At 42.6% G+C, this 70,965-nt stretch overlaps 3 protein-coding genes and 1 non-coding gene across 7 annotated transcripts; 1 reads left to right on the top strand and 3 right to left on the bottom strand.

Moving 5' to 3' along the window:
• Nucleotides 1-1,053: 1,053 nt before the first annotated feature.
• trnal-aag (transfer RNA leucine (anticodon AAG)) lies at nt 1,054-1,135 on the top strand. The gene has a single exon. It is a non-coding gene; the product is annotated as a tRNA-Leu (tRNA).
• Nucleotides 1,136-15,996: 14,861 nt separating this feature from the next.
• Nucleotides 15,997-28,865, bottom strand: LOC115120383 (mucin-2-like). 3 transcript variants are annotated; one of them, XR_010465261.1, is made up of 11 exons: nt 25,136-28,865; nt 24,837-24,952; nt 24,679-24,740; nt 24,401-24,531; nt 23,038-23,109; nt 22,433-22,598; nt 21,310-21,465; nt 19,751-19,869; nt 19,216-19,333; nt 18,809-18,994; nt 17,951-18,659 (listed from the first exon to the last, which is right to left on the bottom strand). XR_010465261.1 is itself a non-coding variant. In XM_029649309.2 (11 exons), the coding sequence occupies exons 1-10, from the start codon at nt 28,683-28,685 to the stop codon at nt 18,880-18,882; spliced, it is 4,605 nt and encodes a 1,534-aa protein (XP_029505169.2). In that variant the 5' UTR covers nt 28,686-28,864; the 3' UTR covers nt 17,951-18,659; nt 18,857-18,879. The 3 variants fall into 3 exon arrangements, 2 of the variants coding, with proteins under 2 accessions (XP_064881367.1, XP_029505169.2); XM_029649309.2 differs by having other exon boundaries at nt 18,857-18,994; nt 25,136-28,864; XM_065025295.1 differs by lacking the exons at nt 19,216-19,333; nt 19,751-19,869; nt 21,310-21,465; ... (4 more) ...; nt 24,837-24,952; nt 25,136-28,865 and having other exon boundaries at nt 15,997-18,659; nt 18,809-18,890.
• A 1,139-nt stretch (nt 28,866-30,004) lies between these two features.
• LOC135574423 (mucin-2-like) lies at nt 30,005-32,914 on the bottom strand. Its single transcript, XM_065026024.1, has one exon. The coding sequence runs from the start codon at nt 32,693-32,695 to the stop codon at nt 30,005-30,007; it is 2,691 nt and encodes an 896-aa protein (XP_064882096.1). The 5' UTR covers nt 32,696-32,914.
• Nucleotides 32,915-61,105: 28,191 nt separating this feature from the next.
• LOC115126868 (mucin-17-like) lies at nt 61,106-68,452 on the bottom strand. 2 transcript variants are annotated; one of them, XM_065025305.1, is made up of 12 exons: nt 67,832-68,452; nt 67,418-67,771; nt 67,119-67,234; nt 66,961-67,022; nt 66,683-66,813; nt 65,337-65,408; nt 64,728-64,893; nt 63,655-63,810; nt 62,506-62,624; nt 61,970-62,088; nt 61,611-61,748; nt 61,106-61,413 (listed from the first exon to the last, which is right to left on the bottom strand). In XM_065025305.1, the coding sequence occupies exons 1-12, from the start codon at nt 68,265-68,267 to the stop codon at nt 61,369-61,371; spliced, it is 1,914 nt and encodes a 637-aa protein (XP_064881377.1). In that variant the 5' UTR covers nt 68,268-68,452; the 3' UTR covers nt 61,106-61,368. The 2 variants fall into 2 exon arrangements, with proteins under 2 accessions (XP_064881377.1, XP_064881376.1); XM_065025304.1 differs by having other exon boundaries at nt 67,418-68,452.
• Nucleotides 68,453-70,965: the final 2,513 nt, after the last annotated feature.

Here is a 70,965-nt window from a genome sequence, read left to right as displayed (position 1 = left end):
TATAGATCGGCATGGTAAAGGTTCTGTCGAGGGGCTAGATGTTCTTTACCATTCTGGCCATCAGATTTGCCACCAATGCTCCTTGTAGGACACATCACTGCACTCTATACTCCTCTGTAAACTGGTCATCTCTGTAAACCCGCCACAAGACCACTGGTTGATGCTTATTTATAAAACCCTCTTAGGCCTCACTGCCCCCTATCTGAGATACCTACTGCAGCCCTCATCCTCCACATACAACACCCATTCTGCCAGTCACATTCTGTTAAAGGTCCCCAAAGCACACACATCCCTGGGTTGCTCCTCTTTTCAGTTCTCTGGAGCTAGTGACTGGAACGAGCTGCAACAAACACTCAAACTGGACAATTTTATCTCAATCTCATCATTCAAAGACTCAATCATGGACACTCTTATTGACAGTTGTGGCTGCTTTGTGTGATTTATTGTTGTCTCTACCTTCTTGCCCTTGGTGCTGTTGTCTGTGCCCAATAATGTTTGTACCATGTTTTGATCTGCTACAATGTTGTGTTGCTACCATGTTGTTGTAATACTGTGTTGCTACCATCCTGTGTTTTCATGTGTTGCTGCCATGCTATGTTGTTGTCTTAGGTCTCTCTTTTAGTGTTGTGGAGTCTCTCTTTTCATGATGTGGCTTTGTTTCTTATTTTATTTTTGATCCCAGCCCCCGTCCCAGAAGGAGGCCTTTTGATAGGCCGTCATTGTAAATAATGAGTTGTACTTAACTGACTAGCCTTGTTAAATAAAGGTTAAATAAAAATAAATACAAGATAAAAAGTTGACCTTGCCCGATTGGTGCGTGATAGTTATTACACTGCCTCTTCAACCAGTAGATGGCGGTAGTGTACAAGGTTGGTGTTGGTGAATAAACACACGTTTTCAGTACCATTGGGAGAAAAGTAGTGGGATAGGTCTACTGATTTTGAAGTGATAGTCAGACGAAGTAAAACTTTCCCATCAAATAAACTATTGAGGAGAAATATATACCCTACTTTTGCTGAGTTAAATACCCAAACCCAACAGACATATTTCATCGGTAGCGTGGCCGAGCGGTCTAAGGCGCTGGATTAAGGCTCCAGTCTCTTCGGAGGCGCGGGTTCGAATCCCGCCGCTGCCAGTTGTTTTTTGTTTGACATTTTGAAAGAATATTTTTATAGTTACTACTGCAATCAATTATATTTCATGTGCATACGTCACGCACTTCAATACAAAATGTAGAACTTGTTTCTCCAGTGGTGCATTGTCCAGACTTTTTAAACCTTCCGTACTCCGTGGTGTATTGATTCTTGAGCAGTACATTTAAATGTGTTGTCAACGCTAGGCACAGAAACATAATTCACTTCTGCCCAGAGAAAGTGCAACATTTAAACATTTAAAGATATCTACGAACCATATTAGCTAGCTATAGCTATGTGAGACACGTTATTTGTACGTTGGCACGTAGATAACTAGCTATAAAGGGAGGGACAAATAGTTTCAAAGCTAGTGACGTTTACTAGCTCTGGTCTTTCGTGCTACAGACAACGAGTTGCCTCTGCACTCTATCGTTATTCCATTTATCATTTCATAGAGGATATACTTTAGTAGCTAACTCTCCGATGTAGCGCTCCGCTATAGGTTAGACAAAATATATTAAGAACTAACCCAAGATAGTTCATCTGTGTTGTATACAGTAGGAGAACATGAAGCATACTGGGCAGAACCAGGAAGCAGGTGGGCAAAGCCAAGCAAGAGATAGCGCGATACTATTGGCGCGTTGTACCATGTATTTGCATATTTATATTAGGGAACGCCCCTGGTGAAGTACGCTTCTGCACAAACTCCATTCGCCCTTGCACTCCTCCTAGTGAGGAAACTTTCTGAACTGGCGTGTATAGCCTTCTGTCTATGGTTAGACGGATTTGATTGAGCTGTGTTTCTTACCACGCAGCTACAACTACCGTACATTATACTGCGAGTTTGCACTTGTGTTTTGAAGCCAGAGAATGAGTCGTATTTCATAAATAATTTGACATTTTCACTTATGAAAAATATGATAAAAAAATAAATAAAAGCACTGATGGGTGTACTATTTCTTCATGCGTTGTATGAGTGTGCTTACTGTGACCCTGATACTAGGTACTTTAGCTACTTTCCTAACCGTTGCAGGTGTTGTGCCGAAAAGCTCCCGCTGCCAGAATTCTCCCCCACCCCCGACTTGCAGGTACTCAATTATTAATTGTTGCGACTTGCAACCTTTCATTAGATTTTTTTTTATGTCGGTTTGATATCGGGGGAGGCACTAGTAATGTCTGTAGTTTTCGGTTTGGCTATTTGTTTCAAGTGTTTTTGTCTATAAATACACCTCTGACAAAATTGGTCATCTCTCCCATGTCTTATTCAACTAGTAGTTGTTCTGAAATGTTTATTGCTTGCCTACATTTTACTCCCGGCTCAATGTTTAATATCCTGACTTGAAGTTTGTTCAATAGAAAGTACTTGACTCTGATGTCTGCCTATCAGGACTAGGTTAGGCTTGAGTTCCATGCGATATCACCTGGAAAACTTTGCAGCTATCCAATATTTGTTTGTTATTTATTGTCTTTTTATATTTGATTTATTGCCATTTTACATCTTATTATGCAAAGATCGAAATTTATATTTCTTATTTAATGTTTGTTAACAAACGTAACTTTCTGTTTTTGTGTTACTGTGTGATAATATTTGTCTATTATCATTATTTTTCTTAAACATTACAAAATGTTTCTAAAATAAATGTTTATGTTTCTTTATACTTTAATTTTGCTTTCTGTGGCACACACTACTGGTCAACATGAGCTACCAAAATGATTATGAAGTGTGCCAGGCCTTGCAGTCCCAAGATAGAATTGGGGCGAGGGGGGGATTTCGGCAAGAAAATAGCCTTTGCAAACTCCCAATCACGGCCAGTTGTGATACAGCCTGGAATCGAACCAGAGTATGTAGTGACGCCTTTCGCTCTGAGATGCAGTGCCTTAGACCGGTGCAACACTCGGGAGCTCCTGGTGTTGTTGCCGTTCATTCCCTCCCCATTGAGCAATCAATATGTGTTGTTTCTTATGTAGGCTGCTGTCTTACTTGATATACAATAAAGGGAGGGAAAGAAAAGGCAGTCGGAAGCTTAATTATCGCGGTCAGATCTCAGGTTGGAAGGCATGTCCATACAACATCAGTGCACTGGTCGCCGGTTTATTGAATCGTCGTGCAAACCAATGTATGTAGTTCTGTCCTTGAGCTGTTCTTGTCTAATGATGTTCTGTATTATGTCATTCTGTATTATGTTTCATGTTTTGTGTTGAACCCCAGGAGGAGTAGCTGCTGCTTTTGCAACAGCTAATGGGGACTCTAAAATAAAATACCAAATAGGCCACACAAAACAGTCTTGAGTGGTAACAAATCTGACAAACCAGCTGACTCGTTTTCCTTTCAACACACCCAATCGCCCATACTCCGGTTGCCATCTCGATTTGGATCAATGGAAAAAAGATAGAACTACAGTGCACCCTCACGAAAAGTGCAAAACCATGGATAAAACAACCACTCAGCTGGAGGAGACAATCTCCAATGCTGAACGGTCCAATATAAGATGTTGCCTGTACGAACAGACTGAATACAACGTTGTGGTCGTAAAACAAAAAGTAAGTGACATTTGTCAGAAGCTAGCGCCCGGTCGGCGACATCGCACTCAGGCTGGGCAGGCGAGACAACAACAATTCAGTTAAGTAGTTAATGACTTCTGTTGTTGTTACTTTTTATATCCTTTAACACAATGGGTTTATAGGATATTGTAAAAAGAAAAGCATTTTTTCCTATTTTGTAAAGAGGCAAAGGAAGATTTAATTGTCTTTAAAAAAAAATGCCATTCATACTCAGAGGATGTGCAATTTTGGAAAAACCAGTGGGGACTATCAATGAGCTGTGGTTATCACATGGTATAAATGATTCTGCAGAGGTCACTATTCTCAAAGAGAAGTATTAACAACTAAGACTTATACAAACTTCACAGCAAATGGCAATTATCTTATTTAACACTGGACATTATCCATTGATGATGATGAGAAATAGTGTGAATTAATCATGTTTAAGATTAGAAGATTGGCAATGAGGCATGGCAGGGAACATGCATCAAAAAAAAGAGATTAAGGATTAAAAGCATTGTCAGTGAAATTACTTCCCCATCTGAAAGTCAAAACGAAGGTACAGGGTTGAATGATATTCAGTTACATAAACTGCTCAATGAATGAGATTACATTTACAAAGAGAAGGCTAGAGGGGCTTTTGTTACATCAAGAAGATAATGTATGGAGGAAGGCGAAAATAATTCAGAAATTAATGTTAAGGAAATTACCAATTGATGGAGCTTTGTGAAGATAGTAAAATTTCTAAATTTTGTGGCTAGTTTTTACAGTAATCTTTACAAACTGACTCTTCACCAAGGAAGTTCAGAAATATACTGAACAAAAATATAAATGCAACAATTTCAACGATTTTTACTGAGTTACAGTTCATATAAGGAAATCAGTCTATTGAAATAAATTCATTAGGCCCTAATCTATGGTTTTCACATGATTGGAAATACAGATATGCATCTGTTGGTCGCAGATACCTTTAAAAAAAGATAGGGGCGTCCATCAGAAAACCAGTCAGTATCTGGTGTGACCACCATTTGCCTCATGCAGAGCGACACATCTCCTTCACATACTATAGAGTTGATCAGGCTGTTGATTGTGGCCTGTGGAATGTTGTCCCACTTACTCTTCAATCGCTGTGCAGTTGCTGGATATTGGCAGGAACTGGAACACGCCGTCCTACAAGTCGCTCCAAAGCATCCCAAACATGCTCAATGGTTTACATATCTGGTGAGTATGCAGGCCATGGAAGAACCAGGGCATTTTCAGCTTCCAGGCATTGTGTACAGATCCTTGCGACATGGGTGGCAGCAGATGAATGGCACGACAAAGGGCCTCAGGATCTCATTACGGTATCTCTGTGCATTCAAATTGCCATCGATAAAATGCAATTGTGTTTGTTGTCTGTAGCTTATGGTTGGACGTACTGCCAAATTTTCCAAAATTATGTTGGAGGCAGTTTATGTGTAACGGCATTCCTCCTCTTCTGAGGAGGAGAAGGATCGGAGGACCAATGTGCAGCGTGGTAAGTGTCCATAACATTTATTTTAGGATTTAAACTGAACACTATGAAAATACAAAACAATAAACGTGAACATGAGGAAACAGTACCATGTGGCAACAAACACACACACGGAAAACAAACACCCACCACTCAAAAGTGAAACCCAGGCTACCTAAGTATGATTCTCAATCAGAGACAACTAACAACACCTGCCTCTGATTGAGAACCATACTAGGATGAACTCAAAACCCAAAACATAGAAAAACACACATAGACTGCTGATAGAGGAATTTTAGATTACCTCTATGCTTTAATTGCCAAAACCAATTTCACACTCGTTTCTATTCATTAATGAGGTGTAAGTTCATTAATTATGCATGAAGTAGATCGAGACCAGTCTTAAAAGCCAGGTAAAGAGCGTTTAATTCCAGAGAGTACTAAATGCTTACACACATTACCACAGGTTATAAACTGAAAATGACGTCAGCGTTTTCCAAACGTTCCGTTTCACAAACAGAGGGCCCCTCTAATTCTCAAGCCTCCGCGTTATCAGCACGAAGTCAAGGCCAGTCAGCATAAATCAACATTCCCGACCATTTTGGAGATGGTCCGTTCCCACCACCTGGAGATTTGTACAACTGAATGAACTTAAAGAACAGACCTTCATTGTTACTAAACTTCCTGACTACATTATATACAATTGTGAAAGGGAGCAAGAGGGACAGTACATTATAGCATTTGGACTAGTCAGTTTCTGATTGGAATGTATACATAATTAGTCATTTCAAACATATTTTCCTCTATCAACTGCCCACCCCAACTTATGCCCTGACGATACTAAATAAAGACAAAACAAAGGAAATAAAGGTCAGAACGTGACATTATGGTAGAGAAATTAACATGAAAGTATTTGGCAACAGCAAGTCAGGTTAGGACATCTACTTTGTGCATGACACAAGTAATTTGTCCAACAATTTCTTATTTCACTTATAATTCACTGTATCACAATTCCAGTGGGTCAGAAGTTTACATACACTAAGTTGATGTGCCTTTAAACAGCTTGGAAAATTCCAGAAAATGATGTCATGGCTTTAGAAGCTTCTGATAGGCTAATTGACATAATTTGAGTCAATTGGAGGTGTACCTGTGGATGTATTTAAAGGCCTACCTTCAAACTCAGTGCCTCTTTGCTTGATATCATGGGGAAATCAAAACAAATCAGCCAAGACCTCAGAAAACAATTGAAGACCTTGACAAGTCTGGTTCATCATTGGGAGCAATTTCCAAACGCCTGAAGGTACCACTTTCATCTGTACAAACAATAGTACGCAAGTATAAACACCATGGGACCATGCAGCCGTCATACCACTCAGGAAGGAGACGCGTTCTGTCTCCTAGAGATGAACGTACTTTGGTGGGAAAAGTGCAAATCAATCCCAGATCAACAGCAAAGGACCTTGTGAAGATGCTGGAGGAAACGGGTACAAAAGTATCTATATCCACAGTAAAACGAGTCCTATATCGACATAACCTGAAAGGCCACTCAGCAAGGAAGAAGCCACTGTTCCAAAACCGCCATAAAAAAGCCAGGCTATGGTTTGCAACTGCACATGGGGACAAAGATCGTACTTTTTGGAGAAATGTCCTCTGGTCTGATGAAACAGAAATAGAACTGTTTGGCCATAATGACCATCGTTATGTTTGGAGGAAAAAGAGGGAGGCTTGCAAGCCGAAGAACACCATCCCAACCATGAAGCACGGGGGTGGCAGCATCATGTTGTGGGGTGCTTTGCTGCAGGAGGGACTGGTGCACTTCACAAAATAGATGGCTAGATGGCTAAATGGCTTAAGGACAACACATTCACGGTATTGGAGTGGACATCACAAAGCCCTGACCTCAATATTATAGAATTGTTTTGGGCAGAACTGAAAAAGCCTGTGCGAGCAAGGAGGCCTACAACCTGACTCAGTTACATCAGCTGTGTCAGGAGGAATGGGCAAAAATTCACCCAACTTATTGTGGGAAGCTTGTGGAAGGCAACCCAAAACATTTGACCCAAGTTAAACAATTTAAAGGCAATGCTACCCAATACTAATTGAGTGTATTTAAACTTCTGGCCCACAGGGAATGTGATGAAAGAAATACAGTACAAGCTGAAATAAACCATTCTCTCTACTATTATTCTGGCATTTCACATTCCTAAAATAAAGTGGTGATCCTAACTGACCTAAGACATGGAATTTTTTACTAGGATTGAATGTCAGGAATTGTGAAAAACTGAGTTTAAATGAATTTGGCTAAGGTGTATGTAAACTTCCGACTTCAACTGCATTGTTGGTTAAGGGCATGTGACAAATAACATTTGACGTGATCATATAATTACATACATTTTCCATCTCAGATAATGTCAAAAGATTCATGAACACTGAGCAGTTAGCTGAACTCATTTGATATTTTTCCATTGGTTCATTTTATTGCAGGTTCAAAGTATGGTGCAACATACAAGGTTATATGGCTATGAAAGCTGCTGAAACTAAACTCTAGAAGTAAAGAGTTCCCTATAAATGCCACTCCCTTCCTCTTACTAGCGAAATCCTACCGAATTACTTTTGGCGTCATTTCAAAAATGACTTATTAACAGTAATTGAAAGTAATTCGGTAGACTTCCTCTGATAGGATTGAATTACTTTTAACATCATTTAAAAAATGACTTAAAATTTGCTCATAGCATTGGATTACTAGTAGCACAACTGTCATAAGATTTTCTACATGTCCACTGTCCTACTACAGAGAGGTTCTTGCCCTATGGGTTGTTCTGACGTGGACAAGAATTACTTTAAGTTCAAAACGTTTTGTTTTGAGCATCATTGCAGTGTTGCAATATGTTGTAACTTATATTTTACCTTACAAATGCACTTAAAATGCACGTATTTACACATCTTGTAGTGTCCATGAGTTACATTAAATAAAATACTGTATTAGTACTGTATTATTATTATTTCAATGTAAAAACATTCTGAAAACTAAATGCCATGTAAAACACACTCCAGGGCCTGTATTCACAGAGTGTTTCAGAGTACGGGTGCTGATTTAGGATCAGGTCCCCCATGTCTTGTTCATTATGATCTGAAAGGCACCTGATCCTAGATCAGCACTAAACCAAACCTAAATTCCAGGTGAGATATTTCAAAGATTATTCAAGATTTTCTTTTCAGTTTTAAGAGTCAAATGTGCTATCCATACCAGCAAATTAGCTTTTATATGTTCATATCATTCATCTATTATCATTACATAAAATGTATAATAACAATTATTCTAAACAATACCCTACTCATTTAACAGCTTTAATATTTCTCAAATTATCACCAAGTTTAAATGTTAAACAGAGTGGTTGCTCCTTAGCAATCATGGGTTTCCTGGGTGACCATGCTATGGATATACTACAGAGTTTTCTAATATTGATGGCTCTTATAGGTAAGACCCCATTCAAATGTTTAGTATTATATTTTTTCAATGGCAGATGTGATTTTAAACTGCAGTTAACAGTTGGTAAATTAAGTTAGTATTAGTAATCAGCAATGCACACGCAATGGATATACAACTAAGTTCTCTCTTATGGATTGCTGTCAGACCCCGTACTTAACGGATAGGCTAATTGAGTTACATGGAATATTTTGTTATCATAGGTGTGGTTATGAAATGCATTTTACTGCAGGAGAAGTTATAGTCAGCAATATATATATATATATATACACTGTGTAATATATGTATACTCTATAAAATACACTGTATAATATATATACTGTACTTCTGATTATTGTAATAGGTATTTATGATAATAAAAAATTTATGTCTTTGTAATTGATGCATTTATGTATTGTAATGTATTTATCAGTTGATGTTTGTAATCAATATCTTGTGTAAACATGTTTTAAATGTTTTCCAACTTTGTGCATTTAGGCATATGGTCGGCAGGGAGTATAGGGAATGGTAAGGGGTTAAATGATGTTCAACAAGAGCTGAGAAACAGATGATACTTTAAATTCAATGATAAAGGGACTACAGGGAGGTTATCCGGGTCAAACAATGTTCAGCCACTTAACTATCAGCTCTCTATGAGCACTAGAATATTTATTATAGCCGTTGTGTAAGTTCACGAGGGCACTGGAATGTAGGCAAAGGCATCAAAGTCAGAGATAAGAGATCTGTAGCTGTGATGGAGCTCCCACTATAAAAAGATGACAGGATTACAGGTAACACCAATCAGGCCCACAAGGACTGGAGTTGCTCAGGCCTAGTCTAGAATGTCAAGGTATGCTGCAGCTTTAAGATTTCCCTTCACTGGAACTGAGGGACCTAGGCCGAACCATGAAAAACAACCCCAAACCATTATTCCTCCTCCACCAAACTTTACAGTTGACACTATGCACGTAGAGTTCTCCTGGCATCTGCCAAACCCAGATTCATCCATCGGACTGCCAGATGGTGAAGCGTGATTTATAACTCCAGAGAACGCGTTTCCACTGATCCAGAGTCCAATGGTGGCGAACTTAACACCACTCCAGCCGACGCTTGGCATTGTGCATGGTGATCATAGGCTTGTGTGCGGCTGCTCGGCAATGGAAAACCATTTCATGAAGCTCTCAACTAACAGTTCTTGTGCTGACCTTGCTTCCAGAGGCAGTTTGGAACTCAATAGTGAGTGTTGCAACAAAGGACAGACCATTTTTACACGCTTCACTTAGTGGTCCCGTTCTGTGACGTTGGGCTAACTACCACTTCGCGGCTGAGCCATTGTTGCTCCTAGACGTTTCAGTTGACCGGGGCAGCTCTAGCAGGGCAGAAATTTGTCAAACTGACTTGTTGGGAAGGTGGCATCCTATGACAGTGCCACATTTAAAGTCCCTAAACTCTTCAGTAAGGCCATTCTACTGCCAATGTTTGTCTATGGAGATTGCATGGCTGTGTGCTTGATTTTATACACCCGTAAGAAACGGGTGTGGCTGAAATAGCCGAATCCACTAATTTGAAGGGGTTCCAACATTCTTTTGTAAATATAGTGTATGTGACATCAACAGAGAGGTATATTTTCTGGGTGATCTAAATATTGACTGGTATTCATCAAGCTCAAGAAAAAGCTACAAACTGTAACCAGTGCCTCAAACCTGGTTCAGGATATCCGTCAAACTACCAGGGTATTAACAAACAGCACAAGAATGAAATCATCCACATGTATTGATCACATCTATACTATTGCTGTAGACATCTGCTCTTTTATTTTTTATTTTTTAATTTCACCTTTATTTAAATAGGCCATAGTGGCGAAGTAATTACAATATACCAATTAAGCACTGGAGTGATAGATGTGCAGGAGATGAATGTGCAAGTAGACATACTGGGGTGCAAATGAGCAAGATAAATAAATAAATACAGTATGGGGATGAGGTAGTTGGATGGGCTATTTACAGATGGGCTATGTACAGGGGCAGTGATCTGTGAGCTGCTCTGACAGCCGGTGCTTAAAGCTAGTGAGGAAAATAGCTCCAGCTTCAGTGATTTTTGCAGTTCATTCCAGTCATTGGCAGCAGAGAACTGGAAGGAAAGGCGGCCAAAGGAGGAATTGGATTTGGCGGTGACCAGTGAGATATACCTGCTGGAGCGCGTGCTACGGGTGGGTGCTGCTATGGTAACCATTGAGCTGAGATAAGGCAGGGTTTTACCTAGCAAAGACTTGTAGATGACCTGGAGCCAGTGGGATTGGCGATGAGTATGAAGCGAGGGCCAGCCAACAAGACTGTACAGGTCGCAGTGGTGGGTAGTATATGGGGCTTTGGTGACAAAACGGATGGCACTGTGATAGACTGCATCCAATTTGTTGAGTAGAGTGTTGGGGGCTATTTTGTAGATGACATCGCCGAAGTCGAGGATTGGTAGGATGGTCAGTTTTACGAGGGTATGTTTGGCAGCATGAGTGAAGGATGCTTTGTTGCGAAATAGGAAGCCGATTCAAGATTTAATTTTGGATTGGAGATGCTTAATGTGAGTCTGGAAGGAGAGTTTATAGTCTAACCAGACACCTAGGTATTTGTAGTTGTCCATATATTCGAAGTTTAAACCGTCCAGAGTTGTAATGCTGGACGGGCGGGCAGGTGCGGGCAGCGATCGGTTGAAGAACATTCATTTAGTTTTACTTGCATTTAAGAGCAGTTGGAGGCCATGGAAGGAGAGTTGTATGGCATTGAAGCTCTTCTGGAGGTTAGTTAACACAGTGTCCAAAGAGGGCCAGAATCAAATCAAAGTTTATTTGTCACGTGCGCCGAATACAACAGGTGAAATACAGTGAAGTGCTTACTTACTTGCTCTAACCAATAGTGAAAAAAAGGTATTATTTGAACAATAGCTAGGTAAAGAAATAATACAACAGTAAAAAGACAGCCTATATACAGTAGCGAGGCTATAAAAGTTGCAAGGCTAGACACTGGTTAGTCCGGCTGATTGAGGTAGTATGTACATGTAGATATGGTTAAAGTGACTATGCATATATGATGAACAGAGAGTAGCAGTAGCGTAAAAGAGGGGTTAGAGGGTGGTGGGCGGGACACAATGCAGATAGCCCGGTTAGCCAATGTGCGGAAGCACTGGTTGGTCTGCCCAATTGAAGTAGTATGTACATGAATGTATAGTTAAAGTGACTGTGCATATATGATAAACAGAGTAGCAGCAGCGTAAAAAGAGGGGTGGGGGGTGGCCATTTGGTTACCTGTTCAGGAGTCTTATGGCTTGGGGGTAAAAACTGTTGAGAAGCCTTGGGTAGGGTAGAGGTCCTGGATGGCAGGCAGCTTAGCCCCAGTGATGTACTGGGCCGTACGCACTACCCTCTGCAGTGCCTTGCGGTCAGAGGCCGAGCAATTGCCATACCAGGCAGTGATGCAACCAGTCAGGATGCTCTCGATGTTGCAGCTGTAGAACCTTTTGAGGATCTCAGGACCCATGCCAAACCTTTTTAGTGTCCTGAGGGGGAATAGGCTTTGTCGTGCCCTCTTCACAACTATATTGGTGTGTTTGGATCATTCAAGGAACTTGAAGCTCTCAACCTGCTCCACTACAGCCCCAACGATGAGAATGGGGGCGTGCTCGGTCCTCCTTTTCCTGTAGTCCACAGTCATCTCCTTAGTGTTGGTTACGTTGAGGGATATGTTGTTATTCTGGCACCACCTGGCCAGGTCTCTGACCTCCTCCCTATAGGCTGTCTCGTCATTGACTGTGATCAGGCCTACCACTGTTGTGTCGTCTGCAAACTTAATGATGGTGCTGGAGTCGTGCGTGGCCATGCAGTCGTGGGGGAACAGGGAGTACAGGAGGGGACTGAGCACACACCCCTGGGGAGCTCCTGTGTTGAGGATAAGCGTGGCAGATTTGTTGCTACCTACCCTCACCACCTGGGGGCAGCCCGTCAGGAAGTCCAAGATCCATTTGCAGAAGGAGGTGTTTAGTCGCAGGATCCTTAGCTTAGTGATGGCCTTTGAGGGTACTATGGTGTTGAACGCTGGGCTGTAGTCAATGAATAGCATTCTCACATAAGTGTTCCTTTTGTCCAGGTGGGAAGGGCAGTGTGGAGTGCAATAGAGATGGCATCATCTTTGGATCTGTTTGGGCAGTATGCAAATTGGAGTGGGTCTAGGGTTTCTGGGATAATCGTGTTGATCTATACAGAATGGTGTCGTCTGTGTAGAGGTGGATCAGAGAATGATCAGCAGCAAGAGCAACATCATTGATATATAGAGAGAAAAGAGTCAGCCCTTCTATTGAACCCTGTAGAAACTGCCAGAGGTCCGGACAACAGGCCCTCCGATTTGACACACTGAACTCTGTCAGAGAAGTAGTTGGTGAACCAGGCGAGGCAGTCATTTGATAAACCAAGGCTGTCGAGTCTGCCGATAAGAATGTGGTGATTGACAAAGTCGAAAGCCTTGACCAGGTCGATGAATACAGCTGCACAATATTGTCTCTTATCGATGGTGGTTATGATGTCGCTTAGAACCTTGAGCGTGGCTGAGGTGCACCCATGACCAGCTCAGAAACCAGATTGCATAGCGGAGAAGGTACGGTGGGATTCAAAATGGTCGGTGATCTATTTGTTAACTTGACTTTTGAAGACTTTAGAAAGGCAGGGTAGGCTAGATATAGGTCTGTAGCAGCTTGGGTCTAGAGTGTCTCCCCCTTTGAAGAGGGGGATGATGGCAGCAGCTTTCCAATCTTTGGGATCTCAGACGATACGAAAGAGAGGTTGAACAAGCTAGTAATAGGGGTTGCAACAATTTCGGCGGATAATTTTAGGGTCCAGATTGTCTAGCCCTGCTTATTTGTAGGGTGCAGATTTTGCAGCTCTCTCAGAACATCAGCTATCTGGATTTGAGTGAAGGAGAAATGGGGGAGGCTTGGGCAAGTTGCAGTGAGGGCTGCAGGGCTGTTGACCAGGGTAGGGGTAGACAGGTGGAAAGAATGGCCAGCCGTAGAAAAATGCTTATTGAAATGATCAATTATCGCGGATTTATCGGTGGTGACAGTGTTTCGTAACCTCAGTGCAATGGGCAGCTGGGAGGATGTGCTCTCATTCTACATTTACTTTACAGTGTCCCAGAACTTTTTGGAGTTAGTGCTACAGGATGCACATTTCTGATTGAAAAATCTAGTCTTTGCTTTCCTAACTGCCTAACTTTCCTTTCCTAACTCCTAACTTTCCTGAAAAGTTGCATATCGTGGGGGCTATTCGATGCTAATGCAGTACGCCACAGGATGTTTTTGTGCTGGTCAAGGGCAGTTAGGTCTGGAGTGAACCAAGGGCTATATCTGTTCCTGTTTTTGTTTTTTAATGAATGGGCCATGCTTATTTAAGATGGTGAGGAAAGCACTTTTAAAGAATAACCAGGCATCCTCTACTGATGGAATGAGGTCAATATCATTCCAGGATACCCGGGCCAGGTCGTTTAGACAGGCCTGCTAGCTGAAGTGTTTTAGGGAGCGTTTAACAGTGATGAGGGGTGGTCGTTTGACCGCAGACCCATTACGGATGCAGGCAACGAGGCAGTGGTCACTGAGATCTTGGTTGAAAACAGCAGCAGTGTATTTGGAGGGCAAGTTGGTTAGGTTGATATCTATGAGGGTGCCTGTGTTTACGGATTCGGGGTTGTACCTGGTAGGTTCATTGATCATTTGTGTGAGATTGAGGGCATCAAACTTAGATTATAGGATGACTGGGTTGTTAGCAGCATGAGCTCTGAAGATAGATGGGGGGCAATCAATTCACATATGGTGTCCAGCACACAGCTGGAGGCAGATGGTGGTCTATAGCAAGCAGCAACGGTGAGAGACTTGTTTCTGGAAAGGTGGATTTTTAAAAGTAGAAGCTCGAATTGTTTGGGTACAGACCTGGATAGTAAGACAGAACTCTGCAGACTATCTCTGCAGTAGATTGCAACTCCGCACACTTCGGCAATTCTATCTTGTACGGAAAATGTTATAGTTAGGGATGGAAATTTCAGAGATTTTGGTGGGCTTCCTAAGCCAGGATTCAGACACGGCTAGGACATCCGGGTTGGCAGAGTATGCTAGGGCAGTGAATAAAACAAACTTAGGGAGAAGGCTTCTAATGTTAACATGACAGCACCTGGGGAACAGGAGTGGAACTAGGCACTGCAGGGCCTGGATTAACCTCTACATCACCCGAGGTGTAGGATAAGGGTACGGCTGAAGGCTATAAGAACTGGTCGTCTAGTACGTTCGGGAACAGAGAGTAAAAGGAGCAGGTTTCTGGGCGCGATAGAATAGATAAGGCATAATGTACAGACAAAGGTATGGTAGGATGTGGACACAGTGGAGGTAAACCTAGGCATTGTGTGATGATGACAGATATATTGTCTCTAGAAACATTTAAACCAGCTGATGTCACTGCATGTATGGGAGGTGGAACTAAAGGGTTGGCTAAGGCATATTGAGCAGGGCTAGAGGCGCTACACTGAAATAAGACAATAATCACTAACCAGAAAAGCAATGGACAGCTAGCAGGCCGGGGCTAGCAAGCTAGCAAGCTAGCAGAAGGGCCTTAGAGGGACGTCGCGACAGAGGAAGTCTGTTATAGCCTCCTCGTGCGGTTACATCGAATAGACCAGTCGTGATGGAGTAGTAGGGTTCCGTGTAGCAAAGTGGTTCAGTCCAATTGGCAAAATAGGTATAGTGGCCCAAGAAATTGGCTGATGGATCTCTTCGGCAAACAGTCCAATATGCTCTAGACAGCTAGCGGGCTGCGGCTAGCAGGCTAGCAGATGGGCATTCTAATGCAGTGTCCAAATTCATCCGATGTAGTCATCATAATATAGTAGCCATATCTGGGAAAAGCAACGTTCCAAAGGCTAGGCCTAGTAAAGTGTATAAGAGGTCATATAATACGTTTTGTAGTTATTCCTATGTTAAAGATGTAAAGAATATTTGCTGGTCTGGGGTGTGTAATGAGGAGCAACCAGATGCTGCACTTGACACATTTATGAAATTGCTTATTCCAGTTACTTATAAGCATGCACCCAACAAGAAAATGACTGTAAAAAATGGTATGGTTGAGAGCGATTTAGCAAAAAGAATGGCAGATCAGTCTGGCTGCACTGCTGATTGGCAAACTTACTGCAAATTGAGAAATTCATCTGACTAAACTGAATAAAAATAACAATAAACTATACTATGAAACAAACATGAATTATATAAAGAATGATAGTCAAAAGCTTTGGAGCACCTTAAATGACATTTTTTTTCCAAAAAGGCAAACTTGCCTCCATCATTCATTGAATCAGATGGCTCATTTATGACAAAACCAACTGAAATTGCCAAATAATTTAATTATTTTTTTATTGACATGATTAGTGACCTTAGTCATGACATGCCAACAACAAATTCTGAACCTACACATCCATCCATAACTGACCTGTTTACAGGCTTTGGTTTTTCAATTTATATTTAGAGGTTGGACGTTAACGGGTCAGCACGTGAGGCACACCGATTGGTGTCTCATCGTTAGTCAATATGTTTCACCTGTGCTGGCTTGTCCATCTCTTTAGTCAGTATGTGTTTCACCTGGGCTGGCTTGTCCATCTCTTTAGTCAGTATGTGTTTCACCTGTGCTGGCTTGTCCATCTCTTTAGTCAGTATGTGTTTCACCTGTGCTGGCTTGTCCATCTCTTTAGTCAGTATGTGTTTCACCTGTGCTGACTTGTCCATCTCTTTAGTCAGTATGTGTTTCACCTGTGCTGACTTGTCCATCTCTTTAGTCGGAAGGTGTATCACCTGTGCTGGCTTGTCCATCTCTTTAGTCGGAAGGTGTTTCACCTGTGCTGGCTTGTCCATCTCTTTAGTCAGTATGTGTTTCACCTGTGCTGGCTTGTCCATCTCTTTAGTCAGTATGTGTTTCATCTGTGCTGACTTGTCCATCTCTTTAGTCGGAAGGTGTTTCACCTGTGCTGACTTGTCCATCTCTTTAGTCGGAAGGTGTTTCACCTGTGCTGACTTGTCCATCTCTTTAGTCGGAAGGTGTTTCACCTGTGCTGACTTGTCCATCTCTTTAGTCGGAAGGTGTATCACCTGTGCTGGCTTGTCCATCTCTTTAGTCGGAAGGTGTTTCACCTGTGCTTGCTTGTCCATCTCTTTAGTCGGAAGGTGTATCACCTGTGCTGGCTTGTCCATCTCTTTAGTCAGTATGTGTTTCACCTGTGCTGGCTTGTCCATCTCTTTAGTCAGAAGGTGTTTCACCTGTGCTGGCTTGTCCATCTCTTTAGTCAGAAGGTGTTTCACCTGTGCTGGCTTGTCCATCTCTTTAGTCGGAAGGTGTTTCACCTGTGCTGGCTTGTCCATCTCTTTAGTCAGTATGTGTTTCACCTGTGCTGGCTTGTCCATCTCTTTAGTCGGAAGGTGTTTCACCTGTGCTGGCTTGTCCATCTCTTTAGTCAGTATGTGTTTCACCTGTGCTGGCTTGTCCATCTCTTTAGTCAGTATGTGTTTCACCTGTGCTGGCTTGTCCATCTCTTTAGTCAGAAGGTGTTTCACCTGTGCTGGCCCAGTGCTCCAGTTGTCTTGAGAGATGTGAAGGATTAACACCGTCAGTTGGCGCTCACTATTAGATATTCCTAAAAACAATCTTTTAGATTATCTCCCCGCTTCCCTTTTGTTTTGGTTGTTAGTGACTCTTTTTTAGTTCCTCCTTCTGTTTGAGTGAAATGTTTTGGTTTCTTGCTGGGGAACGTAACAGAAAGGGGACTCGTCCGGGATTTTGTTTCCTGTGATAGTTGCTTTAATCTCAGACTGTGAGGCTATGCTGTGCTCAGATATTTGAGTGTTCAAAATACACTTTTGTGGTAGAGTTGCTGTCACTGACATCCACCCTAATGGGTTATAAGACTCGTGGAATCATTTTATAAGTTGCAAAATCACACAGGCTCGTTGGAAGCATTTGTGGAAAACCCTACATGGGAGATAGATACATGTACGAAGGTGAATCTGCTCATCATCGCTAAGAATTATGACATCAAAGTGGCATCAGGCAATCCAAAAGCAGTAGTCAAAGCGCTGATTGGTGGAGGACTGATGATAAGGGTGCTACGGGTAGTGGGGTGAGTCCCCTAGATGTTCAACCGAGGGAGTTAGAACTAAAGGCAAAGTAGGAGTAACATAAATTAGAGCTTGAGCACAGGAGATGAGCGCACAGCCAAAGAACGTTGAACATGCAGCCAAACAACAAGATCAAGAGAATGCGGCACTGATTAGAAATGGCTCACTTTGGCCTTCATTCATTGTTCATTTGACTGCCAATTTCATCAGATGCGTTTATTGTTCTATTTATGTGTGATACAATATTGTATTATTGGTTTGACATTATGCAGTTTACAAAAGTCGGGAAATAACTTAGTTTTTGATACACATTTGAAATATGTTTTGATTTTATAACAACTACCACAGTGCAATGTCTGTTCTATATAAAGACAGATTGTTATATACATGTGATATTACAACATTATTTACATTAATTTGTTGTGGTATTAAAGTGCAAAAGAAGCCATGCTAATTGGTAAACTGGTACAAGCAACATATATCATTGTGCAGATTTATTGTAAACTTGCGTCACTGAAGTACAGCACATAAAACATGTTGTTTCCTTAGATATCCTGATAGGTTGATTGATTTGAGAGCAGATTATTCCATTAATGAAGCTGAGGTTGGGTTTCACATCCTCCTGTATCAGTGACTCCATACTTCGTTGGACAATCCTGTGCAGTGTTAATAAAGCATTGTCCCACAACCGTTATTCAGGCTTCGCTCCCAAAGAGGAGACTGTCCGTTAAGAGATCCTTTTTCTTTCTTTCCTGTTCTTTGTCCAGTTCTGTTTTTAAGAGTTGAGGATGTCCCACTAGATCTCAGAGTAAGTCCGTATCCCCGGCATGCTGATCCTAAGCTGTCAGGGAATATTAAAAACAGGTATTTGAGTATGGAATAGGTTTCTAAAGTGATCACTAGCTCCTCTGTGTGTCCTCAATCATGTAGTAATTTACTTGGAAAGAGCACACCCAGAAGGCTGAAACAGTTCACGAGGGCCATCCATACCTATTACATACATATTTGACAGCATTATGATGAACATTCCGTTCCCACCTCTGATTGGCTGCCAGGGTCACTCAATGTAAAATGCTGCCCTGACGAGGTGGCGGTAGTCTGTATGACTTGAATGGCGTCCCTATCAGCACCCCAGGAACTGTAGTCATGGCAGATGATCTCAGGCCTCCTGGACACCTTTTGAAGAAGAAAGAGAAGACTTGATTGTCCATTGTCATTTTCAGAACATGATTTTTTTTTTTTTAAATGTTGCCTTTAAACCCTTTAAGTAACATGCACTCTTCCCTTCACACACGGAGGGGTCAGAAACAAGGGTGAGCCATGGGTTAAGTCAAGTGCCTTGCTCAAAGGCACCACAGCAGGAGATGGCATCTAGGATACCTAAAATAGATCCCCACCTGTGCCTGTGTTCCATGGTAGGGAGACGGCAGCCTTGTACTGGAGGATGACAGGGAATCTCCTCTGCGTCGTACTGCAAGCCCACTCGGCCCCCATAAGGTGGGTTAGGCTCATTCTCTGTATAAAAGGGGACAAAAATGATATTTACAAACGGTCACTGAAGATACTCATGTTTTAAAACTCTACAGATAAGAATATTTTAAACTACATTTTCTGGAAGGGGGCAGCATTAAGCCACACCTTTTAAAGTAAAATGACATGAAAGTTTACGTGTTACGTCCACAGGAAACAGCAGGTGGAAACAATACAGAGAAATGCTCACTGACAAGTTCTTCTTCAGCAATACAGTGTTCAATTTCAAACAGTAAGAAATAGAACATCCAGAATAGGATCATAAAAGAGCACAGAATCAAAACTAGGTCAGATAAAAGTAAAAGAATGTATAAGAATGGCATATTATAAATGCACCCTTTAAAACACATTTCCAGCAATAAACTATGACAGGTGAGGCAGAATAGGCTTTAGACAGTGTACCTGTTAGGACTGTGGTACTACTTGAACCAACCAAGTGGCCACCTATATTTGGCCTGTTGGGCCATTCAAAGTCTTCCTCCAGCCACTGGTTAACTTGTCCAGTATGGATATCTTTCACCCTGAAGGAAAGGGGGAGAGAAGAAACTCACTTTATGAGCTTACATTACTGATCATCATAGTATGATCATTGTTTTGAGAAGAATTATTGGTTGGTGTCATTGATTGTTAAAAAAAAATTTACATCCTCAACCAGGTTTCAAAGTTCCAACCTCTTACAGTTATATATAAATATATATATATATGTGTGTGTCACGGCATTCAAGAGAAGAAGGTGAGGACCAAGGTGCAGCGTGTTCATAATACATTTTTAGCAACTGAACACTAAATACAAAAATGACAAAAAAGAATAACCGAAACAGTTCTGTCTCGTACAGATACTAAACAGAAAACAACTACCCACAAAACCCATGTGGGCAAGAGCTACCTATGTATGGTTCTCAATCGGAGACAACGACAGACAGCTGTCCCTGATTGAGAACAATACCCGGGCCAAAAACAAAGACATTTACATTTTACATTTAAGTCATTTAGCAGACGCTCTTATCCAGAGCGACTTACAAAGAAATACAAAAACATTAAAAAAAGAACATAGAATGCCCACCCTAGTCACACCCTGGCCTAACCAAAATAGAGAATAAAAGGCCTCTCTATGGCCAGGGCGTGACAATATGTGGTGGAGGTCAGAGTTCATCATATCCAAATTCTAAACAAATGCATAGCTTTGTAATACATATTTTGTGTTTCACCTACAGGCTTGTTGTCTGTGCCAACATCTTACTCCTGTTGTTTTAGCTTTACAAATCTACACATTAGCTTCTCTCGTGACTAGATGGTGAAGGCTTCTCTCATGACTAGATGGTGAAGGGTTCTCTCATGACTAGATGGTGAAGGCATGTTTCGTGACTAGATGTTGAAGGTTTCTCTCATGACTAGATGGTGAAGGGTTCTCTCGTGAATAGATGTTGAAGGTTTCTCTCGTGACTAGATGGTGAAGGGTTCTCTCGTGACTAGATGGTGAAGGCTTCTCTCGTGACTAGGTGGTGAAGGTTTCTCTCATGACTAGATGGTGAAGGCTTCTCTCGTGACGAGATGGTGAAGGCTTGTCTCGTGACTAGATGGTGAAGGCTTGTCTTGTGACTAGATGGTGAAGGCTTGTCTCGTGACTAGATGGTGAAGGCTTGTCTCGTGACTAGATGGTGAAGGCATGTCTCGTGACTAGATGGTGAAGGCTTGTCTCGTGACTAGATGGTGAAGGCTTGTCTCGTGACTAGATGGTGAAGGCTTGTCTCGTGACTAGATGGTGAAGGCATGTCTCGTGACTAGATGGTGAAGGCTTCTCTCGTGACTAGGTGGTGAAGGCTTGTCTCGTGACTAGATGGTGAAGGCTTGTCTCGTGACTAGATGGTGAAGGCTTCACTTACTGCACGTAAACATTTATGTCACTCTTTGTGTTGTTCCTGATATTTTTAGCTGCTGTGTTGATGTGTAGTCAGTCTCACCTATGTAATTGTCGTCTATGCCAGGGCACATAGACCACCATGACCCCCACGGCTGCTATCGCCAGTCCTGCCAGGGTCAGTAGCGCGGCAAAGAGGTCCCTCTTCAGGATATGACCGAAGCAATCGGAGTCTAGGTACCAGTAGTCCTGGTTACATCTGTGTGGATGGTGGATGGGACACAGAAGGATGGAGGGTTAAGTGGAGTCATTGTGCTGGTTTTATGTCAGCTATATGTTGGCTATATGTTGTATGTGTTGTATGTTGGCTATATGTTGTATGTTGGCTATATGTTGTATGTGTTGTATGTTGGCTATATGTTGTATGTTGGCTATATGTTGTATGTGTTGTATGTTGGCTATATGTTGTATGTGTTGTATGTTGGCTATATGTTGTTTGTGTTGTATGTTGGCTATATGTTGTATGTGTTGTATGTTGGCTATATGTTGTATGTGTTGTATGTTGGCTATATGTTGTTTGTGTTGTATGTTGGCTATATGTTGTATGTGTTGTATGTTGGCTATATGTTGTATGTTGGCTATATGTTGTATGTGTTGTATGTTGGCTATATGTTGTATGTGTTGTATGTTGGCTATATGTTGTTTGTGTTGTATGTTGGCTATATGTTGTATGTGTTGTATGTTGGCTATATGTTGTTTGTGTTGTATGTTGGCTATATGTTGTTTGTGTTGTATGTTGGCTATATGTTGTATGTGTTGTATGTTGGCTATATGTGGTTTGTGTTGTATGTTGGCTATATGTTGTATATGTAGTATGTTGGCTATATGTTGTATGTTGGCTATATGTTGTATGTTGGCTATATGTTGTATGTTGTATGTTGTCTGTATGTTGTATGTTGTCTATATGTTGTATGTTGTCTATATGTTGCATGTTGTCTATATGTTATATGTTGTATGTTGTCTATATGTTGTATGTTGTCTATATGTTGTATGTTGTATGTTGTCTATATGTTGTATGTTGTATGTTGTCTATATGTTGTATGTTGTCTATATGTTGTATGTTGTCTATATGTTGTATGTTGTCTATATGTTGTATGTTGTCTATATGTTGTATGTTATACTATATGTTGTATGTTATAAGAAGTCATAAGAGGTAATACTCTTACCTGCAGACCGGACCGTCCCTTGACATACTACAGGTGCCGGTGTTGCAGTTCTTTTCCCTGTTGTGTCCGGGGGCACAGGGAGAGACACAGACCAGTCGCCCATCTATTTGTGCTGCATGGTAGTATATCCTCAAGTCCTTATCTAGTTTGGCCGTGTCGCATACCGCTACACAAAGACGATGGTAAGTTAAAAATAATATTAAGTTCAAAGTCCAAAAGTATGTTATGTTAAAAGTCAATGCAGGAGATGAATTGGAATTTTTTGGACAAACCTACTCATTCAAGGGTCTTTCTTTATTTGTATTATTTTCTACATTGTTAAATAATAGTGACGACATCAAAACTATGAAATAACACATATGGAATAATTTAGTAACCAAAAAGTGTTAAACAATTCAAAATATGTTATATTTTAAATTCTTGAAAGTAGCCACCTTTTGCCTTGGTGACAGTTTTGCACACTCTTGGTGTTCTGAATTACAGTAACTGACCCCAACCCTGGTAGGAACAGCTTTACAGTATAACCTCATTCACTAAAATGTGTTGAAAGGATATCCATATATACCCTGGTGTGGACTCACAAATATAGGCTTTAGTGTACTTACATTCCTTATCAAATGTGGAATTTTTTACAATGACATCTCCAATTATGTCCACCCCAATACAGCCTACTTGGCCTGTGAATGCAACAGAAAGGTTTGTTATACAAAACAAATGATTTGACACGTGATTTGTCAATAATACCATCTTTTAATAACGCAGTATAATTTTTTTGTCAATGTAAAGTTTACGAGTTGTAATTTTCCTTACTTTTCTTTAATTTCATACACATTGGTCAGCTAACCCAGGTCTAATATGTGATTTTAACAACGTTGTGTGTGATCGTTAAATCAAATCTGGAGTGTCAGAGTGCGCTCTCGGGGTGTTCGGAAATTCAGAACATTGACAGATTGTCCATTCATAAATTCAGAGTGTTTCGCTATGGCCTACTTAACCGGTTTCTAATATCGTAATTGTCTGTAGTCTGACTAGCTATACTCGGCCTTGTCTCAGGATGGTAAGTTGGTGGTTGAAGATATCCCTCTAGTGGTGTGGGGGCTGTGCTTTGGCAAAGTGGGTGGGGTTATATCCTGCCTGTTTGGCCCTGTCCGGGGGTATCATAGGATGGGGCCACAATGTCTCCTGACCCCTCCTGTCTCAGCCTCCAGTGTTTATGCTGCAGTAGTTTATGTGTCGGGGGGCTGGGGTCAGTCTGTTATATCTGGAGTACTTCTCCTGTCTTATCCGGTGTCCTGTGTGAATTTAAGTATGCTCTCTCAAATGTTTTCTTTCTTTCTTTCTTTCTTTCTTTCTCTCTCGGCGGAGGAGGACCTGAGCCCTCGGACCATGCCTCAGGACTACCTGGCATGATGACTCCTTCCTGTCCCCAGTCCACCCGGCCCTGCTGCTGCTCCAGTTTCAACTGTTCTACCTGCGGCTATGGAACCCTGACCTGTTCACCGGACATGCTACCTGTCCCAGACCTGCTGTTTTCAACTCTCTAGAGACAGCAGGAATGGTAGAGATACTCTCAATGATCGGCTACGAAAAGCCAGCTGACACTTACTCCTGAGATACTGACTTGTTGCACCCTCAACAACTACTGTGATTATTATTATTTGACCATGCTGGTCATTTATGAACATTTGAACATTTTGGCCATGTTCTGTTATAATCTCCACCCGGCACAGCCAGAAGAGGACTGGCCACCCCTCATAGGCTGGTTCCTCTCTAGGTTTCTTCCTAGGTTTTGGCCTTTCTAGGGTGGCTTTTTCCAAGCCACCCTGCTTCTACACCTGCATGCTTGCTATTTTGAGTTTTAGGCTGGGTTTCTGAACAGCACTTTGAGATATCAGCTGATGTAAAAAGGGCTATATAAATACATTTGATTGGATTTTGATTTGATTTGATTTGAAGTCAGTTACTGACCTGTGGTGCAGTTTTTGGCCGCATTGAGACTGTCCTTGATTTGTTTTTCTGACTCAGCAATCTCATTACTTAGGTTCTTCCCATTCTCTATGCGCAGTAGAACCACGTGGTCCACCACGACACTGCCATTCCTGATAGAGAGCGAAGAGATTCCAAAAAAAGGTTCCACATTTTAAATAGACGTTCTAAAAAGAGGTTCAACTAACCTTTTAAAGTAAGTGTTTAATGTACATGCATACTGCCTCTTTGTTGCGACGTTTCCTCAAATGTTCACATACCTGAGTCCTATTATTACTATGCCGATAAAATTGTTAATAGTGCGGTTGTACAGTAAGGTCATCTGGAAAACATGTTATAGCTCAGTTAGTTACTATTAATGAGCTCATTAAGATTATGCATGTATCATTAAAAAAGAGTATGTAAATTAGGCACTTACATCGTTGGTGAAATTTTTTGTGAAATCTTGGTATTCCTGTGTTGACGGGTGACTGTATTCTTCTTTAAATGTTTTGTTGAGTCTAACAGTGACATCTGTTGATACTTCAATAGTGTCTGTAGTTCATTGACATGAATAGGATGATAAGGAACAACAATTAGACCATTTATGGACCCGTAGTAGTTAGATAAACCAGGACAGTATATTCCATAGGACTGGCAGTTTTTTACTGACAAAAAAACCTCCAAGCCCTAGTAGTATCACAGAGTATTTCCTGGTCAGGTCATGTGATCACTCACCCACAGTCACAATTATCGGAGGTCCAGTTGTTGAGAGTGAAGTTGACGTCAATGAAGCAGATGCAGTTGTAGAAGTTGGACTGGATGCAGTAGAAGGGTTAGTTGGGGTAGTTGAAGTAGGTGTAGTAGAAGGGGTAGGTGTATTAGAAGGGGTAGTTGGGATAGGTGTAGTATAAGGGATAGTTGGGGTAGGTGTAGTAGAATGGGTAGGTGTATTAGAAGGGGTAGTTGGGATAGGTGTAGTATAAGGGGTAGTTGGGGTAGGTGTTGTAGTTAGGTTAGGTGTAGTAGAAGGGTTAGTTGGGGTAGTTGGGGTAGGTGTTGTAGTTAGGTTAGGTGTAGTAGAAGGGTTAGTAGAAGGGGTAGTTGGGATAGGTGTAGTAGAAGGGGCAGGTGGGATAGGTGTAGTAGAATGTGTAGTTGATGTAGTTAATGTAGTTGGAGGTGTGGTAGGTGCGGTAGTTGATGTAATTAGGGTGGTTGTAGAAGGTGTGGTAGTTGGGGAAGTTGATGTAGTTGATGGTGTGTTGGGTGTGGTTGTGAAAGGTAATGTAGTTTGAGTAGTTAGAAAGGGTGTGGTAGATGTGGGAGTTGGAGACTGTGTTGTGGTCATTGCTTCTATTGTTGGGCTAGTTGATGGTCCTTGTGTAATAATGGTCATTGTTTCAGCTGGAATTGTTGACATTTCTAACGTTGTTGTGTGATCTTCAAGGGTCGTTCCCGCTGCAGTTGTGGAGTCAGTTGGCTCTGCAGTTGTACTTTCAGTTCCCTGGGTAGATGAGACTCCAACGGTAGTGGAAGATATTTGCCCGTCCGTGACTGCTGAAGTTAGTTCATTTGTAGTGGAAGGCTCACTGGTTATCGTAGAAGGTTGTGAGGGACTTGTTTCCGGGGAGGTACTGGTTGAAGTTTCTGTTACACTTGAGGACATAGCTGTAGTTGTTTCCATTGTGTCTTTGGTTGATTCTGGTGTCATGGGCACTCCCGATGTTGAAAACGTAGCTTCCACAGATGCACTTGTTAAACCAGCTGAGGTCGCTGTCGATTCTTCAGCAGATGTGTTTGCTTCAGAAGTTGTTGTTGATGCCTCACTTGATGTTGAGGTTCCAGCAGTGCTAGTTAGAGACTCACTTGTAACGTCAGAGGGCGCTGATGTGTGACCAGAAGTGATTGTGGGAGATGGGCTTGTCACAGTCTCTGGGCTAGCTGATGGTTCTTGTGTAACAATGGTCGTTGTTTCACCTGGACTTGTTGTTATTTCTAAAGTTGTTGTGTGATCTTCAAGGGTCGTTCCTGCTGTAGTTGTGGAGTCAGTTGGCTCTGCAGTTGTACTTTCAGATCCCTGGGAAGATGAGAGTCCAATTGTAGTGGAAGATATTTGCCCGTCCGTGACTGCTGAAGTTAGTTCATTTGTAGTGGAAGGCTCACTGGTTATCGTAGAAGGTTGTGAGGGACTTGTTTCCGGGGAGGTACTGGTTGAAGTTTCTGTTACACTTGAGGACATAGCTGTAGTTGTTTCCATTGTGTCTTTGGTTGATTCTGGTGTCATGGTCACTCCCGATGTTGAAAACGTAGCTTCCACAGATGCACTTGTTAAACCAGCTGAGGTCGCTGTCGATTCTTCAGCAGATGTGTTTGCTTCAGAAGTTGTTGTTGATGCCTCACTTGATGTTGAGGTTCCAGCAGTGCTAGTTAGAGACTCACTTGTAACGTCAGAGGGCGCTGATGTGTGACCAGAAGTGATTGTGGGAGATGGGCTTGTCACAGTCTCTGGGCTAGCTGATGGTTCCTGTGTAACAATGGTAGTTGTTTCAGCTGGAATTGTTGACATTTCTAACGTTGTTGTGTGATCTTCAAGGGTCGTTCCCGCTGCAGTTGTGGAGTCAGTTGGCTCTGCAGTGGTACTTTCAGTTCCCTGGGTAGATGAGACTCCAACGGTAGTGGAAGATATTTGCCCATCCGTGACTGCTGAAGTTAGTTCATTTGTAGTGGAAGGCTCACTGGTTATCGTAGAAGGTTGTGAGGGACTTGTTTCCGGGGAGGTACTGGTTGAAGTTTCTGTTACACTTGAGGATATAGCTGTAGTTGTTTCCATTGTGTCTTTGGTTGATTCTGGTGTCATGGTCACTCCCGATGTTGAAAACGTAGCTTCCACAGATGCACTTGTTAAACCAGCTGAGGTCGCTGTCGATTCTTCAGCAGATGTGTTTGCTTCAGAAGTTGTTGTTGATGCCTCACTTGATGTTGAGGTTCCAGCAGTGCTAGTTAGAGACTCACTTGTAACGTCAGAGGGCGCTGATGTGTGACCAGAAGTGATTGTGGGAGATGGGCTTGTCACAGTCTCTGGGCTAGCTGATGGTTCCTGTGTAACAATGGTAGTTGTTTCAGCTGGAATTGTTGACATTTCTAACGTTGTTGTGTGATCTTCAAGGGTCGTTCCCGCTGCAGTTGTGGAGTCAGTTGGCTCTGCAGTTGTACTTTCAGATCCTTGGGTAGATGAGAGTCCAATAGTAGTGGAAGATATTTGCACGTCCGTGACTGCTGAAGTTAGTTCATTTGTAGTGGAAGGCTCAATGGTAATCGTAGAAGGTTGTGAGGGCCTTGTTTCTGTCGAGGTACTGGTTGAAGTTTCTGTTACACTTGAGGACATAGCTGTAGTTGTTTCCATTGTGTCTCCGGTTGATTCTGGTGTCATGGTCACTCCCAATGTTGAAAACGTAGCTTCCACAGTTGCACTTGTTAAACCAGCTGAGGTCGCTGTCGATTCTTCAGCAGATGTGTTTGCTTCAGATGTTGTTGTTGATGCCTCACTTGATGTTGAGGTTCCAGCAGTGCTAGTTAGAGACTCACTTGTAACGTCAGAGGGCGCTGATGTGTGACCAGAAGTGATTGTGGGAGATGGGCTTGTCACAGTCTCTGGGCTAGCTGATGGTTCCTGTGTAACAATGGTAGTTGTTTCAGCTGGAATTGTTGACATTTCTAACGTTGTTGTGTGATCTTCAAGGGTCGTTCCCGCTGCAGTTGTGGAGTCAGTTGGCTCTGCAGTGGTACTTTCAGTTCCCTGGGTAGATGAGACTCCAACGGTAGTGGAAGATATTTGCCCATCCGTGACTGCTGAAGTTAGTTCATTTGTAGTGGAAGGCTCACTGGTTATCGTAGAAGGTTGTGAGGGACTTGTTTCCGGGGAGGTACTGGTTGAAGTTTCTGTTACACTTGAGGACATAGCTGTAGTTGTTTCCATTGTGTCTCCGGTTGATTCTGGTGTCATGGTCACTCCCAATGTTGAAAACGTAGCTTCCACAGTTGCACTTGTTAAACCAGCTGAGGTCGCTGTCGATTCTTCAGCAGATGTGTTTGCTTCAGAAGTTGTTGTTGATGCCTCACTTGATGTTGAGGTTCCAGCAGTGCTAGTTAGAGACTCACTTGTAACGTCAGAGGGCGCTGATGTGTGACCAGAAGTGATTGTGGGAGATGGGCTTGTCACAGTCTCTGGGCTAGCTGATGGTTCCTGTGTAACAATGGTAGTTGTTTCAGCTGGAATTGTTGACATTTCTAACGTTGTTGTGTGATCTTCAAGGGTCGTTCCCGCTGCAGTTGTGGAGTCAGTTGGCTCTGCAGTTGTACTTTCAGATCCCTGGGTAGATGAGAGTCCAATAGTAGTGGAAGATATTTGCCCGTCCGTGACTGCTGAAGTTAGTTCATTTGTAGTGGAAGGCTCAATGGTAATCGTAGAAGGTTGTGAGGGCCTTGTTTCTGGGAGGTACTGGTTGAAGTTTCTGTTACACTTGAGGACATAGCTGTAGTTGTTTCCATTGTGTCTCCTGTTGATTCTGGTGTCATGGTCACTCCCAATGTTGAAAACGTAGCTTCCACAGATGCACTTGTTAAACCAGCTGAGGTCGCTGTCGATTCTTCAGCAGATGTGTTTGCTTCAGAAGTTGTTGTTGATGCCTCACTTGATGTTGAGGTTCCAGCAGTGCTAGTTAGAGACTCACTTGTAACGTCAGAGGGCGCTGATGTGTGACCAGAAGTGATTGTGGGAGATGGGCTTGTCACAGTCTCTGGGCTAGCTGATGGTTCCTGTGTAACAATGGTAGTTGTTTCAGCTGGAATTGTTGACATTTCTAACGTTGTTGTGTGATCTTCAAGGGTCGTTCCCGCTGCAGTTGTGGAGTCAGTTGGCTCTGCAGTGGTACTTTCAGTTCCCTGGGTAGATGAGACTCCAACGGTAGTGGAAGATATTTGCCCATCCGTGACTGCTGAAGTTAGTTCATTTGTAGTGGAAGGCTCACTGGTTATCGTAGAAGGTTGTGAGGGACTTGTTTCCGGGGAGGTACTGGTTGAAGTTTCTGTTACACTTGAGGATATAGCTGTAGTTGTTTCCATTGTGTCTTTGGTTGATTCTGGTGTCATGGTCACTCCCGATGTTGAAAACGTAGCTTCCACAGATGCACTTGTTAAACCAGCTGAGGTCGCTGTCGATTCTTCAGCAGATGTGTTTGCTTCAGAAGTTGTTGTTGATGCCTCACTTGATGTTGAGGTTCCAGCAGTGCTAGTTAGAGACTCACTTGTAACGTCAGAGGGCGCTGATGTGTGACCAGAAGTGATTGTGGGAGATGGGCTTGTCACAGTCTCTGGGCTAGCTGATGGTTCCTGTGTAACAATGGTAGTTGTTTCAGCTGGAATTGTTGACATTTCTAACGTTGTTGTGTGATCTTCAAGGGTCGTTCCCGCTGCAGTTGTGGAGTCAGTTGGCTCTGCAGTTGTACTTTCAGTTCCCTGGGTAGATGAGACTCCAATAGGTAGTGGAAGATATTTGCCCATCCGTGACTGCTGAAGTTAGTTCATTTGTAGTGGAAGGCTCACTGGTTATCGTAGAAGGTTGTGAGGGACTTGTTTCTGGGAGGTACTGGTTGAAGTTTCTGTTACACTTGAGGACATAGCTGTAGTTGTTTCCATTGTGTCTCCGGTTGATTCTGGTGTCATGGTCACTCCCAATGTTGAAAACGTAGCTTCCACAGTTGCACTTGTTAAACCAGCTGAGGTCGCTGTCGATTCTTCAGCAGATGTGTTTGCTTCAGAAGTTGTTGTTGATGCCTCACTTGATGTTGAGGTTCCAGCAGTGCTAGTTAGAGACTCACTTGTAACGTCAGAGGGCGCTGATGTGTGACCAGAAGTGATTGTGGGAGATGGGCTTGTCACAGTCTCTGGGCTAGCTGATGGTTCCTGTGTAACAATGGTAGTTGTTTCAGCTGGAATTGTTGACATTTCTAACGTTGTTGTGTGATCTTCAAGGGTCGTTCCCGCTGCAGTTGTGGAGTCAGTTGGCTCTGCAGTTGTACTTTCAGATCCTTGGGTAGATGAGAGTCCAATAGTAGTGGAAGATATTTGCACGTCCGTGACTGCTGAAGTTAGTTCATTTGTAGTGGAAGGCTCAATGGTAATCGTAGAAGGTTGTGAGGGCCTTGTTTCTGTCGAGGTACTGGTTGAAGTTTCTGTTACACTTGAGGACATAGCTGTAGTTGTTTCCATTGTGTCTCCGGTTGATTCTGGTGTCATGGTCACTCCCAATGTTGAAAACGTAGCTTCCACAGTTGCACTTGTTAAACCAGCTGAGGTCGCTGTCGATTCTTCAGCAGATGTGTTTGCTTCAGAAGTTGTTGTTGATGCCTCACTTGATGTTGAGGTTCCAGCAGTGCTAGTTAGAGACTCACTTGTAACGTCAGAGGGCGCTGATGTGTGACCAGAAGTGATTGTGGGAGATGAGCTTGTCACAGTCTCTGGGCTAGCTGATGGTTCCTGTGTAACAATGGTAGTTGTTTCAGCTGGAATTGTTGACATTTCTAACGTTGTTGTGTGATCTTCAAGGGTCGTTCCCGCTGCAGTTGTGGAGTCAGTTGGCTCTGCAGTTGTACTTTCAGTTCCCTGGGTAGATGAGACTCCAACGGTAGTGGATGATATTTGCCCGTCCGTGACTGCTGAAGTTAGTTCATTTGTAGTGGAAGGCTCACTGGTTATCGTAGAAGGTTGTGAGGGACTTGTTTCCGGAGAGGTACTGGTTGAAGTTTCTGTTACACTTGAGGACATAGCTGTAGTTGTTTCCATTGTGTCTTTGGTTGATTCTGGTGTCATGGTCACTCCCGATGTTGAAAACGTAGCTTCCACAGATGCACTTGTTAAACCAGCTGAGGTCGCTGTCGATTCTTCAGCAGATGTGTTTTCTTCAGAAGTTGTTGTTGATGCCTCACTTGATGTTGAGGTTCCAGCAGTGCTAGTTAGAGACTCACTTGTAACGTCAGAGGGCGCTGATGTGTGACCAGAAGTGATTGTGGGAGATGGGCTTGTCACAGTCTCTGGGCTAGCTGATGGTTCCTGTGTAACAATGGTAGTTGTTTCAGCTGGAATTGTTGACATTTCTAACGTTGTTGTGTGATCTTCAAGGGTCGTTCCCGCTGCAGTTGTGGAGTCAGTTGGCTCTGCAGTTGTACTTTCAGATCCCTGGGTAGATGAGAGTCCAATAGTAGTGGAAGATATTTGCCCGTCCGTGACTGCTGAAGTTAGTTCATTTGTAGTGGAAGGCTCAATGGTAATCGTAGAAGGTTGTGAGGGCCTTGTTTCTGTCGAGGTACTGGTTGAAGTTTCTGTTACACTTGAGGACATAGCTGTAGTTGTTTCCATTGTGTCTCCGGTTGATTCTGGTGTCATGGTCACTCCCAATGTTGAAAACGTAGCTTCCACAGTTGCACTTGTTAAACCAGCTGAGGTCGCTGTCGATTCTTCAGCAGATGTGTTTGCTTCAGAAGTTGTTGTTGATGCCTCACTTGATGTTGAGGTTCCAGCAGTGCTAGTTAGAGACTCACTTGTAACGTCAGAGGGCGCTGATGTGTGACCAGAAGTGATTGTGGGAGATGGGCTTGTCACAGTCTCTGGGCTAGCTGATGGTTCCTGTGTAACAATGGTAGTTGTTTCAGCTGGAATTGTTGACATTTCTAACGTTGTTGTGTGATCTTCAAGGGTCGTTCCCGCTGCAGTTGTGGAGTCAGTTGGCTCTGCAGTTGTACTTTCAGTTCCCTGGGTAGATGAGACTCCAACGGTAGTGGAAGATATTTGCCCGTCCGTGACTGCTGAAGTTAGTTCATTTGTAGTGGAAGGCTCACTGGTTATCGTAGAAGGTTGTGAGGGACTTGTTTCCGGGGAGGTACTGGTTGAAGTTTCTGTTACACTTGAGGACATAGCTGTAGTTGTTTCCATTGTGTCTTTGGTTGATTCTGGTGTCATGGTCACTCCCGATGTTGAAAACGTAGCTTCCACAGATGCACTTGTTAAACCAGCTGAGGTCGCTGTCGATTCTTCAGCAGATGTGTTTGCTTCAGAAGTTGTTGTTGATGCCTCACTTGATGTTGAGGTTCCAGCAGTGCTAGTTAGAGACTCACTTGTAACGTCAGAGGGCGCTGATGTGTGACCAGAAGTGATTGTGGGAGATGGGCTTGTCACAGTCTCTGGGCTAGCTGATGGTTCCTGTGTAACAATGGTAGTTGTTTCAGCTGGAATTGTTGACATTTCTAACGTTGTTGTGTGATCTTCAAGGGTCGTTCCCGCTGCAGTTGTGGAGTCAGTTGGCTCTGCAGTTGTACTTTCAGTTCCCTGGGTAGATGAGACTCCAACGGTAGTGGAAGATATTTGCCCGTCCGTGACTGCTGAAGTTAGTTCATTTGTAGTGGAAGGCTCACTGGTTATCGTAGAAGGTTGTGAGGGACTTGTTTCTGTCGAGGTACTGGTTGAAGTTTCTGTTACACTTGAGGACATAGCTGTAGTTGTTTCCATTGTGTCTTTGGTTGATTCTGGTGTCATGGTCACTCCCATGTTGAAAACGTAGCTTCCACAGATGCACTTGTTAAACCAGCTGAGGTCGCTGTCGATTCTTCAGCAGATGTGTTTGCTTCAGAAGTTGTTGTTGATGCCTCACTTGATGTTGAGGTTCCAGCAGTGCTAGTTAGAGACTCACTTGTAACGTCAGAGGGCGCTGATGTGTGACCAGAAGTGATTGTGGGAGATGGGCTTGTCACAGTCTCTGGGCTAGCTGATGGTTCCTGTGTAACAATGGTAGTTGTTTCAGCTGGAATTGTTGACATTTCTAACGTTGTTGTGTGATCTTCAAGGGTCGTTCCCGCTGCAGTTGTGGAGTCAGTTGGCTCTGCAGTTGTACTTTCAGATCCTTGGGTAGATGAGAGTCCAATAGTAGTGGAAGATATTTGCACGTCCGTGACTGCTGAAGTTAGTTCATTTGTAGTGGAAGGCTCAATGGTAATCGTAGAAGGTTGTGAGGGACTTGTTTCCGGCGAGGTACTGGTTGAAGTTTCTGTTACACTTGAGGACATAGCTGTAGTTGTTTCCATTGTGTCTCCGGTTGATTCTGGTGTCATGGTCACTCCCAATGTTGAAAACGTAGCTTCCACAGTTGCACTTGTTAAACCAGCTGAGGTCGCTGTCGATTCTTCAGCAGATGTGTTTGCTTCAGAAGTTGTTGTTGATGCCTCACTTGATGTTGAGGTACCAGCAGTGCTAGTTAGAGACTCACCTGTAACGTCAGAGGGCACTGTTGTGTGACCAGAAGTGATTGTGGGAGATGGGCTTGTCACAGTCTCTGGGCTAGCTGATGGTTCTTGTGTAACAATGGTCGTTGTTTCACCTGGACTTGTTGTTATTTCTAAAGTTGTTGTGTGATCTTCAAGGGTCGTTCCTGCTGTAGTTGTGGAGTCAGTTGGCTCTGCAGTTGTACTTTCAGATCCCTGGGAAGATGAGAGTCCAATTGTAGTGGAAGATATTTGCCCGTCCGTGACTGCTGAAGTTAGTTCATTTGTAGTGGAAGGCTCACTGGTTATCGTAGAAGGTTGTGAGGGACTTGTTTCCGGGGAGGTACTGGTTGAAGTTTCTGTTACACTTGAGGACATAGCTGTAGTTGTTTCCATTGTGTCTTTGGTTGATTCTGGTGTCATGGTCACTCCCGATGTTGAAAACGTAGCTTCCACAGATGCACTTGTTAAACCAGCTGAGGTCGCTGTCGATTCTTCAGCAGATGTGTTTGCTTCAGAAGTTGTTGTTGATGCCTCACTTGATGTTGAGGTACCAGCAGTGCTAGTTAGAGACTCACTTGTAACGTCAGAGGGCGCTGATGTGTGACCAGAAGTGATTGTGGGAGATGGGCTTGTCACTGTCTCTGGGCTAGCTGATGGTTCCTGTGTAACAATGGTAGTTGTTTCAGCTGGAATTGTTGACATTTCTAACGTTGTTGTGTGATCTTCAAGGGTCGTTCCCGCTGCAGTTGTGGAGTCAGTTGGCTCTGCAGTTGTACTTTCAGATCCCTGGGTAGATGAGAGTCCAATAGTAGTGGAAGATATTTGCCCGTCCGTGACTGCTGAAGTTAGTTCATTTGTAGTGGAAGGCTCAATGGTAATCGTAGAAGGTTGTGAGGGCCTTGTTTCTGTCGAGGTACTGGTTGAAGTTTCTGTTACACTTGAGGACATAGCTGTAGTTGTTTCCATTGTGTCTCCGGTTGATTCTGGTGTCATGGTCACTCCCAATGTTGAAAACGTAGCTTCCACAGTTGCACTTGTTAAACCAGCTGAGGTCGCTGTCGATTCTTCAGCAGATGTGTTTGCTTCAGAAGTTGTTGTTGATGCCTCACTTGATGTTGAGGTACCAGCAGTGCTAGTTAGAGACTCACTTGTAACGTCAGAGGGCACTGTTGTGTGACCAGAAGTGATTGTGGGAGATGGGCTTGTCACAGTCTCTGGGCTAGCTGATGGTTCCTGTGTAACAATGGTAGTTGTTTCAGCTGGAATTGTTGACATTTCTAACGTTGTTGCGTGATCTTCAAGGGTCGTTCCCGCTGCAGTTGTGGAGTCAGTTGGCTCTGCAGTTGTACTTTCAGATCCCTGGGTAGATGAGAGTCCAATAGTAGTGGAAGATATTTGCCCGTCCGTGACTGCTGAAGTTAGTTCATTTGTAGTGGAAGGCTCAATGGTAATCGTAGAAGGTTGTGAGGGACTTGTTTCTGTCGAGGTACTGGTTGAAGTTTCTGTTACACTTGAGGACATAGCTGTAGTTGTTTCCATTGTGTCTTTGGTTGATTCGGGTGTCATGGTCACTCCCAATGTTGAAAACGTAGCTTCCACAGATGCACTTGTTAAACCAGCTGAGGTCGCTGTCGATTCTTCAGCAGATGTGTTTGCTTCAGAAGTTGTTGTTGATGCCTCACTTGATGTTGAGGTACCAGCAGTGCTAGTTAGAGACTCACTTGTAACGTCAGAGGGCACTGTTGTGTGACCAGAAGTGATTGTGGGAGATGGGCTTGTCACAGTCTCTGGGCTAGCTGATGGTTCCTGTGTAACAATGGTAGTTGTTTCAGCTGGAATTGTTGACATTTCTAACGTTGTTGTGTGATCTTCAAGGGTCGTTCCCGCTGCAGTTGTGGAGTCAGTTGGCTCTGCAGTTGTACTTTCAGATCCCTGGGTAGATGAGAGTCCAATAGTAGTGGAAGATATTTGCCCGTCCGTGACTGCTGAAGTTAGTTCATTTGTAGTGGAAGGCTCAATGGTAATCGTAGAAGGTTGTGAGGGACTTGTTTCTGTCGAGGTACTGGTTGAAGTTTCTGTTACACTTGAGGACATAGCTGTAGTTGTTTCCATTGTGTCTTTGGTTGATTCTGGTGTCATGGTCTCTCCCAATGTTGAAAACGTAGCTTCCACAGCTGCACTTGTTAAACCAGCTGAGGTCGCTGTCGATTCTTCAGCAGATGTGTTTTCTTCAGAAGTTGTTGTTGATTCCTCACTTGATGTTGAGGTACCAGCAGTGCTAGTTAGAGACTCACTTGTAACGTCAGAGGGCACTGTTGTGTGACCAGAAGTGATTGTGGGAGATGGGCTTGTCACAGTCTCTGGGCTAGCTGATGGTTCTTGTGTAACAATGGTAGTTGTTTCAGCTGGAATTGTTGACATTTCTAACGTTGTTGTGTGATCTTCAAGGGTCGTTCCCGCTGCAGTTGTGGAGTCAGTTGGCTCTGCAGTTGTACTTTCAGTTCCCTGGGTAGATGAGAGTCCAACGGTAGTGGAAGATATTTGCCCGTCCGTGACTGCTGAAGTTAGTTCATTTGTAGTGGAAGGCTCACTGGTAATCGTAGAAGGTTGTGAGGGACTTGTTTCCAGCGAGGTACTGGTTGAAGTTTCTGTTACACTTGAGGACATAGCTGTAGTTGTTTCCATTGTGTCTTTGGTTGATTCTGGTGTCATGGTCACTCCCGATGTTGAAAACGTAGCTTCCACAGATGGACTTGTTAAACCAGCTGAGATCGCTGTCGATTCTTCAGCAGATGTGTTTGCTTCAGAAGTTGTTGTTGATGCCTCACTTGATGTTGAGGTACCAGCAGTGCTAGTTAGAGACTCACTTGTAACGTCAGAGGGCACTGTTGTGTGACCAGAAGTTATTGTGGGAGATGGGCTTGTCACAGTCTCTGGGCTAGCTGATGGTTCTTGTGTAACAATGGTAGTTGTTTCAGCTGGAATTGTTGACATTTCTAACGTTGTTGTGTGATCTTCAAGGGTCGTTCCCGCTGCAGTTGTGGAGTCAGTTGGCTCTGCAGTTGTACTTTCAGTTCCCTGGGTAGATGAGAGTCCAACGGTAGTGGAAGATATTTGCCCGTCCGTGACTGCTGAAGTTAGTTCATTTGTAGTGGAAGGCTCAATGGTAATCGTAGAAGGTTGTGAGGGCCTTGTTTCTGTCGAGGTACTGGTTGAAGTTTCTGTTACACTTGAGGACATAGCTGTAGTTGTTTCCATTGTGTCTCCGGTTGATTCTGGTGTCATGGTCACTCCCAATGTTGAAAACGTAGCTTCCACAGTTGCACTTGTTAAACCAGCTGAGGTCGCTGTCGATTCTTCAGCAGATGTGTTTGCTTCAGAAGTTGTTGTTGATGCCTCACTTGATGTTGAGGTACCAGCAGTGCTAGTTAGAGACTCACTTGTAACGTCAGAGGGCACTGTTGTGTGACCAGAAGTGATTGTGGGAGATGGGCTTGTCACAGTCTCTGGGCTAGCTGATGGTTCCTGTGTAACAATGGTAGTTGTTTCAGCTGGAATTGTTGACATTTCTAACGTTGTTGCGTGATCTTCAAGGGTCGTTCCCGCTGCAGTTGTGGAGTCAGTTGGCTCTGCAGTTGTACTTTCAGTTCCCTGGGTAGATGAGAGTCCAACGGTAGTGGAAGATATTTGCCCGTCCGTGACTGCTGAAGTTAGTTCATTTGTAGTGGAAGGCTCACTGGTAATCGTAGAAGGTTGTGAGGGACTTGTTTCCAGTGAGGTACTGGTTGAAGTTTCTGTTACACTTGAGGACATAGCTGTAGTTGTTTCCATTGTGTCTTTGGTTGATTCTGGTGTCATGGTCACTCCCGATGTTGAAAACGTAGCTTCCACAGCTGCACTTGTTAAACCAGCTGAAGTCGCTGTCGATTCTTCAGCAGATGTGTTTGCTTCAGAAGTTGTTGTTGATGCCTCACTTGATGTTGAGGTACCAGCAGTGCTAGTTAGAGACTCACTTGTAACGTCAGAGGGCACTGATGTGTCACCAGAAGTGATTGTGGGAGATGGGCTTGTCACAGTCTCTGGGCTAGCTGATGGTTCCTGTGGAACAATGGTAGTTGTTTCAGCTGGAATTGTTGACATTTCTAACGTTGTTGTGTGATCTTCAAGGGTCGTTCCCACTGCAGTTGTGGAGTCAGTTGGCTCTGCAGTTGTACTTTCAGTTCCCTGGGTAGATGAGAGTCCAACGGTAGTGGACGATATTTTCCCTTCCTTGACTGCTGAAGATTGTTCATTATTAGTGGCAGACTCATTTGTAACCGTAGAAGGTTGTGAGGGTTTTATTTCCTGCAAGGCACTTGTTGCTGTCACCATATTCCTCACAGATGCATTTATATTTGTTTTGAGTCTGTCTGGGTTTTTCACCCCCATTTTAAATGTTGTAATCCCATCTGTTGGTGGATGAATTTTCTCTTTAGATGTTATAGTGAAATCAGTTGATGAGGCTGTATTTGCTGTTTTGGGTGGTAGAGAATGAATCATTAGTACAGTTTTCTAACAGTTATTTCAACAAAAACAAATATATTATTAGGACTGCTTTCCCACATCGTCTATATTTTCCTTGCTCGTTAAATACAATCCTTTATTGAATGAAATATTTCAATATAATATTTTTGTAACTTCACATCCCAATATAATGTCGCCGGAAGAGATGGCTGCCGCTTTGTTGTTCGTTTTACGGTCCCCTAACCATTTGTGCTATTGTGTTTTTTTTGCGTTATTTGTAACTTTTGTACATAATGTTTCTGCCACCGTCTCTTATGACTGAAAATAGCTTCTATACATCAGGACAGCGATTACTCACCTCGTACTGGAAGAAGATTTTTTTCTTTAATGAGTCGGACACGAAGGATTTACTCCAGACACCCGACAAGACCTCATCCCCGTCATTCGCAGGAGAATGAGACAGAGATATCGGGGACGTAGCTCTGGGTGCCTTGTAAGGATCCGACGGCTAGTGGGTAATCTGCCTCTATATTCTACCAATGTGACATTACAAATTGTAATATCTTGTGTTTCACTGAGTCGTAGCTGAACGACGACATGAATAACACACGGCTGGAAGGTTATACGATTTTTCGGCAGGGTAGAACGGACGCCTCTGGCAAGATAAGGGGTGACGGTCTATGTACAGTATATTAGTAAAGAACAGCGGTTGCACAAAATAATAAGGAAGTCTCAAGGTTTTGCTCGCCTGAGGTAAAAGATCTCATGATAAGCTGTAGACCACACTATTTACAGAGAGAGTTTTCATCTATATTCTTTGTAGCTGTCTATTTACCACCACAAACCAATGATGACACTAAGACCGCACTCAATCACCTGTATACGGCCATAAGATGGCACAGACTGAAATATGTTCCGGGATTCTTCCAATGGCATTGAGGAGTACACAACATCAGTCACTGGCTTCATAAATATGTCACGCCCTGGTCAAAGTATTTTGTGTTTCTTCGGTCAGGCCAGGGTGTGACATGGGTTTATTGTGGTGTGTTTTGTCTTGGGGTTTTGTGGGGTGTTGGGTGTGTGGCTTAGTGGGGTTATCTAGCAAAGTCTATGGCTGTCTGGAGTGGTTCTCAATCAGAGGCAGGTGTGTATCGTTGTCTCTGATTGGGAACCATATTTAGGCAGCCATATTCTTTGAGTGTTTCGTGGGTGATTGTCCTTAGTGTCTTTGTTCCTGTCGCTGTGTTAGTTGACAAGTATAGGCTGTTTCGGTTTTCGTTACGTTTATTGTTTTGTAGTGTTTGTGTTATTTCGTGTTTACGTTTGTTTGATTAACCATGGATCGCAATCTACACGCTGCGTTTTGGTCCGACTCTCCTTCACCACATGAAAACCGTTACAAAATAACTGCATCGATGACGTCGTCTCCACAGTGGCTGTACATATAGTTGAAGTCGGAAGTTTACATACACTTAGGTTGGAGTCATTAAAACTAGTTTTTCAACCACTCCACGAATTTCTTGTTAACAAACTATAGTTTTGGCAAGTCGGTTAGGGCATCTACTTTGTTTTGACACAGGTCATTTTTCCAACAATTGTTCAGACAGACTGTTGTATTCTGTGCATGTGACTAATAACATTTGATTTGATAATATAATTACATACATTTTCCATCTCAGATCATGTCAAAAGATTCATGAGCACTGAGCAGTTAGCTGAACTCATTTGACATTTTTCCATTGCTTCATTTTATTGCAGGTTTATATGGGCTATGAAAGCTGCTGAAACGAAACTCTAGAAGTATAGAGTTCCCTATAAATGCCACTCCCTTCCTCTTACTAGCGAAATCCTACCGAATTACTTTTATTGTCCTTATAAAAATTGCTTATTAACATTTCCTCATAGCATTAGATGACTTGTAGCAGAACTGTCTTAAGATTTTCTACAACGCATCACCGGTGGCAAACTACCTGCCCTCCAGGACACCTACACCACCCGATGTCACAGGAAGGCCAAAAAGATCATCAAGGACAACAACCACCCGAGCCACTGCCTGTTCACCCCGCTATCGTCCATAAGGCGAGGTCAGTACAGGTGCATCAACGCTGGGACCGAAAAACAGTTTTTATCTCAAGGCCAACAGACTGTTAAAAAGCAATCACTAACATTGAGTGGCTGCTGCCAACATGCTGACTCAATCTCTAGCCACTTTAATAATTAAAATTGGATGTAATAAATGTATCACTAGTCACTTTAAACTATGCCACTTTATATAATGTTCACATACCCTACACTACTCATCTCATATGTATAGACTGTACTCTATACCATCTACTGCATCTTGCCTATGCCGTTCGGCCATCACTCATCCATATACAGTGGGGCAAAAAAGTATTTAGTCAGCCACCAATTGTGCAAGTTCTCCCACTTAAAAAGATGAGAGAGTCCTGTTATTTTCATCATAGGTACACTTCAACTATGACAGACAAATCACATTGTAAGATTTTTTATGAATTTATTTGCAAATCATGGTGGAAAATAAGTATTTGGTCAATAACAAAAGTTATCTCAATACTTTGTTATATACCCTTTGTTGGCAATGACAAATGTCAAACGTTTTCTGTAAGTCTTCACAAGGTTTTCACACACTGTTGCGGGTATTTTGGCCCATTTCTCCATGCAGATCTCCTCTAGAGCAGTGATGTTTTGGGGCTGTTGCTGGGCAACACAGACTTTCAACTCCCTCCAAAGATTTTCTATGAGGTTGAGATCTGGAGACTGGCTAGGCCACTCCAGGACCTTGAAATGCTTCTTACGAAGCCATTCCTCCGTTGCCCGTGCGGTGTGTATGGGATCATTGTCATGCTGAAAGACCCAGCCACGTTTCATCTTCAATGCCCTTGCTGATGGAAGGTTTTCACTCAAAATCTCACGATACATGGCCCCATTCATTCTTTCCTTTACACGGATCAGTCGTCCTGGTCCCTTTGCAGAAAAACAGCCCCAGAGCATGATGTTTCCAACCCCATGCTTCACAGTAGGTATGGTGTTCTTTGGATGCAACTCAGCATTCTTTGTCCTCCAAACACAACGAGTTGAGTTTTTACCAAAAAGTTATATTTTGGTTTCATCTGACCATATGACATTCTCCCAATCTTTTCTGGATCATCCAAATGCTCTCTAGCAAACTTCAGACGGGCCTGGACATGTACTGGCTTAAGCAGGGGGACACGTCTGGCACTGCAGGATTTGAGTCCCTGGCGGCGTAGTGTGTTACTGATGGTAGGCTTTGTTACTTTGGTCCCAGCTCTCTGCAGGTCATTCACTAGGTCCCCCCGTGTGGTTCTGGGAATTTTGCTCACCGTTCTTGTGATCATTTTGACCCCACGGGGTGAGATCTTGGTGGCTGACTAAATACTTTTTTGCCCCACTGTATATTTTTATGTACATATTCTTATTCATTCCTTTACACTAGTGTGTATAAGGTAGTTGTTGTGGAATTGTTAGAATACTTGTTAGATATTACTGCATGGTCGGAACTAGAAGCACAAGCATTTCGCTACACTCATATTAACATCTGCTAACCATGTGTATGTGACAAATAAAATTTGATTCGATGTCCACTGTCCCTCTTCAGAAACAGAGGTTCTTGCCCTATAGGTTGTTCTGACGTGGACAAGGCTTACTTTAATAACTACTATATGTTTGCCTATAGTTTGACTATAAATTGGAATTTCTCTAATTTGACTATTCACATTCCAAGATTTTCACAAATACTCAGGTCACGTAAACATTCCCATAATTTGCCAGTTCACTCACTGATACTCTTCACATTTGCGACAAATACCGTGCATATATTTGAGTGTGTTTTTCGGAAGTTCAAAACGTTTGGTTTTGAGCATCATTGCAGTGTTGCAATATGTTGTAACTTATATTTTACCTTACAAATGCACTTAAAATGCACGTATTTACACATCTTGTAGTGTCCATGAGTTACATTAAATAAAATACTGTATTAGTACTGTATTATTATTATTTCAATGTAAAAACATTCTGAAAACTAAATGCCATGTAAAACACACTCCAGGGCCTGTATTCACAGAGTGTCTCAGAGTATGGGTGCTGATTTAGGATCAGGTCCCCCATGTCTTGTTCATTATGATCTGAAAGGCACCTGATCCTAGATCAGCACTAAACCAAACCTAAATTCCAGGTGAGATATTTCAAAGATTATTCAAGATTTACTTTTCAGTTTTAAGAGTCAAATGTGCTATCCATACCAGCAAATTAGCTTTTATATGTTCATATCATTCATCTATTATCATTACATAAAATGTATAATAAAATGATTCTATAACAATTCCCTACTCATTTCACAGCTTTAATATTTCTCAAATGATCACCAAGTATAAAGGATAACCCCTTACCATTCCATATACTCCCTGCCTACCATTTGTCAAAATGCACAAAGTTGGAAAACATTAAAAATGTGTTTTCACAAGATATTGATTACAAGCATTAACTGATAAATACATTACTACATACATTACAATGCATCAATACAAATGTAATTGTATCATAAATACCTATTAAAATAATCAGAAGTACAGTATATATCTTATCCTGTACATATATATAATAAGTATGGAGTCTTGCAGCGATCAATAAGAGAGAACTTAGTTGTATATCCATTGCGTGTGCATTGCTGATTACTAATACTAACTTAATTTACCAACTGTTAACTGCAGTTTAAAATCACATCTGCCATTGAAAAAATATAATACTAAACATTTGAATGGGGTCTTACCAATAAGAGCCATCAATATTAGAAAACTCTGTAGTATATCCATAGCATGGTCACCCAGGAAACCCTTGATTGCTAAGGAGCAAACACTGTTTAAATGATGTTCAACAAGAGCTGAGACACATATGATACTTTAAATTCAATGATAAAGTGACTACAGGGAGGTTATCCGGGTCAAACAGGCTGTTACGTGTTTCAATGTTCAGCCACTTAACTATCAGCTCTCTATGAGCTCTAGAATATTTATTATAGCCGTTGTGTAAGTTCACGAGGGCACTGGAATGTAGGCAAAGGCATCAAAGTCAGAGATAAGAGATCTGTAGCTGTGATGGAGCTCCCACTGTAAAAAGATGACAAAGGATTGTAAATATCAACGCAAATAATATTTGTTTAACATTCCAGGGGCTGCAATAAATATATATATTTTTTTTATCCTACTGACAATGAATGAATTAATATATTCTTGCAACAGAAGGATCAAGCCAATACAAACTGTGGAATCCATCTGTAGTGTACAAGTACACAAGATAGAGATTTGTTATTTTGCTAATTCAAAGATATAGCATTTCACCATCATTATCCCATAAAAACACTATCTTCAGTATCCACTTGTTGTAGATATCATATCGATGGATAGGTTTGAACATTGAATGATTATTTCAGACTCGTACCCCACAGAGTTGATAGAATTCCAACTCCTGTTGCATAAGTAAGTGATTATGATGGAGGGATTGTTGATGGCTATATGACATTTGTTTTGCTGGTAACTAGATGCATCATGATACTGTCACGACTCCGACTGAAGGTGGCTCTCCTACCCGTTCGGGTGGTGCTCGGTGGTTGTCGTCACTGGCCTACTAGCTGCCACTGATTCTTTCCTCCCCCTCCTTGTCTGTTTATTGGTCACACCTGTTGTGTTTTGGTGATTAGTTGGGCTTTATTAGCCAGCCGGCCCTCCTGTTCTTTGTGCGGGATTGTTTTGTGTAACTTGTGTGCACGTCTGTGAGTTACGTGTTTTCCTTTTTCGTGGGTTTTGCTGGACAGTTTAAGTCCCCGTGTTTGGGGCATTGGTTTTGTTGTGTGCCCTGTGTTTTCGTGGGGTTGGCTTATGTTCAATGTTTTGTTAATTAAATTAGCACTACCCTGAACTCTCTGCTTCCTGCGCCTGACTTCTCACCCACTACACCCAGAACATTACAGCTACTATCTTCAACCAACCAACTGCCATGGTCACATTTGAGCATGTTGTGCAATGTTTGATCAGGACCCATCCCTAGTGTTTGCTGTTCTCTTGCGACGGTAATAAAAATGAAATAATAATTTAATGTACACATTTTAAGATACATTCTGCAATTTAATAAAACAGCAAAATGGCCAACCCCCCTTATAAAAACAAACACATGATTCCACTTGTGGTAAATCACCATGTTTTTACATGTGAAATTTTCACATATTGCACATGTGAAACCATGTGGCTTTAGAACACTTCACATGTGATGATATTTCACATGAAGTTTCACATCTCACAAGGGCATTTTCATGTGATTATGTGGTTATGTGGTTTTGGAACAACTTCGCAGGTGCGGATATTTCACATGTGGATTTTCACGTGATCACACAACCTTTTACATGTGTATTCACATTTTAACATGATGCCCTGCAAACATTCTGGATCCGTTCTGAGCATTTCACGGCTACGTTGTGACAATGACTTATCAGTGGCCCAAGCACTGCTCAGATAATCCCTACCATTATGTCACAGAGTTGTTGTAGTAGTGCTGCAAATGTACATTGTCCCAGGGGTGTTGGCAGTAAGTAACCTAATGTATGTCCCTCTAACTCCCCTGAATGCCTCTGTCAGTCATACAGCTATTGTATTTTATTTAAATTTATTTGACATTTATTTAACTAGGCAAGTCAGTTAAGAACAAATTCGTATTTACAATGGCGGCCTACCAAAAGGCAAATAACCTCCTGCGGAAACAGGGGATTAAGCAGTAATCATCCGACTATGAACCTGAGTTATACTTTGGACTGAGGCTGTTTGCCCTAGTCCACATCGGCTCAAACATATCATGTCATGTCTACCTCTGATAAAGCAATAAAAACAATAAATAATCCCAGAAAAGTGCTAAAAATAGCCCACATTAACATACACTATGTAGCCTAAGAAAGAAGGTTCATGAAATCGATAACTTGCTAGTAACAGACAACACTCATATACTATCTCTGAAACTCACTTAGACAATACCTTTGATGATACAGTGGTAGCAATACATCTTTTCAATATCATAAGAATATACAGGAATGCCAATGGTGGAGGTGTTGCCATTGTTGTTCAGTCATATTCCTGTAAAACCTAGCGAGGATCTCTTGTCAAAAGCTGTTGAAGTAATATGGCTAGAGGTTCACGTCTCACCTAAAGCCCGCTATAAACCACCAAGTGCTGACAGAAAGTATCTAGATAATATGTTTTAATTGCTTGATAATCTACACTACATGTATGTGTACACCTGTTGGTCGAACATCTCATTCCAAAATCATGGGCATTAATATGGAGTTGGTCCCCCCTTTGCTGTTATAACAGCCTCCACTCTTCTGGGAAAGCTTTCCACTAGATGTTGGAACATTGCTGCGGGGACTGGCTTCCATTCAGCCACAAGAGCATTTGTGATGTCGGGGCACAGATGTTGGGCCATTAGGCCTGGCGCACAGTCTGTGTTCCAATTCATCCCAAAGGGTGTTTGATGAGGTTGAGGTCAGGGCTGTGTGCAGGCCAGTCAAGTTCTTCCACACCAATCTCGACAAACCGTTTCTGTATGGACCTGGCTTTGTGAACCCCCCTTGGGTTGTGCCGTGGCGGAGATCTTTGTGGGCTATACTCAGCCTTGTCTCAGGATGGTAAGTTGGTGGTTGAAGATATCCCTCTAGTGGTGTGGGGGCTGTGCTTTGGCAAAGTGGGTGGGGTTATATCCTTCCTGTTTGGCCCTGTCCGGGGGTGTCCTCATATGGGGCCACAGTGTCTCCTGACCCCTCCTGTCTCAGCCTCCAGTATTTATGCTGCAGTAGTTTGTGTCGGGGGGCTAGGGTCAGTTTGTTATATCTGGAGTACTTCTCCTGTCCTATTCGGTGTCCTGTGTGAATCTAAGGGTGCGTTCTCTAATTCTCTCCTTCTCTCTTTCTTTCTCTCTCTCGGAGGATCTGAGCCCTAGGACCATGCCCCAGGACTACCTGACATGATGACTCCTTGCTGTCCCCGGTCCACCTGGCCATGCTGCTGCTCCAGTTTCAACTGGCCTGAGCCCTAGGACCATGTCCCAGGACTACCTGACATGATGACTCCTTGCTGTCCCCAGTCCACCTGGCCATGCTGCTGCTCCAGTTTCAACTGTTCTGCCTTACTATTATTCGACCATGCTGGTCATTTATGAACATTTGAACATCTTGGCCATGTTCTGTTATAATCTCTACCCGGCACAGCCAGAAGAGGACTGGCCACCCCACATAGCCTGGTTCCTCTCTAGGTTTCTTCCTAGGTTTTGGCCTTTCTAGGGAGTTTTTCCTAGCCACCGTGCTTTTACACCTGCATTGCTTGCTGTTTGGGGTTTTAGGCTGGGTTTCTGTACAGCACTTTGAGATATCAGCTTATGTACGAAGGGCTATATAAATACATTTGATTTGATTTGATTTGATTGTCATATTGAAACAGGAAAGGGCCTTTTTCAAGCTCTTGCCACAAAGTTAGAAACACAGTATAATCTAGAACAGGCCTAGGCAATTCCAGTCCTCTGGGGCCTGATTGGAGTCACACTTTTCCCCCATCCCTAGCAAACACACCTTATTTTAAACTAATTGCATTTTTAACTGATATCATCATTAATTGATTATTGGAGTCTGGAAAAAAGTGTGACACCAATCAGGCACACAAGGACTGGAGTTGCCCGGGCTTGGTCTTGAATGTCAAGGTATGCTGCAGCTTTAAGATTTTCCTTTTCTGGAACTGAGGGACCTAGGCCGAACCATGAAAAACAACCCCAGACCATTATTCATCCTCCACCAAACTTTACAGTTGACACTATGCATTGGGGCAGGTAGAGTTCTCCTGGCATCTGCCAAACCCAGATTCACACATCGGACTGCCAGATGGTGAAGCATGATTTATCACTCCAGAGAACACGTTTCCACTGATCCAGAGTCCAATGGTGGCGAACTTTACACCACTCCAGCCGACGCTTGGCATTGCGCATGGTGATCATAGGCTTGTGTGCGGCTGCTCGGCAATGGAAAACCATTTCATGAAGCTCTCAACTAACAGTTATTGTGCTGACCTTGCTTCCAGAGGCAGCTTGGAACTCAATAGTGAGTGTTGCAACAAAGGAGAGACCATTTTTACACGCTTCAGCACTTAGTGGTCCCATTCTGTGACGTTGTGCCAGCTACCACTTCGCGGCTGAGCCATTGTTGCTCCTAGACGTTTCAGTTGACCGGGGCAGCTCTAGCAGGGGAAAAATTTGTCCAACTGACTTGTTGGGAAGGTGGCATCCAATGAAAGTGCCACATTTAAAGTCCCTAAGCTCTTCAAGAAGGCCATTCTACTGCCAATGTTTGTCTATGGAAATTGCATGGCTGTGTGCTTGATTTTATACACCTGTAAGCAATGGGTGTGGCTGAAATAGCCGAATCCACTAATTTGATGGGGTGCCAACATACTTTTGGATATATAGTGTATGTGACATCAACAGAGAGGTATATTTTCTGGGTGATCTAAATATTGACTGGTATTCATCAAGCTCAAGAAAAAGCTTCAAACTGTAACCAGTGCCTCAAACCTGGTTCAGGATATCAGTCAAACTACCAGGGTATTAACAAACAGCACAAGAATGAAATCATCCACATGTATTGATCACATCTATACTATTGCTGTAGACATCTGCTCTTTTTTTTCTACTTCACCTTTATTTAACCAGGTAGGCGAGTTGAGAACTCATTTACAACTGCGACCTGGCCAAGATAAAGCAAAGCAGTTTGACACATACAGCAACAGAGTTACACATGGAATTAACAAACATACAGTCAATAATACAATAGAAAAAGTATATATGCAGTGTGTGCAAATGAGGTAGGATAGGGGAGGTAAGGCAATAAATAGGCCATAGTGGCGAAGTAAATTCAATATACCAATTAAGCACTGGAGTGATAGATGTGCAGGAGATTAATGTGCAAGTAGAGATACTGGAGTGCAAAGGAGCAAGATAAATAAATGAATACAGTATGGGGATGAGGTAGTTGGATGGGCTATTTACAGATGGGCTATGTACAGGGGCAGTGATCTGTGAGCTGCTCTGACAGCCGGTGCTTAAAGCTAGTGAGGAAAATAGCTCCAGCGTCAGTGATTTTTGCAGTTCATTCCAGTCATTGGCAGCAGAGAACTGGAAGGAAAGGTGGCCAAATGAGGAATTGGATTTGGGGGTGACCAGTGAGATATACCTGCTGGAGCGCGTGCTACGGGTGGGTGCTGCTATGGTAACCATTGAGCTGAGATAAGGCGGGGTTTTACCTAGCAAAGACTTGTAGATGACCTGGAGCCAGTGGGTTTGGCGACGAGTATGAAGCGAGGGCCAGCCAACGAGAGCATACAGGTCGCAGTGGTGGGTAGTATATGGGGCTTTGGTGACAAAACGGATGGCACTGTGATAAACTGCATCCAATTTGTTGAGTAGAGTGTTGGAGGCTATTTTGTAGATGACATCGCCGAAGTCGAGGATCGGTAGGATGGTCAGTTTTATGAGGGTATGTTTGGCAGCATGAGTGAAGAATGCTTTGTTGAGAAATTGGAAGCTGATTCTAGATTTAATTTTGGATTGGAGATGCTTAATGTGAGTCTGGAAGGAGAGTTTACAGTCTAACCAGACACCTAGGTATTTGTAGTTGTCCATATATTCTAAGTCTAAACCGTCCAGAGTTGTGGTCAAAGAGAGGTCGTAAATTCCTGAGAAGACCCTGCCTCATGGCCACACAGTATTGAGAGAAATTTCCTAGAGAACAAAGGAATTTCTTCCACCTCACAGAACTGCAGGTCCGAACAAATTTCATGTTCCGGACAAGGTATAAAAGATCGTTGAAGAATCCAGCTACGAACGGGTCCGTTTGTTACATTTTGGGGAAGCTCATGGGAGACGGGGCGGCCACATTGCCATAACGCTGTTTATATAATAGCCTCAGATATGAGGTTTACATCTAATTGTTGTATAAGATGAATGAGTGAGTATGATACTGTTTGTAAAATTGTGTGATTAATGAAGGAAATTCCAATTCCCTTTTGAGTTTAACTAAATCAGAGGACCCCCCCTGAGCCCAGTTAGGGTCAGTCATCCTGGGACAGCCCCTTTTCTGCAATTCTAAATAAAACTCAACTTTGAGAAATTCTCAACCAGACCATGTTTTTCTCCATTAGGAGGGGACGAAGGTTGCAGACCATTGCTGAATCTTTTAACCATACCACGTGGTTAAACTCTTAGACTATCGATACCGACAGTAGAAGAAAAATTATTTGATATTAATTACTAGTCTGCAGCTAGGAATTCGGTATCATTGAACGCGAAGAACGACAACCGCCAAAACATCCATTCTATAACGAATGAAGGAATGTCTCTCTGAACAATCCACTCTAACCACAACCGAGAGAGAGAGAGAGGGAGTGAGAGAGACGGACAATTCTACAAAAGAAACCACTTTTCACCAGCGATCAAGACGACACACTGAGCGTAAATATATATATTGATTGCAATTGTTCCCGAATGAGTGAGCATTCATGTGCAAAGGACTAGCTTTTCAATTGTTATAATTATCAACTCTGTAGTGACTTCTCAGCTGACCCCCACTCCCCATTTTGTCCACCAAGCCGAGATGCTTGGTTTAGCCCACTAGTGCACATTTCCTATCATTTCTTGTAACCATATTTACTGTGTTTTTTTTATGCATTTCTGTGAATTACTTAGTAATAAATAAATGATTTAAGACAATTGATGTATGGATGACTCATAGTGAAGACTGGGTTCGTGCAGATAACCATCAATTTACAACATTTGGAATGAGACTAACGTGAGGTAAAGTAAATAATTCATTAATCAGAAGACTATGGATCAGATATGAAAATATCTGAAAGGTTATATTGGTTACTTATAACCTTGTAATCTGAATATTTTCCTTGGTGCCCCGACTTCCTAGTTAATTACGGTTACATGATGAATCAGTCTAATCGCGTAATACTAATTACAGAGAATCTTTGATAAAACTAAGGCTTCAATTTAATGATAGTAAAGACACAATATTTATGATGCCCCCTGTAAGGAATCTAAGATAGAATTTGACTTTGCTGTGGAATTCTATATATAAATTGTGCAAACAGAATTGTGCAAACAGACTGCTTTGTATACATTCAAATTGGTTGTGTGCGCTACAGAGCACCTCCGGTAGTGGTCGTTAGCGTCAGAGCAATGAGTGATAAATTCCACATTTAGTCTGTTAGGCCAAACGGTACTACTTCTGTCAGTCAATATTAATTCATAGAGCCAGTAAGGTTTGGAATTAGAGGATAGATCTTCTGCGTTTGAGCTGAAGTATTTTTGTCGGCCTACCAGTGTGGACACTACAGACATTTGATTTCAGGATTCTGCGTCACTGGTGGTGAAGAATCGCAAGTACATCTCTTAAAAGAAGTGTTGGAAATCCAAACGTGGATCACGTGGATGACGTGGATGGGGTTTGGCGTGAACAATAATTTAACCATCATTTGCAAATAAATTCATAAAAAATCCTACAATGTGATTTTCTGGATTTTTTTTTCATTTTGTCTGTCATAGTTGAAGTGTACCTATGATGAAAATTACAGGCCTCTCATCTTTTTAAGTGGGTGAACTTGCACAATTGGTGGCTGACTAAATACTTTTTTGCCCGACTGTATATGATGAACAGAGAGTAGCTGTAGCGTAAAAGAGGGGTTGGCGGGTGGTGGGTGGTGGGACACAATGCAGATAGCCCGGTTAGCCAATGTGCGGGAGCACTGCTTGGTCGGCCCAATTGAGGTAGTATGTAAATGAATGTATAGTTAAAGTGACGATGCATATGGGATAAACAGAGTAGCAGCAGCATAAAAAGAGGGGTGGGGGAGGCACACAATACAAATAGTCTGTGTAGCCATTTGGTTACTGTTAGTAATTAGATATGTAGAAGGGTGAGCCGGTCAAGGATCGATTCAGACAAAGTGGTAAATTGTATGACAAGCGACAGTTTATTCAGAGTGAAGATATCTGGTACAGCGTAATTACGGCTCTTCCGTTAGCTCGCATAGAACAGCAGGCAAGAGACCGTTAATATTCAGCACAGTCCTTATATGTGGAACAGAAAGTAGGTTGATTCTAGAAGATCGGATTTTGGATTGGTTCAGGCTGGGGTGTAGTCTGTAGTCTTCCGCCATTGGCTCAGTTGTCTGTCTGTCATCGTAGAATCCTCTTCGGGCCTGTCTGTTCTTGGTCACACAATGTTCGGCTAGAAAGGAGATTATGTGTGTGCGCTGGTTTGGCAGTTAGTGTGTAATGTGGGAGCTATCCTGTAGGGGACCCAACAGGCTTTACTGTGAAAATACGTTGCTATGTGTTGTCTCAGTTATAACAATGCAATAGCAATGTAATAGCAGTATGCTGGTCACCTGCATAAGAAATAGCATTTCTTTACATTACCGATTCAGGAGTTTTGCTTGGGGGTAAAAACTGCTGAGAAGCATTTTTGTCCTAGATTTGGCACTCCAGTACCACTTGCCATGTGGTAGTAGGAGAACAGTCTATGACTGGGGTGGCTGGGGTCTTTGACAATTTTTAGGGCCTCTCGATGTTGCAGCTGTAGAACCTTTTGAGGATCTCAGGACCCATGCCAAACCTTTTTAGTTTCTTGAGGGGGAATAGGCTTTGTCGTGCCCTCTTCACAACTATCATGGTGTGTTTGGACCATTCAAGGAACTTGAGGCTCTCAACATGCTCCACTACAGCCCCATCGATGAGAATGGGGCGTGCTCGGTGCTCCTTTTCCTGTAGTCTACAATCATCTCCTTAGTGTTGGTTACGTTTGAGGGAGAGGTTGTTATTCTGGCACCACCCGACCAGGACTCTGACCTCCTCCCTATAGGCTTTCGCGTCATTGTCGGTGATCAAGCCTACCACTGTTGTGTCGTCTGCAAACTTAATGATGGTGTTAGAGTCGTGCGTGGCCATGCTGTTGTGGGGGAACAGGGAGTACAGGAGGGGACTGAGCACGCACCCCTGGGGAGCTCCAGTGTTGAGGATAAGCGTGGCAGATGTGTTGCTACCTACCCTCACCACCTGGGGGCAGCCCGTCAGGAAGTCCAGGATCCATTTACAGAAGGAGGTGTTTAGTCGCAGGATGCTTAGCTTAGTGATGACCTTTGAGGGTACTATGGTGTTGAACGCTGAGCTCTAGTCAATGAATAGCATTTTCACATAAGTGTTCCTTTTGTCCAGGTGGGACAGGGCAGTGTGGAGTGCAATAGAGATTGCATCATCTGTGGATCTGTTTGGGTGGTATGCAAATTGGAGTGGGTCTAGGGTTTCTGGGATAATGGTGTTGATGTTTACAGAATGGTGTCGTCTGCGTAGAGGTGGATCAGAGAATCATCAGCAGCAAGAGTGACATCATTGATATATATACAGAGAAAAGAGTCAGCCAGAGGATTGAACCCTGTGGCACTCCCATAGAAACTGCCAGAGGTCCAGACAACAGGCCCTCAGATTTGACACACTGAACTCTGTCAGAGAAGTAGTTGGTGAACCAGGCAAGGCGGTCATTTGAGAAACCAAGGCTGTCGAGTCTGCTGATAAGAATGTGGTGATTGACAGAGTCGAAAGCCTTGGCCAGGTCGATGAATACAGCTGCACAGTATTGTCTCTTATCGATGGCGGTTATGATGTCGTTTAGGAACTTGAGTGTGGCTGAGGTGCACCCATGACCAAGGTGCACCCATGGTCAAGGGCAGTCAGGTCTGGAGTGAACCAATATATCTGTTCCTGTTTTTGTTTTTTTAATGAATGGGGCATGCTTATTTAAGATGGTGAGGAAAGCACTTTTAAAGAATAACCAGGCATCCTCTACTGATGGAATGAGGTCAATATCATTCCAGGATACCCGGGCCAGATCAATTAGACAGGCCTGCTAGCTGAAGTGTTTTAGGGAGCGTTTAAATCAAATCAAAATCAAATCAAATGTATTTATATAGCCCTTCGTACATCAGCTGATATCTCAAAGTGCTGTACAGAAACCCAGCCTAAAACCCCAAACAGCAAGCAATGCAGGTGTAGAAGCACGGTGGCTAGGAAAAACTCCCTAGAAAGGCCAAAACCTACGAAGAAACCTAGAGAGGAACCAGGCTATGTGGGGTGGCCAGTCCTCTTCTGGCTGTGCCGGGTGGAGATTATAACAGAACATGGCCAAGATGTTCAAATGTTCATAAATGACCAGAATGGTCGTATAATAATAAGGCAGAACAGTTGAAACTGGAGCAGCAGCACGGTCAGGTGGACTGGGGACAGCAAGGAGTCATGTCAGGTAGTCCTGGGGCATGGTCCTAGGGCTCAGGTCCTCCGAGAGAGAGAAAGAGAGAATTAGAGAGAGCATATGTGGGGTGGCCAGTCCTCTTCTGGCTGTGCCGGGTGGGGATTATAACAGAGCATGGCCAAGATGTTCAAATGTTCATAAATGACCAGTTGAAACTGGAGCAGCAGCACGGCCAGGTGGGACTGGGGACAGCAAGGTTTCATCATGTCAGGTAGTCCTGGGCATGGTCCTAGGGCTCAAGTCAGTTGAAACTGGAGCAGCAGCACGGCCAGGTGGACTGGGGACAGCAAGGAGTCATCATGTCAGGTAGTCCTGGGGCATGGTCATAGGGCTCAGGTCCTCCGAGAGAGAGAGAGAAAGAGAGAATTAGAGAACGCACACTTAGATTCACACAGGACACCGAATAGGACAGGAGAGGTACTCCAGATATAACAAGCTGACCCTAGCCCCCCGACACATAAACTACTGCAGCATAAATACTGGAGGCTGAGACAAATCATTAACAGTGATGAGGGGTGGTCGTTTGACCGCAGACCAATTACGGTTGCAGGCAATGAGGCAGTGGTCGCTGAGATCTTGGTTGAAAACAGTAGAGGTGTATTTGGAGGGCAAGTTGGTTAGGATGATATCTATGAGGGTGCCTGTGTTTACGGATGTGGGGTTGTACCTGGTAGGTTCATTGATCATTTGTGTGAGATTGAGGGCATCAAACTTAGATTATAGGATGGCTGGGGTGTTAAGCATGTCCCAGTTTAGGTCACCTAGCAGCATGAGCTCTGAAGATAGATGGGGGGCAATCAATTCACATATGGTGTCCAGCACACAGCTGGAGGCAGAGGGTGGTCTATAGCAAGCAGCAACGGTGAGAGACTTGTTTCTGGAAAGGTGGATTTTTAAAAGTAGAAGCTCGAATTGTTTGGGTACAGACCTGGATAGTAAGACAGAACTCTGCAGACCATCTCTGCAGTAGATTTCAACTCCGCCCCCTTCGGCAATTCTATCTTGTACGGAAAATGTTATAGTTAGGGATGGCAATTTCAGAGATTTTGGTGGGCTTCCTAAGCTAGGAGTCAGACACGGCTAGGACATCCGGGTTGGCAGAGTATGCTAGGGCAGTGAATAAAACAAACTTAGGGAGGAGGCTTCTAATGTTAACATGAGAGCACCTGGGGAACAGGAGTGGAACTAGGCACTGCAGGGCCTGGATTAACCTCTACATCACCCGAGGTGTAGGATAAGGGTACGGCTGAAGGCTATAGGAACTGGTTGTCTAGTACGTTCGGGAACAGAGAGTAAAAGGAGCAGGTTTCTGGGCGCGATAGAATAGATCAGGCATAATGTACAGACAAAGGTATGGTAGGATGTGGACACAGTGGAGGTAAACCTAGGCATTGTGTGATGATGACAGAGATATTGTCTCTAGAAACATTTAAACCATCAGATGTCACCGCATGTGTGGGAGGTGGAACTAAAGGTTTGGCTAAGGCATATTAAGCAGGGCTAGAGGCTCTACACTGAAATAAGACAATAATCACTAACCAGAAAAGCAATGGACAAGGCATATTGACATTAGGGAGAGGCATGCATAGCCGAGTTATCATAGGAGTCCAGTGAATAGTTAGGCTGGCTGGAGACATGGCGATTCAAACAGCTAGCAGGCAGGGGCTAGCAAGCTAGCAGAAGGGCCTTAGAGGGACGTCGCGACAGAGGAAGTCTGTTATAGCCTCCTCGTGCGGTTACATCGAATAGACCAGTCGTGATGGAGTAGTAGGGTTCCGTGTAGCAAAGTGGTTCAGTCCAATTGGCAAAATAGGTATAGTGGCCCAAGAAATTGGCTGATGGATCTCTTCAGCAAACAGTCCAATATGCTCTAGACAGCTAGCGGGCTGCGACTAGCAGGCTAGCAGATGGGCATTCTAATGCAGTGTCCAAATTCATCAGATGTAGTCATCATAATATAGTAGCCATATCTGGGAAAAACAAAGTTCCAAAGGCTAGGCCTAGTAAAGTGTACAAGAGGTCATATAATACGTTTTGTAGTTATTCCTATGTTAAAGATGTAAAGAATATTTGCTGGTCTGGGGTGTGTAATGAGGAGCAACCAGATGCTGCACTTGACACATTTATGAAATTGCTTATTGCAGTTAATTTTAAGCATGCACCCAACAAGAAAATGACTGTAAAACCTGTTAAATCCCCGTGGTTTGATGAATAATTGAAAAATGGTATGGTTGAGAGTGATGAAGCAAAAAGAATGGCAGATCAGTCTGGCTGCACTGCCGATTGGCAAACTTACTGCAAATTGAGAAATCCATCTGACTAAACTGAATAAAAATAACAATAACCTATACTATGAAACCAACATAAATTATAGAAAGAATGATAGTCAAAAGCTTTGGAGCACCTTAAATGACATTTTTTGCCAAAAAGGCAAACTTGCCTCCATCATTACAGTTTTTTTTCCGATTGCTAAACGACAGTGGGCACAACTGGAGTCACATGTGCAAAACAGTCTGCACTACCAACAGTCACCTGAGCTAAACAGTTCACATCACCTGCAAAACTCATTCCAAGCAACACAACTCTTAACACATGGCTCAAAACACGCTCAGTGCAGCCAAACACTATGCACAACCCTCACTGAGATAACACACACTGCCACTCAGAACACACTGAGAGTAAAAACACTAGCATCAAACACCAATACAGAAAATACAAACTTTTCATCTTTACAGTTTGAACAATTTCAGTGACTTCATACAAAGTAATATTTTCTTCAAAGAAAAGAGTGACATTCTTTCACATGATTTATTAAAATTAACAATTAAAAACATAACAATTCGTTAAGGTAAATGAAAATGAGCAGTTTGCTTCAATAGTCTGTAGTAATTTACGGAATTACAGTAATGAGAAAAAAAGGGTAGAAACTAAAAGTACATACTGTAATTCGAACAAATAATTGAGGGGCTAATCCTGCCTCTCTCTAGCATCAGGCCACAGGTTTTCTTCAACATCACATCTAATGTTTTCTCTTGCCATGCACCTGGGGAAGAACCTTCTGGAGTGCTTTATCCATCCCTGGCAGTCCTCTGGACTCGTGTCCTCACATCCGGCACGCATGGCTTCCAAAAGAGACATTTGGTCATGTGGGTGGTGACCAAACACTTTCCACCTCCAGGCAGAGAAAAACTCCTCTATTGGGTTGAGGAAGGGTGAATATGCAGGCAGGTACAAAACCATAAATCTGTGATGTGCTGCAAACCAATCTGTGACAGCTGCAGAGTGGTGAAAAGAAACCATCATTGGCCATTGCAGCACACATGGTGATATTTCCCCCCCTTTGGCCTGGAACCTCCACAGTGGCCCTTTGACCTATAACATTCCTTCCTCTGCGCCGTGTTTTGGCAAGGTTAAATCCAGCTTCATCGATAAATACAAATGAATGTGGTCTTTCCAGTGCTTCCACCTCCATTACTCTCTGAAAAACAGTAAGTGCACAGTTTTACTGTAGAAATGCTAGTGTTTTTTTTTACTGTTAATATTTTGTATAGCTGTGTACGTAGCCTCAGACGTCTTACCTGGACATATTGGTATCTTTGCTCTTTTACCCGTTCACTGTTTCTCTCGAACGGTACAGTGTATAACTGTTTCATTGTAACTTGGTGTTTCTTTAGGACTCGAGCAATAGTTGTTGTGCTGACAGAATTAACATTTTCAAATATATCATTATCAGCCAGCACTCTATCTTGAATCTCCCACAGTTTTATTGCATTGTTGACAACAACCATGTCAACAATAGCATTTTCCTGCGCATCTGAAAATATTTTTCCTCTTCCCCCTGTTAGGGGCAGCCTTTGGGTCCTGTTGTAAAAATATATTTTACAGTCAAACTTACTGTAATATATATCTGTGTAAATATTCTATAATTGCAATACAAAATAGATTCCTGTAATGTTTTAATTTACTGTAAGGATGTAACTCTCACCTGTTTGCATGATGGAAAATTCGCATTACAGATGCCACTGTGGATCTTTGCAGATTGGGTTGCACCCTCAACCCTGCCTCTCTCAATGAGAGACCATGGTTCACGACATGGTCTATAAGTGTAGCCCTTATTTCATCTGAAATAACAGCTCTTTGTCTTCTTTGTCTTCCTCCACGCATCCGCCCTCTCCCTGCCACCCTTCTCCCTCCACGAACCCATCTTCCTTGTTCCATTTCCAAAATGAGTCTGTCTGAGCTCTACCTATATATACTGTAATATGTGTGTGTGTTCACTAACAAGTCTAAAACAAGACACCTGCTTAGCCTTTCAGCTGAAATTGCAATCAGCAGTGTTTGAAAGGCATAAGGCTGAAATCTATTCCGTTTTGAATGTGTGGTTGACAGTTTTGACAGCAGTGTGTTAGCATTTGAACAAAGTGCTGTAAATCCACAGTGTTGTGCAGGTTGTGGTTAAAGTCATGGGATAAGTGTGTAGAGTTTTGAAAACTGTGTTCAAGCAATGAAAAACGAACTAGAGTTTGATCCACATGAACTGCTGCTGTGCAGACTGTAGTTAGAGTTTTGCACATGTGACTCCAGTTGTGTCCACTGTCGTTTAGCAATCGAAAAAAACTGTAATTGAATCAGATGGCTCATTTATGACAAAACCAACTGAAATTGCCAACTAATTTGATTATTTTTAATTGGCATGATTAGTGAACTTAGGCATGACATGCCAACAACAAATTCTGAACCTACACATCCAAAACTATGTATATGTTGTTTTCTCGAGTGTACGAAAATTATTCTAATGATTGAAGTGTATGTACCTAGTATGTTGTACTAGTATATACGTTAAGCTGACTTAAAAAACATATTTATGAGTTAGTTAATTAAGAAGCTGAATATAAAAAGTGTGGCTTCTTACATAGAAATGGGTCAGGCCTCTTGCTCCATAGCACAAAGCAGATCATTCAATCTATGTTCTTACTGGTTCTAGACTATGTTGAAATCATCTAAATTAATGCAGCGACCACTTCATTAAAAACTATAGATGCATTTGACGATAGAGGTAAATCAGCTCTTTGCTCCCCCCTTACATAGGTAATAATCTCCAAGCTGCTCTAAACGTTGATGTTTTTGGTGTCTCTAGGTTCATCTCTAGACTGTTCAATGAGGCCTGTTACAACTTTCTTACAAAACCTTTAAAGGGAGTTTGTGAAACCATTCAGTCGTGGATGTATGTAAAACATATTTAACACGTATTGCAGGTTACAGAAGACTCCTGTTGTACTATGAATCCCCACTCATCCCTGTTAGATCTTGATGTGTTGGCTCTCTATGTATCTACATGTTTATAATCCACATAGTGTGAATATTGTTTTACATAAAGTTAATATCCATTATCCGTTTCGAATTCACCAACGCAAAGACGCTTGCCCTCTCCATCATAACTCTGTAAGTTTTCCCTCCCTGTGTAGATCAACCGTCCTGCATGTACATTCTGGGTATACCCACATCATTAATGAATAAGATGTGTAGAAAACTGTTTAGCCATAGTTAAAGGCCTTTCATAAAGAGCCTGTCATGATTGCCTGTACCACATGTTTAACACGTATTGCTTGTTACCGAATACTACTGTTCTACATTTAATATCCACTAGCAGATTTCGTCGCATTTGCACAAATTCTGTCATGTTACTGTGGTCTTTTTAAATGTAAATAAATATATGTGTAAAGGGTACATGTTTGTTTCACTGTAGATTTGTTTAAGCCCTCCTAGAAACACCTAATTTCATCATCCCACAGCATTAATTAATAAGCTGTGTAGAAGCTGTTTAGCCATAAGTAAAGGCCTTTCATAAAGAGGCTGTCATGATAAACCTGAATCTGAAATTACCTTTAGGATCTTTTCTTTGGGGTTCTAATCTCCCCAGGTGTACATGCACTGAAAATCCTTAGGCTGGAGCCACCTGGAATCTCTGTGCATGTACATATAAAGAGAACTAAATAGGAAACTAGGCTGAGAAACATTATTTAGATGGCTGTTTAATTGTTGTTTAAAGCTTGAAATAGACACAATGCCAAGGGACCTTGTTTCTAACACACACACACACACACACACACACACACATTCCTGCTTCATAGATAGCAACCATAAGGGCAATACAACTGGGGGTGGGGGGGCCATACACTTTCAAAAGTTCAAACACTGAACCCCTCCCAGTTCAACCAGGTCCCTAGACATCAATCATAATGACTACTTCAAAGGATGCAATATAGATATAAAATAACACACCCTCTAACACGTGACCACAGGAACAGGATGGCCTGGCCGGAGGCCTATATTTGGACATGTACACGTCATCATGGACACAGGGACATCAATCAAAATGTTGACCCGTGTCGTCTACTTTATTCTCTCTGATTAACACCGTCAGTTGGCGCTCACTATTAGATATTCCTAAAAACAATCTTTTAGATTATCTCCCCGCTTCCCTTTTGTTTTGGTTGTTAGTGACTCTTTTTTTAGTTCCTCCTTCTGTTTGAGTGAAATGTTTTGGTTTCTTGCTGGGGAACGTAACAGAAAGGGGACTCGTCCGGGATTTTGTTTCCTGTGATAGTTGCTTTAATCTCAGACTGTGAGGCTATGCTGTGCTCAGATATTTGAGTGTTCAAAATACACTTTTGTGGTAGAGTTGCTGTCACTGACATCCACCCTAATGGGTTATAAGACTCGTGGAATCATTTTATAAGTTGCAAAATCACACAGGCTCGTTGGAAGCATTTGTGGAAAACCCTACATGGGAGATAGATACATGTACGAAGGTGAATCTGCTCATCATCGCTAAGAATTATGACATCAAAGTGGCATCAGGCAATCCAAAAGCAGTAGTCAAAGCGCTGATTGGTGGAGGACTGATGATAAGGGTGCTACGGGTAGTGGGGTGAGTCCCCTAGATGTTCAACCGAGGGAGTTAGAACTAAAGGCAAAGTAGGAGTAACATAAATTAGAGCTTGAGCACAGGAGATGAGCGCACAGCCAAAGAACGTTGAACATGCAGCCAAACAACAAGATCAAGAGAATGCGGCACTGATTAGAAATGGCTCACTTTGGCCTTCATTCATTGTTCATTTGACTGCCAATTTCATCAGATGCGTTTATTGTTCTATTTATGTGTGATACAATATTGTATTATTGGTTTGACATTATGCAGTTTACAAAAATGAGTCGGGAAATAACTTAGTTTTTGATACACATTTGAAATATGTTTTGATTTTATAACAACTACCACAGTGCAATGTCTGTTCTATATAAAGACAGATTGTTATATACATGTGATATTATAACATTATTTACATTAATTTGTTGTGGTATTAAAGTGCAAAAGAAGCCATGCTAATTGGTAAACTGGTACAAGCAACATATATCATTGTGCAGATTTATTGTAAACGTGCTTCACTGAAGTACAGCATTTAAAACATGTTGTTTCCTGATATCCTGATAGGTTGATTGATTTGAGAGCAGATTATTCCATTAATGAAGCTGAGGTTGGGTTTCACATCCTCCTGTATCAGTGACTCCATACTTCGTTGGACAATCCTGTGCAGTGTTAATAAAGCATTGTCCCACAACCGTTATTCAGGCTTCGCTCCCAAAGAGGAGACTGTCCGTTAAGAGATCCTTTTTCTTTCTTTCCTGTTCTTTGTCCAGTTCTGTTTTTAAGAGTTGAGGATGTCCCACTAGATCTCAGAGTAAGTCCGTATCCCCGGCATGCTGATCCTAAGCTGTCAGGGAATATTAAAAACAGGTATTTGAGTATGGAATAGGTTTCTAAAGTGATCACTAGCTCCTCTGTGTGTCCTCAATCATGTAGTAATTTACTTGGAAAGAGCACACCCAGAAGGCTGAAACAGTTCACGAGGGCCATCCATACCTATTACATACATATTTGACAGCATTATGATGAACATTCCGTTCCCACCTCTGATTGGCTGCCAGGGTCACTCAATGTAAAATGCTGCCCTGACGAGGTGGCAGTAGTCTGTATGACTTGAATGGCGTCCCTATCAGCACCCCAGGAACTGTAGTCATGGCAGATGATCTCAGGCCTCCTGGACACCTTTTGAAGAAGAAAGAGAAGACTTGATTGTCCATTGTCATTTTCAGAACATGATTTTTTTTTTAAATGTTGCCTTTAAACCCTTTAAGTAACATGCACTCTTCTCTTCCACACACACGGAGGGGTCGGAAACAAGGGTGAGCCATGGGTTAAGTCAAGTGCCTTGCTCAAAGGCACCACAGCAGGAGATGGCATCTAGGATACCTAAAATAGATCCCCACCTGTGCCTGTGTTCCATGGTAGGGAGACGGCAGCCTTGTACTGGAGGATGACAGGGAATCTCCCTCTGCGTCGTACTGCAAGCCCACTCGGCCCCCATAAGGTGGGTTAGGCTCATTCTCTGTATAAAAGGGGACAAAAATGATATTTACAAACGGTCACTGAAGATACTCATGTTTTAAAACTCTACAGATAAGAATATTTTAAACTACATTTTCTGGAAGGGGGCAGCATTAAGCCACACCTTTTAAAGTAAAATGAAATGAAAGTTTACGTGTTACGTCCACAGGAAACAGCAGGTGGAAACAATACAGAGAAATGCTCACTGACAAGTTCTTCTTCAGCAATACAGTGTTCAATTTCAAACAGTAAGAAATAGAACATCCAGAATAGGATCATAAAAGAGCACAGAATCAAAACTAGGTCAGATAAAAGTAAAAGAATGTATAAGAATGGCATATTATAAATGCACCCTTTAAAACACATTTCGAGCAATAAACTATGACAGGTGAGGCAGAATAGGCTTTAGACAGTGTACCTGTTAGGACTGTGGTACTACTTGAACCAACCAAGTGGCCACCTATATTTGGCCTGTTGGGCCATTCAAAGTCTTCCTCCAGCCACTGGTTAACTTGTCCAGTATGGATATCTTTCACCCTGAAGGAAAGGGGGAGAGAAGAAACTCACTTTATGAGCTTACATTACTGATCATCATAGTATGATCATTGTTTTGAGAAGAATTATTGGTTGGTGTCATTGATTGTTAATATATCATCATATCCAAATTCTAAACAAATGCATAGCTTTGTAATACATATTTTGTGTTTCACCTACAGGCTTGTTGTCTGTGCCAACATCTTACTCCTGTTGTTTTAGCTTTACAAATCTACACATTAGCTTCTCTCGTGACGAGATGGTGAAGGGTTCTCTTGTGACTAGATGGTGAAGGCTTGTCTCGTGACTAGATGGTGAAGGCTTGTCTCGTGACTAGGTGGTGAAGGCTTGTCTCGTGACTAGATGGTGAAGGCTTGTCTTGTGACTAGATGGTGAAGGCTTCTCTCGTGACTAGGTGGTGAAGGCTTCTCTCGTGACTAGATGGTGAAGGCTTGTCTCGTGACTAGGTGGTGAAGGCTTGTCTCGTGACTAGTAGGTGAAGGCTTCTCTCGTGACTAGGTGGTGAAGGCCTGTCTCGTGACTAGGTGGTGAAGGCTTGTCTCGTGACTAGGTGGTGAAGGCTTGTCTCGTGACTAGATGGTGAAGGCTTGTCTCGTGACTAGATGGTGAAGGCTTGTCTCGTGACTAGGTGGTGAAGGCTTGTCTCGTGACTAGATGGTGAAGGCTTGTCTTGTGACTAGATGGTGAAGGCTTCTCTCGTGACTAGGTGGTGAAGGCTTCTCTCGTGACTAGATGGTGAAGGCTTGTCTCGTGACTAGGTGGTGAAGGCTTGTCTCGTGACTAGTAGGTGAAGGCTTCTCTCGTGACTAGGTGGTGAAGGCCTGTCTCGTGACTAGGTGGTGAAGGCTTGTCTCGTGACTAGGTGGTGAAGGCTTCTCTCATGAATAGATGGTGAAGGCTTCTCTCATGACTAGATGGTGAAGGCTTCACTTACTGCACGTAAACATTTATGTCACTCTTTGTGTTGTCCCTGATATTTTTAGCTGCTGTGTTGATGTGTAGTCAGTCTCACCTATGTAATTGTCGTCTATGCCAGGGCACATAGACCACCATGACCCCCACGGCTGCTATCGCCAGTCCTGCCAGGGTCAGTAGCGCGGCAAAGAGGTCCCTCTTCAGGATAGGACCGAAGCAATCAGAGTCTAGGTACCAGTAGTCCTGATTACATCTGTGTGGGTGGTGGATGGGACACAGAAGGATGGAGGGTAAAGTGGAGTCATTGTGCTGGTTTTATGTTGGCTATATGTTGGCTAGTATGTTGGCGATATGTTGTATGTGTTGTATGTTGGCGATATGTTGTATGTTGGCTATATGTTGTATGTGTTGTATGTTGGCTATATGTTGTATATGTAGTATGTTGGCTATATTTAGTATGTTGGCTATATTTAGTATGTTGGCTATATTTAGTGTGTTGGCTATATGTTGTATGTTGGCTATATGTTGTATGTTGGCTATATGTTGTATATGTAGTATGTTGGCTATATTTAGAATGTTGGCTATATTTAGAATGTTGGCTATATTTAGTATGTTGGCTATATTTAGCGTGTTGGCTATATGTTGTATGTTGGTTATATGTTGTATGTTGGCTATATGTTGTATGTTGGCTATATGTTATATGTTGGCTATATGTTATATGTTGGCTATATGTTATATGTTGGCTATATGTTATATGTTGGCTATATGGTATATGTTCGCTATATGTTGTATGTTGTCTATATGTTGTATGTTGTCTATATGTTGTATGTTGTCTATATGTTGTATGTTGTATGTTGTCTATATGTTGTGTGTTGTCTGTTGTCTATATGTTATATGTTGTCTATATGTTGTATGTTGTCTATATGTTGTATGTTGTATGTTGTTGTATGTTGTATGTTGTCTATATGTTGTATGTTGTCTATATGTTGCATGTTGTATGTTGTCTATATGTTGTATGTTGTATGTTGTCTATATGTTGTATGTTGTCTATATGTTGTATGTTGTCTATATGTTGTATGTTGTCTATATGTTGTATATATGTTGTCTATATGTTGTATGTTATGCTATATGTTGTATGTTATAAGAAGTCATAAGAGGTAATACTCTTACCTGCAGACCGGACCGTCCCTTGACATACTACAGGTGCCGGTGTAGCAGTTCTTTTCCCTGTTGTGTCCGGGGGCACAGGGAGAGACACAGACCAGTCGCCCATCTATTTGTGCTGCATGGTAGTATATCCTCAAGTCCTTATCTAGTTTGGCCGTGTCGCATACCGCTACACAAAGACGATGGTAAGTTAAAAATAATATTAAGTTCAAAGTCCAAAAGTATGTTATGTTAAAAGTCAATGCAGGAGATGAATTGGAATTTTTCAAAGGTTTGGACAAACCTACTCATTCAAGGGTCTTTCTTTATTTGTACTATTTTCTACATTGATAAATAATAGTGACGACATCAAAACTATGAAATAACACATATGGAATAATGTAGTAACCAAAAAGTGTTAAACAATTCAAAATATGTTATATTTTAAATTCTTGAAAGTAGCCACCTTTTGCCTTGGTGACAGTTTTGCACACTCTTGGTGTTCTGAATTACAGTAACTGACCCCAACCCTGGTAGGAACAGCTTTACAGTATAACCTCATTCACTAAAATGTGTTGAAAGGATATCCATACCCTGGTGTGGACTCACAAATATAAGCTTTAGTGTACTTACATTCCTTATCAAATGTGGAATTTTTTACTATGACATCTCCAATTATGTCCACCCCAATACAGCCTACTTGGCCTGTGAATGCAACAGAAAGGTTTGTTATACAAAACAAATGATTTGACACGTGATTTGTCAATAATACCATCTTTTAATAACGCAGTATAATTTTTTTGTCAATGTAAAGTTTACGAGTTGTAATTTTCCTTACTTTTCTTTAATTTCATACACATTGGTCAGCTAACCCAGGTCTAATATGTGATTTTAACAACGTTGGGTGTGATCGTTAATTCAAATCTGGAGTGTCAGAGTGCGCTCTCGGGGTGTTCGGAAATTCAGAACATTGACAGATTGTCCATTCATAAATTCAGAGTGTTTTGCTCTGGCCTACTTAACCGGTTTCTAATATCGTAAGTGTCTGTAGTCTGACTAGCTATACTCGGCTTTGTCTCAGGATGGTAAGTTGGTGGTTGAAGATATCCCTCTAGTGGTGTGGGGGCTGTGCTTTGGCAAAGTGGGTGGGGTTATATCCTGCCTGTTTGGCCCTGTCCGGGGGTATCATAGGATGGGGCCACAGTGTCTCCTGACCCCTCCTGTCTCAGCCTCCAGTATTTATGCTGCAGTAGTTTATGTGTCGGGGGGCTAGGGCCAGTCTGTTATATCTGGAGTACTTCTCCTGTCTTATCCGGTGTCCTGTGTGAATTTAAGTATGCTCTCTCAAATGTTTTCTTTCTTTCTCTCTCGCGGAGGAGGACCTGAGCCCTCGGACCATGCCTCAGGACTACCTGGCATGATGACTCCTTCCTGTCCCCGGTCCACCCGGCCCTGCTGCTGCTCCAGTTTCAACTGTTCTGCCTGCGGCTATGGAACCCTGACCTGTTCACCGGACATGCTACCTGTCCCAGACCTGCTGTTTTCAACTCTCTAGAGACAGCAGGAGCGGTAGAGATACTCTCAATGATCGGCTATGAAAAGCCAGCTGACACTTACTCCTGAGATGCTGAATTGTTGCACCCTCAACAACTACTGTGATTATTATTATTTGACCATGCTGATCATTTATGAACATTTAAACATTTTGGCCATGTTCTGTTATAATCTCCACCCGGCACAGCCAGAAGAGGACTGGCCACCCCTCATAGGCTGGTTCCTCTCTAGGTTTCTGCCTAGGTTTTGGCCTTTCTAGGGTGGCTTTTTCCAAGCCACCCTGCTTCTTCACCTGCATGCTTGCTGTTTTGAGTTTTAGGCTGGGTTTCTGTACAGCACTTTGAGATATCAGCTGATGTAAAAAGGGCTATATAAATACATTTGATTGGATTTTGATTTGATTTGATTTGTAGTCAGTTACTGACCTGTGGTGCAGTTTTTGGCCGCATTGAGAATGTCCTTGATTTGTTTTTCTGACTCAGCAATCTCATTACTTAGGTTCTTCCCATTCTCTATGCGCAGTAGAACCACGTGGTCCACCACGACACTGCCATTCCTGATAGAGAGCGAAGAGATTCCAAAAAAAGGTTCCACATTTTAAATAGACGTTCTAAAAAGAGGTTCAACTAACCTTTTAAAGTAAGTGTTTAATGTACATGCATACTGCCTCTTTGTTGCGACGTTTCCTCAAATGTTCACATACCTGAGTCCTATTATTACTATGCCGATAAAATTGTTAATAGTGCGGTTGTACAGTAAGGTCATCTGGAAAACATGTTATAGCTCAGTTAGTTACTATTAATGAGCTCATTAAGATTATACATCTATCATTAAAAAAGAGTATGTAAATTAGGCACTTACATCGTTGGTGAAATTTTTTGTGAAATCTTGGTATTCCTGTGTTGACGGGTGACTGTATTCTTCTTTAAATGTTTTGTTGAGTCTAACAGTGACATCTGTTGATACTTCAATAGTGTCTGTAGTTCATTGACATGAATAGGATGATAAGGAACAACAATTAGACCATTTATGGACCCGTAGTAGTTAGATAAACCAGGACAGTATATTCCATAGGACTGGCAGTTTTTTACTGACAAAAAAACCTCCAAGCCCTAGTAGTATCACAGAGTATTTCCTGGTCAGGTCATGTGATCACTCACCCACAGTCACAATTATCGGAGGTTCAGTTGTTGAGAGTGAAGTTGACGTCAATGAAGCAGATGCAGTTGTAGAAGTTGGACTGGATGCAGTAGAAGGGTTAGTTGGGGTAGTTGAAGTAGGTGTAGTAGAAGGGGTAGGTGTATTAGAAGGGGTAGTTGGGATAGGTGTAGTATAAGGGATAGTTGGGGTAGGTGTAGTAGAATGGGTAGGTGTATTAGAAGGGGTAGTTGGGATAGGTATAGTATAAGGGGTAGTTGGGGTAGGTGTTGTAGTTAGGTTAGGTGTAGTAGAAGGGGTAGTTGGGATAGGTGTAGTATAAGGGGTAGTTGGGGTAGGTGTTGTAGTTAGGTTAGGTGTAGTAGAAGGGGTAGTAGAAGGGGTAGTTGGGATAGTTGGGGTAGGTGTTGTAGAAGGGGTAGTAGAAGGGGTAGTTGGGATAGGTGTAGTATAAGGGAGAGTTGGGGTAGGTGTTGTAGTTAGGTTAGGTGTAGTAGAAGGGGTAGTAGAAGGGGTAGTTGGGATAGGTGTAGTAGAAGGGGCAGGTGGGATAGGTGTAGTAGAATGTGTAGTTGATGTAGTTAAGGTAGTTTGAGAAGGTGTGGTAGGTGTAGTTGATGTAGTTGTAGGTGCGGTAGTTGATGTAATTAGGGTGGTTGTAGAAGGTGTGGTAGGTGGGGTAGTTGATGGTGTGTTGGGTGTGGTTGTGAAAGGGAATGTAGTTTGAGTAGTTAGAAAGGGTGTGGTAGATGTGGGAGTTGGAGACTGTGTTGTGGTTATTGCTTCTATTGTTGGGCTAGTTGATGGTCCTTGTGTAATAATGGTCGTTGTTTCAGCTGGTATTGTTGACATTTCTAACGTTGTTGTGTGATCTTCAAGGGTCGTTCCCGCTGCAGTTGTGGAGTCAGTTGGCTCTGCAGTTGTACTTTCAGTTCCCTGGGTAGATGAGAGTCCAACGGTAGTGGAAGATATTTGCCCGTCCGTGACTGCTGAAGTTAGTTCATTTGTAGTGGCAGGCTCACTGGTAATCGTAGAAGGTTGTGAGGGACTTGTTTCCGGCGAGGTACTGGTTGAAGTTTCTGTTACACTTGAGGACATAGCTGTAGTTGTTTCCATTGTGTCTTTGGTGTATTCTGGTGTCATGGTCACTCCCGATGTTGAAAACGTAGCTTCCACAGTTGCACTTGTTAAACCAGCTGAGGTCGCTATCGATTCTTCAGCAGATGTGTTTGCTTCAGAATTTGTTGTTGATGCCTCACTTGATGTTGAGGTACCAGCAGTGCTAGTTAGAGACTCACTTGTAACTTCAGAGGGCACTGTTGTGTGACCAGAAGTGATTGTGGGAGATGGGCTTGTCACAGTGTCTGGGCTAGCTGATGGTTCTTGTGTAACAATGGTCATTGTTTCAGCTGGAATTGTTGTTATATCTAAAGTTGTTGTGCGATCTTCAAGGGTCGTTCCCGCTGCAGTTGTGGAGTCAGTTGGCTCTGCAGTTGTACTTTGAGTTCCCTGGGTAGATGAGAGTCCAACGGTAGTGGAAGATATTTGCCCGTCAGTGACTGCTGAAGTTAGTTCATTTGTAGTGGCAGGCTCACTGGTAATCGTAGAAGGTTGTGAGGGACTTGTTTCCGGCGAGGTACTGGTTGAAGTTTCTGTTACACTTGAGGACATAGCTGTAGTTGTTTCCATTGTGTCTTTGGTGTATTCTGGTGTCATGGTCACTGCCGATGTTGAAAACGTAGCTTCCACAGTTGCACTTGTTAAACCAGCTGAGGTCGCTGTCGATTCTTCAGCAGATGTGTTTGCTTCAGAAGTTGTTGTTGATGCCTCACTTGATGTTGAGGTACCAGCAGTGCTAGTTAGAGACTCACTTGTAACTTCAGAGGGCACTGTTGTGTGACCAGAAGTAATTGTGGGAGATGGGCTTGTCACAGGGTCTGGGCTAGCTGATGGTTCTTGTGTAACAATGGTCATTGTTTCAGCTGGAATTGTTGTTATATCTAAAGTTGTTGTGCGATCTTCAAGGGTCGTTCCCGCTGCAGTTGTGGATTCAGTTGGTTCTGCAGTTGTACTTTCAGTTCCCTGGGTAGTTGAGAGTCCAACGGTAGTGTAAGATATTTGCCCATCCGTGACTGCTGAAGTTAGTTCATTTGTAGTGGCAGGCTCACTGGTAATCGTAGAAGGTTGTGAGGGACTTGTTTCCGGCGAGGTACTGGTTGAAGTTTCTGTTACACTTGAGGACATAGCTGTAGTTGTTTCCATTGTGTCTTTGGTGTATTCTGGTGTCATGGTCACTGCCGATGTTGAAAACGTAGCTTCCACAGTTGCACTTGTTAAACCAGCTGAGGTCGCTGTCGATTCTTCAGCAGATGTTTTTGCTTCAGAAGTTGTTGTTGATGCCTCACTTGATGTTGAGGTACCAGCAGTGCTAGTTAGAGACTCACTTGTAACTTCAGAGGGCACTGTTGTGTGACCAGAAGTGATTGTGGGAGATGGGCTTGTCACAGTGTCTGGGCTAGCTGATGGTTCTTGTGTAACAATGGTCATTGTTTCAGCTGGAATTGTTGTTATTTCTAAAGTTGTTGTTCGATCTTCAAGGGTCGTTCCCGCTGCAGTTGTGGAGTCAGTTGGCTCTGCAGTTGTACTTTGAGTTCCCTGGGTAGATGAGAGTCCAACGGTAGTGGAAGATATTTGCCCGTCAGTGACTGCTGAAGTTAGTTCATTTGTAGTGGCAGGCTCACTGGTAATCGTAGAAGGTTGTGAGGGACTTGTTTCCGGCGAGGTACTGGTTGAAGTTTCTGTTACACTTGAGGACATAGCTGTAGTTGTTTCCATTGTGTCTTTGGTGTATTCTGGTGTCATGGTCACTCCCGATGTTGAAAACGTAGCTTCCACAGTTGAACTTGTTAAACCAGCTGAGGTCGCTGTCGATTCTTCAGCAGATGTGTTTGCTTCAGAAGTTGTTGTTGATGCCTCACTTGATGTTGAGGTTCCAGCAGTGCTAGTTAGAGACTCACTTGTAACTTCAGAGGGCACTGTTGTGTGAACAGAAGTGATTGTGGGAGATGGGCTTGTCACAGTGTCTGGGCTAGCTGATGGTTCTTGTGTAACAATGGTCATTGTTTCAGCTGGAATTGTTGTTATTTCTAAAGTTGTTGTTCGATCTTCAAGGGTCGTTCCCGCTGCAGTTGTGGAGTCAGTTGGCTCTGCAGTTGTACTTTGAGTTCCCTGGGTAGATGAGAGTCCAACGGTAGTGGAAGATATTTGCCCATCCGTGACTGCTGAAGTTAGTTCATTTGTAGTGGCAGGCTCACTGGTAATCGTAGAAGGTTGTGAGGGACTTGTTTCCGGCGAGGTACTGGTTGAAGTTTCTGTTACACTTGAGGACATAGCTGTAGTTGTTTCCATTGTGTCTTTGGTGTATTCTGGTGTCATGGTCACTGCCGATGTTGAAAACGTAGCTTCCACAGTTGCACTTGTTAAACCAGCTGGGGTCGCTGTCGATTCTTCAGCAGATGTTTTTGCTTCAGAAGTTGTTGTTGATGCCTCA

The sequence above is a fragment of the Oncorhynchus nerka genome, linkage group LG12, assembly GCF_034236695.1.
Source record: "Oncorhynchus nerka isolate Pitt River linkage group LG12, Oner_Uvic_2.0, whole genome shotgun sequence".
NCBI classification, from domain to species: Eukaryota; Metazoa; Chordata; class Actinopteri; order Salmoniformes; family Salmonidae; genus Oncorhynchus; species Oncorhynchus nerka.
The sequence above is the reverse complement of the archived record's forward strand: the minus strand, read 5'-3'. Positions and strand labels throughout refer to the sequence as shown.

Excerpts from the sequence above, each read along its gene's own strand:
- LOC115120383 (XM_029649309.2), bottom strand. The coding sequence starts at position 28,685 with ATGTCAACAATTCCAGCTGAAACAACTACCATTGTTACACAGGAACCA. Across the intron at positions 24,532-24,678 it reads ATAGTAATAATAGGACTCAG|GAATGGCAGTGTCGTGGTGG; the intron begins GTATGTGAACAT and ends GCTCTCTATCAG. Across the intron at positions 22,599-23,037 it reads TTCCACATTTGATAAGGAAT|CGGTATGCGACACGGCCAAA; the intron begins GTAAGTACACTA and ends GTCTTTGTGTAG.
- LOC135574423 (XM_065026024.1), bottom strand. The coding sequence starts at position 32,695 with ATGTCAACAATTCCAGCTGAAACAACTACCATTGTTACACAGGAACCA.
- LOC115126868 (XM_065025304.1), bottom strand. The coding sequence starts at position 68,267 with ATGTCAACAATACCAGCTGAAACAACGACCATTATTACACAAGGACCA. Across the intron at positions 67,235-67,417 it reads TCCGATAATTGTGACTGTGG|ACACTATTGAAGTATCAACA; the intron begins GTGAGTGATCAC and ends AATGAACTACAG. Across the intron at positions 66,814-66,960 it reads ATAGTAATAATAGGACTCAG|GAATGGCAGTGTCGTGGTGG; the intron begins GTATGTGAACAT and ends GCTCTCTATCAG.